We start from the raw sequence: 61,505 nt of genomic DNA on the forward strand, positions 1-61,505 counted from the left end.
ACTTCCCAGGGAGAGATGCAGGTATTGCACCTACTCCAACTATAATAGTTCCAGGACAGACAGACATACAGGATACGAAAGTGTCTGCACCTTGAAGAATAGGAGGAGAAGAAAAGAAGGTGAAGAGAAGCAGAAGAAGAAAGAGTTAAGGTGGCAGGAAGCGCAAGGCAGGAAGGAATAGAGAAGACACAATTATAATCACAACAGTGATGAGAGCACAAGGTCACACTGCTGGGCTTTGCTTTCTATTTTGGAAAACACTGTCATGTCCAATTTACCTGGAGCCATATGTCATTATTGCAGTCCCCAAATTGTCAGGGGTCCAAAAATCACTGCCTTCTTGGTTTCTACAAACAGAGCACAGGCTGGCTGGGTTGGTATACACTATTGTGCCCTGGTCCCACGCCAGGTTGACACATTGCTTCATTCCTGGAAGGGACTAAGGTGTCTCCCTGGGGAATAAATAGAGCAGGGCTGGGCGCTCACCTCCACAGCAGCTTCCTTGATCCCTGCCACACACGACTGAACACCGACAGCAGCTGCCTCGCCATGAAGCTGTTGATGGTCCTCATGCTGGCGGCCCTCCCACTGCTCTGCTATGCAGGTGAGTTCCGGACAGAGACGGCTGCCTCAAAGTTAGGGGTTGTCACCTGGGCCTCTGTGAAAGAACTCCCAGACCCCAGCTCCCAGCATAGGTCAGCTTCAGTACAAAGGGTCTGGGTGTGACAGGCCTTAGGATTTCCTTTAGTTCCTGACAGTCAAGCAGGCAGTGCCTTCGCGAGCTGTCCCCTGCATTGGAGCCGCACGCTGTGTGTCACGGCACTCAGCGTCCCACCGTGACCACAGTGACCATAGAAACCAGGATGAGTCTCAAGATTGAATATTGGAATTAGCTATTTCAGTGTTGCAAGAGAGAGACATGAATGAAGGCCCCATGACATATGCGCCCTCAATCAATGGAACAATCATGGGTGTCCTTGAATGTGGAAAGGAACAGCAAACCTCTTAAAACAGAAGTCGCAGGCTGCGGAGTGTAATCCAGCATCTTGCATTCTGTGGGCCTCACTCTGTGTTCTCAGAGTTTATCCGAGTCTTTCTGGGATGCCCTTTCCATCCCAGTTCCTTCAGGCTCAAGGCAGACTGGGGAGGAGAATTCACACCCCCTGAAGTCTTCTTCCAGCACTGAAGGTCCAGTGGGAGAAAAAAGCCCAGACGGCTGGAATCAGTACTGATAGGTCCCCCCAGTGGCTTGCCTTGTGCAATTCCCAAAGCTTACCCTGCACACTCTGCCTCATTTGTTGCCAAAGTAGGTGCAAATGGGTTAATAGCTGACAAGCACACAGTCAACTAAATAGAAAACAGCAAGAAGCTCACAAGAATCTGAGTCCTGAGCACTTTCCACTCACCCAAAGTGGTGGCCACCTCAGATTCTATCATGAGCAAGAAGTTCTGTTTCAGGCTCCTATTTATTGCAGTAGAGTTAACGGAACTAATGGGCAATATCCTAGACCCATTCATCTGAAATCATTGAACCCCTACTTGATCCTGGGAATGATAAAAGGGAGGCATTGTGTGATTCTGAACCAAAGAAGCTCAAGCAGTGTTTAGTGTGTGTCCCCAGTCAGAGCACCTCATTTCCCAAGGGCCCTCTTCACCAAAGATGCACAGGGTTGGGCTGACCTGAGCTACAGAGGTTGGGAGAATTTGCACAGACCGAGTTTATGCTCCTAGAATTGAGAACTTGGCACCCTGCACCATAATCTTTCTGAAACTTGGGCTCTCCTGGGGGGTAAGAAGATGACCAGCCTCACAGCTCATCCCCAAAATGAGTTCATCCCTCTGGGGATGGCCCATGTTCTGGTGCCTTTTTCTCAGGTTCTGGCTGCCAACTGCTGGAGGATGTGGTTGCAAAGACCCTCGATCCTGAAGTGTCTGTAACAGAATTCCAGCAATATGTACAAGAGTTCACAGACAGTGAAGCTGCTAAAAATGCTGTAGGTGAATTCAAACAGTGTTTCCTCAACCAGTCAAACGAAACTCTGCAGAATTTTGATTTAATGATGGTAATTAATTTCATTTTTTTTCTCATGTGCCCTTTAAAATCACTGTCCAGAAACAAACAGGCTCTAAATGTGCCATGAGGAGTGTTAAGCACCTGGTGAACAAGCTTTGTTTATACATCATTTAATTTAATTTTTTCCTTAGGGTGCTTTGACACTTCACTTTGAGAGTCTTCAGGGAGTGATAAATGGAAAAGGAAAAAAAAAAAAAAAGTAAGCTCCGGAAAAGGCAGAACAAATCATCAGCTCCCCAGTCCATTCTCTCTCTCTCTCACACACATAGAAACACACACACACACACAGACACACACACATAGAAACACACAGACACACACATATAGAATCAGAGACACAGATGCACACGTACATGGAATCACACAGACGCATGCACATAGACACACAAAAAGAAACATAGACAGACTAACAGGGACATACACACACACGCGCACACACACACACATATTCCTTCTTTCTTTAATCTTTGTGAGACAGGGTCTCACTCTGGGTCACCTAGGCTGGAGTACAGTGGTTCCATCTCGGCTCACTGCAACCTCCGCCTCCCAACTTCAAGGGATTCTCCCACCTCAGTCTCCTGAGGAGCTGGAATTACAGGTGCCCGCCACCACACCGGGCAAGTTTTGTATTTTTTGGTAGAGATGGAGTTTCTCCATGTTGGCGAGGCTGGACATTTTCTATGAAGAGGAAGGATCTGATTCTCAAAGAACCACTCATTACTAGGAGCAACCAACAATGCAATTTTTCCCTTTCACAATAATAAATAATAAAAATGTTCTCAAAATTATTTTACACAGTCCAGAAAATACCTTTTGTGCAAATTCTACAGATTCTAATATAAAGAATTTAAAACTCATGCCCAGATTTGCTAGCATACATGACTGGGAATCACGCACCATTTAATTAAGCACCTCAGGAAACGGGAAGTGCAGGTCATGGATGCGAAACAGCATGAGTGCCAGAATTCTTTAAAATAAAACTCAGTGGTTATAACAACAAGGATTTCTGCCTATTTAAAAAAACATGCTACCCTCAGATTCTATTTTTAACTTTTGTGTAATATTTCAAAATTCCATTTGAAACATTTTATGGTAGAAAATTTAAAGATCTACCAAACTTTTGTAGAATAATTTCTTCTTTAAAAATCTGGAGTAGACTAATCATTACCTACCTCCAATATTTTTAAATCTGTATCAAGGTAGTGGTGGAGCCTCAGACTGTTACAATATTTCCCACTTATAAGGCCACACAGCAACTCCAAACTATCACATTCCTATATTTGAGCTGAGGTTTTAATAATTCTATGTTGAAAGAGCGGTCTCAGAATCAGTTTAAACTGGCAGGTCTTTATCAAATAGTGCATGTCACATATTTATTGGATAAACTATTTCAAGGAATAGGATTTTTGGAGAAGAATATTAAGGGGATCCTGGCAGGGAAAAGATCCTAAAACCCTGACCCTGTAAGAGTAAGTGTCTCCTGGGCTTTGTGCAGTGCCTCATGGCTGTAATCCCAGCACTCCGGGAGGCTGAGGTGGGTGGATCACCTGAGGTCAGGAGTTGAAGACCAGCCTGGCCAATATGGTGAAAACCCATCTCTACTAAAAATACAAAAATTATCTGGGCATGGTGGCAGGCACCTGTAATCTCAGCTACTTGGGAGGCTGAGGCAGGAGAATGGCTTGAACCTGGAGGCAGAGGTTGCAGTGAGCCGATCTCGTGCCACTGCACTCCAGCCTTGGAAGCAGAGGAAAACTTTGTCTTAAACAAACAAACAAACAAAAAACCAACAACAAAAAACAAACAAACAAAATATAAAGGTGTCTCCTGGATGACAAAATAAATGAAAAGAGAATTCTTGTTTTGCTTCCAGTGCAAATTTTTCTGAGTGTTAGATGTTCGTGGACAAATGCAGGAAAACGACATGAGGAAAAGTTTCTGTATTTTAATACTTCACTTTCTAAGAGTGATTTACAAATCTAAGTTGTCTGTTTGCTTTTGTTTCCCAGCATACGGTATACAACAGCTTTTGGTGTAAGCTCTTCTAACTTTATACAAGACCTTTGGCTCAGACACGACAAGACAGAAGATGGCCAGAAAGCTACTGCCTACCGCTGGAAACTGCAATTTTTCTTATTTTCTTTCTCCTTTGGACCTTTTTTGTGGAAACTGCAAGGAAACTGTTGAAACCTCAAATTCATTCTCATTTCAGTAAACTAACTGCAAATCATAAAGTTCCTTTTATTGTGTCAGGAAAGGGAGGCTTTCCAGGCCTCATAATCAGGCTGCCTGAGGGAGGCAAACACAGACAGGCCATAGACAGACCTTGCAAGTGTCGGGCGAGGGACTGAGGCTTCTGTGAAGCACTTGCTTTCTCAAAGCCTCTTGCCCAAGCATTGGGCCTCTCTCTGAAGACTGTTTCCTACCTCCATTCCACCACCTCCCCACGTGACTCTCTCTGGGGTCCTGGGGCTCTAGGTTCCGAGGTGGGGTCCTGCTCAGAGGCCCTGCTTTCATTCCAGTCCTCTTCTGTGTGGTGAGCCCTGCTGGCCATGCCAGGCTCCTCTGCACTGTCTCTGGGCCTCCCTAAGGTGTGCAGGGTCCAGACAAGAGCCAGCCAGGGAGGGAGACCTACAAAGCAGGGTGGATGGTGTCTGGCTTCTAAATTTTGATTTTTGTTCATTATGGATGTTGGATCTGAGGATTCAATTTCTTTAAATGTTGCATTAATATATCTTTTATAATATTATATTATTTTAGACATATAAAAATATAATTACTGAGTTTCATAGCACCCTCCTTAAATTATTGAGTTTCCCTGAGTCCTGTCTCTGCAGCAGGAATGGGGTCCATCCTCCCCTGTCCCACAGTGAGCTGCAAAGGCCATGAGGGTTAAGGGGAGTGAGTGTGCCTGCAGGGACCCAGAACAGCAGGGGATGTTTAAATGAAACCTGGGGTCTCCTTCATGTCCTGTCCCCAGCATTCCTGTCACCAGGGGGAGGCTATTGCCACCTCTTCTGCTCTTGCTTCAGCCTGTCCCTCTTCTTTCTGGGGCCGTCCACTCACCCAAGAAGATCCTATCTATTTCTCAGGACAATTCAGCTCCACTAGGACTGACTCTTTTCTCAGGGAGGGCAGGTGCAGGGATCCAGGCTCACAATATCTGTAAGGGGCCATAAAAATGAAATAATTTTAAAGAATCATTTCCTAAATTGAATATAACTGTGAAGAATATATATCAATGAATCTAGCCAGGAATATAGACTCTATTTTACCAATGCAGTTGTAAAATACAAAGTTTAATTTTTTTTTTTTTGGTAGATAAATGGCCTATGAAGGCAATAAAATACCAGTGACCTGCAGAAGTCACAATGAAGCCTTACGCCCAATAACTTCCAAAAACCACAGGCCACCCTCTTTGGTTTAAGGTCCTGAAAGAGAGGAGAAGGGAAAAGAGATTCAGAGCTAAGAACTAGAAGATGGGCACATGGTAGCAGAAAATATAAATCTGTATAGAGAAGGGCCTGGCCCGTTTGGTGAGGGGGCCATATGCATTCTTGAGAGGCAACAGGCTGTAAGGGAAGGGGCCACTCCAGGATACTCATGCCACATGGCAAACCAGGTTTGCACTGCATGCCAGACCCATGCAGTGGAAAGGGGACCCTGTGCATGGTAGGTGACAGACACAAGAGCTTCTGAAATTGCCGACAAAAAGAACATTCTTGACAAGAGGTTTTTATTTCCCCTTTGGTTTTTGTGTTTTTAAAGCATAACGAGTACATTTAATCAGTTTTACCTGACATGGAAAGCTTCAGAAATGAAGTCACAAAGAACCAAGGGAAAACTGTTTATTTTAAAGCTTAGATTTAATGCACAGTAACAGCCGTGTAGAAATGTGATTGGACAAAAAGGGAGTAATCTCACGTGAATAGACGGAGTGGGAAAATCCAGCAAGGCTTGCTGTTCAGATTCTTCTTGGCTTCTCTGTGTGCCATTCCCAGAGAAGGGCCTTAAGCAAACTTGCGGGTGGTGACAAACTATACCTCAGATCTTTCAGGCATAAGGTAACCCACACCCAGAACTTCTTGAAGAGCCCTGAGAAACCCATCACTGTTGCCCCCAAAATCCTGGTCTACTATAGGCAAGGGACTCCAAGTGGCTAGACTGGGAACCAGATGAGACTCCAGATTGCTTAGAGGAACCATCCTGGGTGACTGACAACCACTGCTCTTTCGGGAACTGATCCACCGAAGCAGAAAAGCCCTCACACTGCACATAGCCTTGCTGGGCTGCTGGGTTCTGCAGGCTCTGCTGCCACAATTACTGCAAGAGGCCATGTCAGAAGGAGAGAGACATGACTCCTGCCTCGCCCCAGCTTCCAATCTCCCAGCAATACCTTCCACTGGAGATTCGCAAGGAGCCAGCTGCCATGACGTTGTGGGATGGGAAATACGGAGGCCTCCATTTTAGCAATAGGGGGATACTTAGGAAAAAGTAAATCTGGACCTAAGGAAAAATAAGCCTTATCTGGCTTCCCATGATGATAATCTAGAGTCTTAGTCTTTTCAGCCAGTTGGAGGCCATTTATCTGACCTATTGAAGAGTTAATAGCTGGAAAATGTGTTGCCTACAATGTAATAAATGAGGCTTAATTAGCTCAATAAATACATCTAAGAATAACCACAGGAGGCTTAACAGGCAATAACCAGGTATTAAATCATCCTGGAATAGGAAAAATTTCTACAAGTTTATGCCTTAGTACCAAAGGGCGGCTGACCTACAGCCAGAGACTGTTCAGGGAAGATGCTGCGTATGGCTCGGTGTGCATAAAGTATCAGAACTAATGGGATTAATGGGGGCCAATGACAAATAGTACAAAAGGTTTTATTATCCACGTCATTGCAATGCACTTTATAGGAAGAAAGGTCTTTCTACTGAGTAAAGTACCAAGTTCAGTAAACTGTCTCTAGAAACCCACAGTGAGGATCAGCCCATCAGTTTCCTGCTCTATCTCATGTATCCTGAGATTATTCATTCTGCTTCTCCACGAAGCTCTTCCAGAATTCATACAACACTGCATTCAACCTATTGTGGATGTCGCAGGGTAACTGCTTTCCTCTCCAGAAAAAGATGGAGAAAATCTATTTATTTTATCTCCTAAATGGCACCTGTTTTGGCAAAGGACTCAAATACCCACCTTTTCATTTGGTCCTTCAATGTGGTTGTGGTTTGCTGTTCTCATGTGTGTAGTTTACATGTGGGGCCAACTTACAAAGACATACAGGTACCTCATAGGAGGGTGAGCACACTTTATACACTGTGGGGATGGACAAGAGGAGGTGTGAGGACCTGGCCCGGGTCACTGCTAGGGCAATTCTCTCTCTGGGATTTCTTATGTGGAAGCAAGGAGGTAAAAATTGAGAACGAGGGTGTGACGGTTAATACTGTCAACTTGATTGGATTGAAGGATACAAAGTATTGGTCATGGGCGTGTCTGTGAGGGTGTTGCCAAAGGAGATTGACGTTTGAGTCAGTGAACTGGGAAGGGCAGACCCACTCTTAATTGGGACACCATCGAATCAGCTGCCAGCGAATATAAAGTAGGCAGAAAAACTTGAAAAGAAGAGACTGGCCTAGCCTCCCAGCCTACATCTTTCTCCCATGCTGGACGCTTCCTGCTCTCAAACGCCAGACTCCAGAGTCTTCAGTTTTGAGACTCGGACTGGCTCTCCTTGCTCCTCAAGCTTGCAGACAGCAGACAGCCTATTGCAGGACCCTGCAATAAGTTAATACTTAATAAACTCATATAAATATATTATATTTTGTATTGTATATAATATGTAATAACAAACTCATATATATATCCTATTAGGTTTTACTCTCTAGAGAACCCTAATACAGATTTTGGTACCAGGAGTGTTTCTAGAGGAACAGAATATTAAGGATGAAGTTCTTTCGTGGTTTTAGGGGTTTCTGGAGTTAGCTGCTTAATATGATTTGACCCCAAAATACTAAGGACTGTACTTCTAATAGTATGGAGAACACTGATGGTCTTTGGTGTAAACTGTTAAGAGAGTTATACAAAATAAATGCATTTGACACTCCTGATTCACTGCTCGTAAGAGGCAAGGAGTTTAGTGACTCTATATATAATACCTTTGACCATATGTGGAGAACAAGGAACATAAAGCTGGTTGGTTACTCCTAAATTCAGTGGACAAAGAGATGAAAGAAAATGATGAACTCAGGGATTCTGTCTCCTGGCTTCAGAAGCAGATACTGAGCCTCAAATCTGCTAAGATTGCCCTGAGTGAGAGTCTTATCTCCTGTAGAGAAAGAGTTGAAATTGTGGAAGGACAGACACAAGCTCTTATCACGCAAGTGGCTGACCTGCAATGAAAGGTGCATGCACAGTTTCGCCAGATGTCTACTGTTAATATGAGGGCATTGATTGGAACAGGATGAGACCCTGTAACTTGGAATAAAAATGTGTGGAGGAGGACCCTGATGAAGCTAAGGACATTGAGTTTGTAAACTCTGAGGAAGCTTTTTTTTTGCCAGAAGGAACAGCTTCTCTATCCCCAGTAATGACAGCCTTCCCTCCCAGACCCATACTGCCATCAGCCTTTCCACATTTGTCTGAGGAGATAAACCCTGTGCTGCCTGAGGCAGCAGTGATGGCCTCCCCTGAGGCAGTTGCCAGGCAAAATAATGGCGATTCTCCTCAGGAATCACACCCAACACCCCTGTTTACTTCTGGACCTGTAACTAGACTAAAGTCCTGGAGGGCCCCTGGAGTTGAGGTTGAGAGTGTGACCTACGGGGAGGTGCACTACACACAAAAAGAACTGTTTGGGTTCTCTAATTTATGTAAATAGAAATCTTGAGAACAGGCATGGGAATGGCTATTAAGGGTGTGGGATAATGGTGGAAGGAACATAGAGTTGGATCAGGCTGAATTTATTGATTTGGGCCCACTAAGTAGGGATTCTGCATTTAATGTTGCAGCCTGGGGAATTAAAAAGGGTTCTAATAGTTTACATGCTTGGTTAGATGAAATGTGGATTGAAAGATGGGCCACTGTGAGCAAGCTGGAAATGCCTAATCTCCCTTGGTTTAATGTAGTGGAGGGGATCTAAAGGCTTAGGGAGATTGGCATGGTGGAGTGGATTAGTCACTTTAGACCTACTCATCCCAGCTGGAAGGGTCCAGAAGATATTCCCCTGACCAATGCCTTAAGAAATAGATTTGTGAGGGCAGCACCTGCATTTTTGAAGAGCCCTGTAATAGTTCTTCTCTTTATGTCAGATCTAACAGTGGGAACTCCAGTCACTCAACTACAAAATTTAAATACTATGGGAGCAATTGGATCCGAGGTGGCAGCAGCCAAGTGGTGGCACTCAACCATCAAAGGCAAGGTGGGCATAGCTACCATATTTGACAACAGAGGCAAAGTAGCAATCAGAATAGTGTGACTTGTGTAGAGCTCTGGCATTGACTAATTAATCATGGTGGTCCCAGAAATGAAATAGATAGGAAGCCTACTGCATTCCTACTTAATTTTTTTTCATTTTTTTCTGAATATTTTCTTTTTATAAAATTTATTTTATTTTATTTTACTTTAAGTTCTGGGATACATGTGCAGAACCTGCAGGTTTGTTACTTAGGTATACATGTGCCATGGTGGTTTGCTGCACCTATCAACCTATTATCTAGGTTTTATTTTGTTTATTTTATTTTTATTTTTTATTACACTTTAAGTTCTGGGATACACGTGCAGTATGTGCAGGTTTGTTACATAGGTATACACGTGCCATGGTGGTTTGCTACACCCATCAAACTGTCATCTACATTAGGTATTTCTCCTAAAGCTATCCCTCCCCTAGACTCCCATCCCCAACAGACCCCGGTGTGTGACATTCCCCTCCTTGTGTCCGTGTTTCCTGGTGATACTGGGAGTCTTGTGAGTATCATGGGGGACTCCTGTCTCAGCCACTGCCTCCCCAGGTCACTGGATGCCCATGCGTATAGGAGCGGGAGGTGTGAGGTGTGGGGATGGGGACTGCAAGGACTCTACCTGCACAGGGATAGATCCGCATGGGGCCAGGGCATCACTTGCTTTTGACAGCTTCCCAGTGGATTCTAAAACAGAGACACATTTGAGGACCCCAAGGCAGAACATTTGTCATTCTTGTATTCTTTAGTGGGAATAACCTCAGATCTTCCTGGGCACTAGTGAGGTCTAAGTCAGACAGAACTTGGAAGCCTTCCAGCAAAATGCATATCAAGATGCTCAATACATAGAAACTTTTATTCATTGTAAGCATTATAGTAATGGTTGCTCCAGTTTGCAGGGTGCTAAGATTTTCCTGAGTATTAATTAATTTAGTGTGTTCTTACAACAATACTGTGATATGCATCCTATAACACAGAAAGGCACACTAATGATAAAAGGGATGTCTATGCATGTGAATGCATGTGTGTATGAGGATTTAATGTAAGGCATGGGTATTTGAGAGGGCTTTGCAGAGGAAGAGGTAAGCGAAGTGAATTCTATAGATGGGGTTGCCAGATGTCTCAGGCAGGGAAGGCTACAGAGGCAAAGGAAAATACATTAGCCCTGGTGGAAGGATATGAGTTATGTGATAAGTAAGAAATGAAATATAAACAACTGTGACTGATTACAGAGTACCTGGGGAGAAAAGGGAGATGAGAGGGCAGGGGCTGGCAAAAACAGGTGTTGGAAGCCCCTGTGTGCAATGCAAGGGTGTGGACTTGCTCCTCCCGTAAGTGTTCCTCTGTGGTTTTCTCCCAGTGTTGCAAGAGCTCCATGAGTCCTGGTTTGCCATGCACAGTGTGTAGACTGAACTGGTAATGGGTTTCACAAACTTAGGTTCTGTTTTTAAGTGCACCTATTTTCTGGTGTGATTTTTAAAATATATATTTATTTTACAAGAAATGTTCAATTAATAATAACTCATCTACTATTGTTCCAAGTGTATAAACATTATCATATGAAGGTAGGTTTAGGGTAAAAATAAGTTCCCTTACTTAAAATCCTTGAGAACAAAGAGCCCTCAGGTCATGTACACTTGTGGAAAAGAAGACAGAATCACCTTTTAATTTTAGGAGGTTCACTTTGGCGTGGATAAGGAGAATATATTGCAGGAGGGCTTCAGAGGCTAGGAGACAATTTAGGAGATTTCAGTCTAAGTTGTGAAGGACACAGACCAGACTGTGATGGTCACTACATGATAGGAAAAAAGAGATTTGCAGAGGTAATGCTGTAGCCATGGAGGGAATAAAACGTAGTGCACGGCTAGAAGGCAGTAGGAAGGGGAGATGTTTTTGGCTGATTCATGTTCCCCCCAAAAAACATCTACATCCTAATCCCTGAAATCTGTGACTGTTCCATTACATGACAAAAAAATCACTTTGCATACGTGATTAAGTTAAAGATGATGAGACAGGGACATTATTCTAAATAATCTGGTGGTCCCTAAACCCAACCTCTGTACTTTGTAATTAAAAGGCAGAAAAGGATTTGACATGGAAATAACAATAGAAAAAAAATTATCATGGAGAAAGAGGTTGCAGTGATGTGGCCACAGGACCAGGACAGTCAGCAGCCCAGAAGCCATTAGCAGCCCTTAGTGATCTCTCCCTGAAAGCCCCCAGAGGGAGCCGAGTCCTGCTGTCCCCTAGCCTCCCAGCAATGATACTAATGTTGGGCTTCTGATCCCCAGAGGTGTCAGAAAATCAGTTGTTTTAAGCCACTAAGCTTGCAGAGGTTTGTTCCAGCAGCCACAGGACACCAAGACAAGAACATGTTGGGTCTCCCTGTGTCCTGGTTAGGAGACTTGCTGGGTGGGTGCATTACCCTGGATGGGCTCATGGAAGGGAGAGCAGGCTGTGGGAGGACGCCGTGCTCAGTTTCACATCCTGCTCCTGGAAGGACTGTAGAGTGCACGCTTGGAGCTGTCCAGTTGGCAGGGGGTGCTGGTCTCTGGAGCTCTTGGGAGAGCTGGAGAGAGAATTTGCCTCAGGTGCTGGTGAGGGTGCAGACACTGAGGAGTGCTCTGAGTGTGGGGAGTGAAAACATGTGAACTCCATGTCGAAACCTGGAGATGCCCTCAAATTGTGATAAATTAGGAAATAAACATGACGGGGCAGAGAAACCATAGTGCAGAGGTGGCACCAAGCAGGCTGACCTTCGGTCCTAAAGGACATCACACTAGGGCCACTGCTGGGTGGGAACTCCAGGCCTGGACACCCAGGCAGGCTGGGGGTTCCCTCAGTACAAGGCCATCAGAAACGCTGTAATTCCTGTGTCCTTGTTAACATGGTTTTCATTTAGGGCCACAGGATAGGGAATGTCTAAGGAATGCAGGACGATTCCTACCAAATATTTCCCTCTGGGATGCCTGGACTCCGGCCCCATTGGTAACAGGACCTAGTTCTCTGGAGCTGATTATCACCCACAGCAAAAGGCCGTTCCCCTATAAAAGCCACCCTTGACTCAAGGCCTAAGACTGCAGGATCATAACAAGACCAGTGGAGACGTGCAGGGCAAGTGATTTATTAGAGAAAGACGTTGAAACCTTTACATTCTGCAGTGACGATCAGAGTATCATTGAAAGATAGTGGAAACTAGCATTAAAAAGTTTTTACATCTCAGCGATCACATTTCTCTGCTATTTTTTCCTGAAATAGAAAAGGAAAGAAAGGAAGGTGAGGTTGGTCATGCAGCTCCTGGAGACAACATCTTAACATCCAAGTGGCCGATGGAATTCTGCTCCCAAAGACAATTGGAAGGGCAGAGGCAGGAACCTAGTGTGCGTGGGAAACCAGAGCCTAGACCTGGGGGCTTCACAGCACGCATGCTGGTGAGGGAGCAGCCTTTCCTTGCCAGGCCAATAGCCCTGGGGGGACCCAAGTGTGAGGCCCCGGGTCCTCATGGCGGGGAAAGAAGGGGTGGACAGAGCAGCCAGAGGTTATTGTCTGGGCTATCCCAGGACTTGGAGTCTCCTGTTTCCTACAATGAGGGACCCAGGACTGAGAGGCTGGTCAGGGCTGAGAAGGCTTCTGGAAAGCTTGGCTTCCAGGAGACTCCAGCCTCCCCATGCGGGAATTCTGCCTCAGGGCCCAAGCACCTCTCAGTCCTGAGCCTGCACCTTCCACGAGCATTTGTAGCTAAACCTCAGGACAGCAGCCCAGAGGCAGCCAGGCTGAGAGGCCCCTGGAAAACCTCTGATTTCTTGAGAAAGACAGAGTGAGAGCATCCCGCTTCCATGGCACTGCAGGAGGTGGAGTAGCGAGGGTCTTGGCCCACTGGCCGTGGTCAGGAGAGCATCGTGGGTGAGGAGGGGAGCGTGGAGTCTGAGGAGCTGGGGGGAGCTCCTTCCTGGCTCTGCAGAAGCTGCAGAGAAGCCCAGCCCTCCAGCGCTGCCTCTGTAGGAGGCCTGGCTTTGGGTCCCTCCCTGCCTTCCTCTCCCTGTTCAAGGCTCCCACACCCCCCAGTACATTCCACAGTGACTGTGTGAGGGCCGCTTGGCCTCAGGAAAGTCCCTAGGTTGAGAGGTAGTCATGTTTAGCCCTTCCCCATCCCTGCTTGGGCCCAGGCTCACTCCCCATGTCCTCAGCACACTCTGGGGACACGGCATCCAGGCAGGTGACCTGAGGAGGGGGAACATGCAGGAGGCTGTGCGCAGCTGAGCTGAGTTCTGCAGGCGAAATGGAAGCACCCACCCTGTGGCCCTGAGTGACTCTCTCAAGCAGTGACCAGCAAGGCAGGTGCCCCACCACCTGTGTCCCCCACAGAGCAGCAAGCTGACCTCACTTCACACTGTGCTGCTGACAAGAAGCCTCGACATGAAAAAAGAAAGAAATTGACCGCGGTGGGTGGATCACCTGAGGTCAGGAGTTTGAAACCAGCCTGGCCAACATGATGAAACCCCATCTCTACTAAAAATACAAAAATTAGCCAGGCATGGTGGCAGGTGCCTGTAATCCCAGCTACTTGGGAGGCTGAGGCACAAGAATCACTTGCACCTGGGAGGCGGAGTTTGCAGTGAGTCAAAAAAAAGAAAAGAAAGAAGTTACCTGGACTTTTTCAATTAAAAGATGTTTCTCAAGCGATATCTGATCTGTGCATTTCTTCACTTCCAAAATGGCTGCTACAGCTTCTGGAGGTGCATCATATTTGGCAAGTTTTAACTTGAACACAGGTTCATTAATGAATGAGAAGCCTGAGATCTCAGAAAAAAGAGCTGGGCAGACCACAGCGTTGGCTGCAACACAAGAATAAAAATACTCTTTATGTTAGAAAAAGTCGATTTTTTTTTCATGGCTGCCTAATGGCTACCAGACATCACCCCCTGGGATCCGTGTTTCCACACCGTTATTGTGCTGATGACACTGCCAGACCTCAGTGTGATTTCCTCAAGGTCACACAAACAAAGGGAAGAGGTTCATACCTACAGCTAGACTCTCTTTTATTTATATATTTTTCTTTTTTTTGAGATAGAGTTTCGGTCTTGTTGCCCAGGCCAGAGTGCAATGGCATGATCTTGGCTCACCGCAACCTCCACCTCCCAGGTTCAAGCGATTCCCTTGCCTCAGCCTCCTGAGTAGCTGGGATTACAGGCATGCGCCACCACGCCTGGCTAATTTTGTATTTTTAGTAAAGATGGGGTTCCTCCATGTTGGTCAGGCTGGTCTCGAACTCCTGACCTCAGGTGATCCACCCGCCTCGGCCTCCCAAAGCGCTGGGATTACAGGTGTGAGCCACCGCACTCAGCCTTTTTTTTTTTTTTTTCTGAGACAGAGTATCACTTTCTCAGGATGGAATGCAGTGGCACAATCTCGGCTCAGTGCAACCTCAGCCTCCTGGGCTCAAGCGATCCTCCCACCTCAGGCCCCCAAGTAGCTGAAACTACAGGTGAATGCCACCATGACCAGCTAATTTGTTTTGTGGGCTATTTATTTATTTATCTATTTATTGTAAATACTGGGTATCCCCATGTTGCCTGGTCTTAAACTTCTGAGCTCAAGCGATCCGCCCGCCTCGGCTTCCTGAAGTGTTAAAATTACATGGCTCATACCTAGTGTTAAAATATAGGTGTGAGCCATGATGCCTGGCCCACAGCTAGACTTTTGACAGCCTTAATCTTACTCCATTCCCATAGCCACTCCTGGCAGAAGCTCTAACCACCAGTGATTGGAGGAGGCTGGTCAGGGAGGGTGAGCATTGTGCCAAAGGTCAAATGGCTGGGAAGTGGCAAAGCCCAGATTCACCCCAGACCTCACATTACGTCCTCTGACACAGATCTCATCCAGGAGCGAAGCTCGGGCAGAAGAATTCCTAACATTTTCCTGCATTTATATTTTATAAAACTTCCTAGGTGCTGGGGAGAAGAAATAGCCCTGAGCTTTCTGAGAGGCTCATTCAACAAGCACAGAAAAAGGTCTGGTGTTTTGGTTTAGTGAAGACTCCTACTCCAGCCCAAATGAATGGCCTTGCCTCGGAGGAGGGTGCGTCCCAGAGGCTGGTGCTGGACTCATGACTGATGTACTCACCCTGGTAGCAGCAAAGGGCCAGTGTGACCAGTAGGAGACACACCGACAGCCTCATGGTGGCTTATTCTGCTGTGAGCTCAGCTTTCACAAACGATGAGAAATTTGGACTCGATCCCAGAAGCCTGTGAAGCCGTGGAGCCCAGGGCTATTTGTATCTAGGGAGTCTGGCTGGTCGTGCCCATGGGGGCACCTGATAGGTCACCAGGCCTGGCTGTCAGCTCAACCCTCCTAGCCAGGGCTGCTGCCATCCATCAGTGTCATGTCCCCACGCCTCCCTCCATCCCGAGTTGGGCGGAGCTCAGGAGAGCAGCCCACGTGTGGGCAGCAGAGCTGAGAACCACCCAAAACTCAGCTCTGTGCTCCAGGTGGGTGTCCCGAGATCTCTGGAAATATTCCCGGGATTCTCAGTTTCCTCCTGAGCTTTTGCTAATTATTATTTTTTCTTTGTATCAGTGCAGAAGCCTAGGTGGATTCTGACTTCAGCAGGCACAGGAAGCTGGAAGGCTGTGTTCTGGTTATGGGAGAGCAGGGACATAAGGAAACCCTGCTTTGATCCCCCTGCATGTCTGACAACCAGCCAGGCTTGTTTCAGTTGCACGTTGAGCAAGTCTAAACAAGACCTATTTTTTCCCTGAGCCCCTTCCATCATCACCATGTTCACTGCATAGGTACCTAAAACTGAGTTGAATACGTCCTACCTTTGGAGGATTTCCTGGGGGAAAAGCAACCACCGCACCTGTTCTCTATCCTGCCTTACTCCCAGACTGAGTCTTGTTTATGGGTGCAGTTATAAATATGACCAAGATTCACATTTTCTACCTATTAAGAGCAAGCTTTCTGTGATGTGTAGCCACTTACATCTTATCTTAGGGCTGGTCTGATGAATAAATATCCCAACTTTTTCCCAATTAGCCGGGCATGGTGGTGGGCGCTTGTAGTCCCAGCTACTTGGGAGGCTGAGGCAGGAGAATCGCTTGAGAGGTGGAGGTTGCAGTGAGTCAAGATCATGCCACTGCACTCCAGCCTGGGCAACAGAGCAAGACTCTGTCTCAAAAAAAAATAATAATAAAATAAAATAAATAAATAAATAAATAAATAATTTGTTTCCAAAAAAAAAAAAAAAAAAAAGTGTGGAAGGAGCCCAGACAACAGCATGACAGAAGTTGACACAGTATAAACAAAGTGTCTTGTGAAGATCATCAGGTAGCCTGGTGAACCTGAAACAGACAGATGAACATGGTATAATAAAGAAGGGTTTGTGACTGGAGAACAGGATGGGCCAAATTCAGTGGAGCTTGCTTGCACTTTCCTCTGTGGAAAGTAGAATGAGTGGGAGAGATGAGGCACTTCCAGATTTTGTTGCCCCACTGCATCTTTTTTTTTTTTTTTTTTTTTTGGTGATTTTAAATCTCAGGTCAAAATAACAGACTTTCATATCCTTTAGGATAGCTGCTATAAAACAGACATACAAGCTAACTAACAAATTTGAAAATACCATTGTAACAAGGAAGTGCTCTCTTAGTGGGAATGTAAAATAGTTCAGCCATCATTGAAGAGTATGGGGGCCTCTCAAATTAAAACAGAAAATATCATAGGATCAAGGAATTTCTCCTCTGATGATATAGCCACAAGTACTGAAATCAGGATATTATAGATATATCGCATGGGCATGTCCTTAAGGACACTATTCACATAGGTGAAGAAGGGGAACCAACCCAGTGTTCATCCCCAGATGAAAGGATGAAGCAAATCTGGGTATTCATGGAATGGAATCTTATTCAGACTCTAAAAGAAGGAAAATCCAGACACAGGCTGTAGAATTCAATATAGACGGACTACAGTACATTATGCTATATGAAGTAATCCAGTCACAAACATAAATATAGTATGATTCCACTTATGTGTGGTATCTACAGTATCCAAATCCACAGAAACAGAAGTTTGAATAGTGGTTTTCAGAGGCTTTTGGGGAAAAGATATTGGGAGGTATTGTTTAATGGTAGAGGATTTCAGGTTTCCAAAAAAAGTTTTTGGAGATTGGTTGCACAATAAAGTGAATGTACTGAATACCGCTGAGGTGCATGCCGAGTCGTAAGATGGTACATTTGTAATGTACCAAATGTAAGATGGCACGTTTTACATTTTCGTATCACAATGAAAAAAAATTTAAACCACCTGGGCTTGAAGTAAAAGTCACACCTTCCAAGCACCTGAATTTTGAGCTACCTGCTTCTGTAAAGCCAAGGATTTACAGAAGGCCAAGAGGGCCTTGAGCACATTCTCTTTCCTAAGCCCTTACTTTCTGTTGACTCATTCATTCAACCAACAAAACATTTTTATCCTTGATCACACAAACATTGCCTTGGCTTTATAGAATGGAACGTCCCATGAAAATCCAGTCACCAAACTAGCCGTGAGCTGATTCTTCTTGGAAACATGCAGGCCCAGAGTGTTGCAAAAACTTCTGTAGTTAATGAGAACGGTGGTAATAGAGTAGTAATAGTTTTCAGTTTGTATATCTGTACCTGCAAAACACAATTGATCATATTCACATTCTTGTTACAAAAGTGCAATATATAAACTATTACATTTCCAATAATATAGTTGAGGCAACTGACTTGCAGAAATAAGAAACCCATCCAGAGTTGCACAGTTTAAAAGCCAGAAGGTCTGACTCAGGCATTGATGGTGTATGAGTTGTGAAGTAGCAAAGTGGTTCTCTCAGTCTAAAATCTGGCCCTGTTTACATGTGAGGTGGGCTGGAGGCAGATGCAGATTAATTTCTGTCTAAGCAGCCCCTTGCATTTTACTTTTTCACTCAAGTGAATTCTTCTAATCAATGATGCCTCACATTAGCTTCTTCATCTAGTTCATTTCACTTTTTCGTCTTTTCCTTTTGAAGTAAGATCCTACAGTGACAACATCAAATGCTGGTGAGATGAGGAACAACAGGAACTCTCATTCATTGACGGGTGGAAATGCAAAATGGTACAACCATTTGGAAGACAGTGTGGCAGTTTCTTACTAAACTGAACACATTCTCACCATAAATTCCAGTAAGTGTGCTCCTTGATATTAACCTAAATTAGTTGAAGTTTAGTTTCCATACAAAAATGTGGACACGGATATTCAAAGACGCTTGATTGAAAATCATCAAAACAGGAAGCAACTGAGAAGTCCTTTAATACGTGCAGAGATTATTAACCTTTGGTACCTACAGGCAGAAAAATATGATTCACCACCAAGAAGTAATGAGCTATTATGCCATGAAAAGAAAAAAAGGAATCTCAAATCCTTACAACTAAGTAAAAGAAGCCAATCTGAAAGGGTTACCTACTGTAGGATTCCAACCATATGACATTCTGAAAAGCACATATGGAAACAAAGGTCTGTTATTGACAAACGTTAATGGGGAGGGAATCATGAAAAGGGAGAGCACAGGGGATTTTTAGGGCAGAGAAACAATTCTGAATTTTAAAAAATTTTTTATTTCCATAGATTTTTGGGAAACAGGTAGTATTTGGTTATATGAGTAAGTTCTTTAGCACTGATTTGTGTGATTTGGGTGCACCCATCATCCAAGTAGCATACACTGAACCCAATTTGTAGTCTTTTATCACTCACCCACCTCCCACCTTTTCCCTCAAGTCCCCAAAGTTCTTTGTATTATTCTTATGCTTCTGCATCCTAATAGTTGAGCTCCTACTTATGAGTGAGTACATGTAATGTTTGGTTTTTCATTCCTAAGTTACTTCTCTTAGAATAATGGTTTCCAGTTCTATCCAGGTTGCTGCTAATGCCATTCTTTCCTTTTTATGGCTGCGTAGTAACCCATTGTATATGCATACTACAATTTCTTGAATCACTTGTTGATTGATGGGCATTTTGGCTGGTTGTATGTTTTTGCAGTCCTGAATTGTGCTGCTAGAAAAATGCCTGTGCAAGGATCTTTTCCATATAATGACTTCTTTTCCTCTGGGTACTCAGTAGTAGGACTGCTGGATCAAATGGTAGTTCTACTTCTGGTTATTTAAGGAATATCTACACTGTTTTCCATAGTGGTTGTATTTGTTCACATTCCCATCAGCAGTGTAGAAGTGTTCCCTTTTCACTGCATCTCTGAACAACATCTTTTGTTTTTTTGATTTTTTGAATCATTATGGTCTTAATATATTATGGCCCTTCTTGCAGTAGTAAGGTGGTATTGCATTGTGGTTTTGATGTGCATTTCCCTGATCATTAGTGACATTGAGCATTTTTTCATGTTTGTTGGCCCTTTGTATATGTTCTTTCTAGGAACTGTCTATTCCTGTCCTTAGCCCCTTTTTTGATGGGATTGTTTGTTTTTTCCTTGCTAATTTGTTTGAGTTCCTTATAGATTCTGGATATTAGTTTTTTGTTGGATGTATAGATTGTGAAGATTTTCTCCTCTGTGGGTTGTCTGTTTACTCTGCTGACTGTTTCCTTTGCTATGCGGAAGCTCTTTAGTTCAATTAAATCCCACCTATTTATCTTTGTTTTTATTGCATTTGCCTTTAGGTTCTTGGTCCTGAAATCTTTGCCTAAGCAAATGTCTAGAAGGGTTTTTCCGATGTTATCTTATAGAATGTTTACAGTTTCAGGTCCTAGATTTGAGTCCTTGATCCACCTTGAGTTGCTTTTCATATAAGATGAGAGATGAGGATCCAGTTTCAGTCTCCTACATGTGGCTTGCCAATTATCCCAGCACCATTTGTTGAATAGAGTACCCTGTGATGGTATATACAGGTCATTACATATTTCTCAGAAATTATAGAATGTAGGACAGCGAGAGTGAACTTTAATATAAGCTATGCACTTTGCATGAAAATAATTTGTCCAGGTGAGTTCATCAATTATGTATGTCACTCTGGGTTAGGGCTTTGAATAATGAGGGAGGCTGTACCTGTGCAGGGGCAGGAGTTATATGTGAACTCTGTATTTTCTACTCAATCTTTTCTGTAAACCTGAATGTACTCTAAAGGAATAGTGTGTTTAAAAAAAGAATGATGCAAATTGCAAAAAAAATGATTTTCACACGAGAAGAAAAATCCTTATTGAAAAAAGCCAAATCAATGAATTGTACAATAATATAGATAGCTGATCAATTTTGGTGAAAATCTAACACAATCAACTAAAACCTATTAAAAGAAATAAGAATACATGAAGTTAGCTAAATACAAGTTAAGAAAATGAAAAAGGGAATTGCTTTCCTGCAAGCTAGCTACGCCACTACACACCATAATGAAGAAATGGTACCATTGACAATAATATAAACAGCAGCCACAAAAATATATTAATAGCTGCCTGAGTGGAGATATACAAGCCTCCAGAAACAGATTCACGAAACTTTTGTCACGATATCAAAAGGAAATCTAGATAAATGGATGCCCACACCTGGTTTCTAGAGGAAACAGTAGAAAATTTAAAGATGTCGGCCGGGCGCGGTGGCTCAAGCCTGTAATCCCAGCACTTTGGGAGGCCGAGACGGGCGGATCACAAGGTCAGGAGATCGAGACCATCCTGGCTAACACGGTGAAACCCCGTCTCTACTAAAAACACAAAAAATTAGCCGGGCGAGGTGGCGGCGCCTGTGGTCCCAGCTACTCGGGAGGCTGAGGCAGGAGAATGGCGGGAACCCGGGAGGCGGAGCTTGCAGTGAGCTGAGATCCGGCCACTGCACTCCAGCCTGGGCGACAGAGCGAGACTCCGTCTCAAAAAAAAAAAAAAAAAAAAAAAAAAAAAGAAAATTTAAAGACGTCAACTATGCTCTGTTCTATAAATTCGAAGTTGCTTCTAACAGAATTTTGTTTTAACTTTTATTCTAGGTTTGGGGTTCATGTCAGTTGGTCAAGTGGTATTATGGAGGTTTGTTGTGCATATTATTTTATCACTCTGGTATTAAGCCTAGTACCCAATATTATTTTTTCTGATCCTATCCCTCCATCCACCCTCCATGCTCAAGTCGGCCCCACTGTCTGTTGTTGCCCTCTATGTGTCTACGTGTTCACATCATTTAGCTCCCACTTATAAGTAAGAACATGTAGTATTTGTTTTCTTTCCCTTCATTAGTTTGCTAAGGATAATGGCCTCCAGCTCCATCCATGTTCCTGGAAAAGACATGACCTCATTCTTTTTAATGGCTTCATAGTATTTCATGGTGTATATGTACCACATTTTCTTTATCCAGTCTGCCATTGATAGACATTTAGGTTGGTTCCATGTCTTCGCTATTGTGAATAGTGCTGCAATGAACATAAGCATGCTTTATATTCCTTTAGGTTTATACCCAGTGATGGGATTGCTAGGTCAAGTGGTAGTTCTGTTTTTAGCTCTTTGAGGAATTGCCACACTGATTTCTATAATGGCTAAACTAATTTACACTCCTACCAACAGTGTATAAGCATTCCCTTTTCTCTACAGCCTTGCTAGCCTCTGTCTAACAGAATCTTACTAGGGCAGTTTGATGTTTTGTTTAATTCTGGAGTGCTGCTTGAATCTTTCAGAATTAGAATATATCCATTGATTAAGGAATCAGGAGAGGCCCAGTTTGGGGACCAGACTTGCTGGGCTTAAGCTAAGCTCTGGTATTTTCTACTTGTGAATTTTGCAGCAAGTGGCTTAGCTTTGCAGAAATAGTTTCCTTAATTTTAAACTCAGGTGGCAAAAGCAGTGCCTACCTCACAGGATTTACATAAGGAATAAATGAATTAATGGAGGAAAATACACATCACAGCATCTGAGCACTAAATGTCAATTCCCACAGTTACGTAACCAAAGGAGAAAATATAGATGATTAAGTAAAAAATAATCACCTCTTTCTCAACACAAAATATCAAACAGAATCTAACCCATTCTGCTAACAAGGAATGTTTACACACCCTAAGGGTTAACAAAGAGTGCTACAGAACCTGGTTCTGGCTCTGTTGGGATCTTCCACAGTTAAGATAATTACTTTTCAAATTTTTTGTTTTATGATTACATCAGAGTGACTATTATTATGATATTGTTAATATTCTTAATGATGTGTCTTGGATCTAAGTCTACATGTGGGTGTGGGTGTGGGTGGAGTAAATATTGGACTACTGTCCTCACCAGGATGTGTTGGTCCCAGTGTGCTTCTGCCTGAGGTTACTACCCAGCAATTCTCTAGGGATTGGTCTTCAAACTGGTGATCAGCTTCCTAGAAGATGAAAAAATTTAGAGGATCAATCAAGATCCTAGTGTCCAAGTACTTTGGCCATACATTTATCAGGTGATCACCATGGTTCTCAATTTGTACTTCCTCTTCCACATAAAGGAATCCCAGATGGAGAACTGGGTGGCAGAGAACTGGACCAGGTCCTCACACCTCTTCTTGACCATCCCCACAGTCCATAAGATGTGCTGGTCCACCCTTGAGGTACCTGTGTGTCTTTGTTATTCAGCCCTTCATGTGAATAAAACACATGAGGACAGCAAACCAGAATCACATCTGAGGTACCATGTCAAAAGAGGATGTTTGAGTCCCCTGCAAAAACAGGTGCCACTTAGGATGAAGAAATTAAGTAGATTTTCTTGATCTTGTTCTAGAGAGAAAAGCAGTTGCCCTGTGGTGTCTGCAATAGGTGTAATGAAGTGTTTTATAAATTTTGGAAGGACTGCATAGAGAAGCTGAACAAATAACCTCAGGATATGTGAGATAAACCAGGAAACTGATGGCCTGATCTTCACTGTGGGTTTCTAGAGACAGTTTGCTTTGGTGAACTTGACAGTTTGCTCACTAGAAAGACCTTTCTTCGCCAACAGGCCATTGCACTGAAACAGATAACAAAAAATTTTTGTAGCATGTATTGTTGATACCCTTAATGTCATTAGCTCTGTTACTTTGTGCACACCTCGCTTTAGCTTTCTTGAAATCTCTCTGACTGTAGGTCAGCCATTCTTTGGCTCTAACACATAAATTTGCAGAAATTTTTCCTACCCCAGGATGACCTAGTACTGGCTATTGCCCAATAAGTCTTGTGTGGTCGTTAGTCTACGTATTTATTGAACTAATTAAGTCTTGTTTATTATAATCTAGGGAACAAACTTACCAGCTATTAACACTTTGATACGTCAGACAAATGGCCTCCAAATGGCTGAAAAATGAAGACCGAGATGCTAGATTACAATCATGGGATGCCAGATAGGGCACACGATTTCTTAATTCTGGATTTACTTTTTATTTGTATCCCTCATTGGTAAAATAAAAGCCGTTGTGTTTCACATCTCAGAACCTCAGGGAAGCTGGCTCCTTGTTCTCCAGTGGAAGGCGTTGCTGGGTCACTGAAAGGTGAGAGGAGGCAGAAGTCATGTTTCTTTGTTTCTCACATTGCTCCTTGTACTGATTGTGGTGGCAGAGCGTGCAGCACCCAGCAGCCCAGAAAAGCAGAGTGCAGTGCGATGGCTGTTATTCCTGCTGAGGTGGCTCAGTTTTAGCAGCAGCCTCGCCTTCAGCTGCAGTCATGAGATCTGGGCAACAGCATTTTATCTTTTTCTCTTCCAGCTTCAGGGTTGGTATGGTTTTCCTGCAATTTGCAATCAGAGGGCATCTTTCATAACCCCTTTTTGGTTCTGGAGTCTGTCAAAATTCCTAACACTAATTTCTACATGGAATGTCATTCTGATTAATTGATTAATTTACATATAGTGTTTATTTTCTTGACTGTACACTTTCTGATAAAAACTGCAGATATGTATATATTATATCTCTCATCTGAGATATATCTCTATATCTATCTATCTATCTATCTATACATACATACATACATACACACATCCCTCTCTCAAATGAGTACATACATGAAAATGTGTGGTTTGCAGAATATCAAAGGGAAGAGAAAAGTCCCATGATGGGCACACTGACTACCAGTTAGAGAAAAGTTAATGAATTACAGAACTGTAAGACCTTAAGGTTTTACATTCTCTGGATAAATACCCTGACAGCTTCAAAAGCATGCAATCAGCACTATTTGCCAATACGTCAGGTATTTTGCTAACATATGTTTCCTTTCATAGTTGACACTACATAATAGATTGTGATGCTGTCTCATTCAGCCTGATCACCTGACCTTCTGACTTCATGCACCTAAAGAAATCCAGTGATCCAATTTTACCCATCCTTTGTGGTGAAAAATCTCATGTTGAAGAAGGACAGAAGAAACTGGAATGAGGTCGCTGTCTTTATCTGAGATTTCTGCTCTCATCCTTTCCTGTGTTGAGTCTCAATAATTATCCATGTCCTATCCTAAACCTCATTTTCTCTTTACCAGAAATAGCTCCTCTATCTAAGGTTTTATCCTCCAGTGCATGTCCGTACTTCAGTTTCCCCTAGTCTTATTTCTATGTAGATTTCATATAGAAATTCTATGTAGATTTCATATAATGGAGGTGTCTAAAATAAGACAATAATGACAGAAGAGATCATAACTTGTAGAGCAGTATTAAAACAATCAGTACTTGTTATCAAGATCATTTTTTCTAAAAGAGAAAATAAAAATGTTACATATGCATCAAAATGTGGACAGCAAGTCACCCAGGTGCCGAGGCAAGACATCGAGGGCACGAGTTGTTCCAGTATAATAAAATATATAAAATAAGAAGACTTATACTAGATATAGATAATAGATATGATTATATATGAATATCATTAATCATTAGTTTGTAGCAATTACTCTTTATTCCAATATTATAATAATCTTCGCTCTATAATCATAACCTAGGAAAAGCCAGGCCATATAGAGATGGGAGTTGAGGGGACATAGTGAGGAGTGACCAGAAGACAAGAGGACGAGTCCTCTGTCACGCCCCGACAGGGCCACTAGAGGGCTCCTTGGTCTAGCAGTAATGCCAGCGTCTGGGAAGACGCCCGTTGCCAAGTGGACCGTGGTCTAGCGGAGCGGTAGCGTCAGTGTCAAGGAAAAACACCGGCTACTTAGCAGACCGGGAAAGGGAGTCTCCCTCTCCCTGAGGGGAGTTTAGAGAAGACTCTGCTCCTCCACCTCTTGTGGAAGGCCTGACATCAGTAAGGCCCGCCGGCAGTTATCCGGAGGCTTAACCATCTCCCTGTGACGCTGTGCTTCAGTGGTCACGCTCCTAGTCCGCCTTCATGTTCCCTCCTGTACACCTGGCTCAGCCTTTTAGATAGCAGTAGCAAATTAGTGAAAGTACTAAAAGTCTCTGATATGCAGAAATAATGGCGTAGGCTGTTTCTCTCTCTCTCCTCCCTTTCTCTCTGCCTCGCTGCCAGGCAGGGAAGGGCCCCCTGTCCACTGGACACATGACCCACGTGACTGACCCACGTGACCTTACCTATCATTGGAGATGGCTCACACTCCTTACCCTGCCCCTTTGTCTTGTATGCAATAAATATCAGCGCAGTCTGGCATTCGGGGCCACTACCTGTCTCTGCGTCTTGGTGATAGTGGCCTCCCAGGCCCAGCTGTCTTTTCTTTTATCTCTTTGTCTTGTGTCTTTATTTCTGCAATCTCTCGTCTCCGCACACGGGGAGAAAAACCCATCGACCCTGTGGGGTTGGACCGTACATCAAAATATCAAGAGCATGTGTAACTTTCAGACTGGCAAAGGAAAATGAAATTAAATATGACTCAGTCAGTGCAAAAGAAGAAAGTAAGGCAGACAGAAAACATAGAAAAAGCATCACCAATGCCCCATTAGGCCCCTATTAGTTGCAGGCTGGAAAATTTGACAAGCATCTGGCTGAAGGTAAGAAATATCTGTAGAAAATACAGGGGAACTGCCAAGAGCATAAAAAATATCTTGGCCTAGATCTAGCCAGGATACAGGCATAGGGAGAGGACCACACATTTTGGGCTTGCTGTCCTCAGAGAGCAGTTGCAATCCTGCAGATAGGATTGACAGTCAACATGTTTCTGTATTAGGGCAACTGAGGTTGCAGTCCAAGGTCTGCCTATGAATCCTTCAATTCTAAACCCTTCACTTTGTAAAAAGACAAACCTAGGATAAAAATGAAATAGAAGACCCTTGTAAGGAACTATAGCCAAGTGCAAATGGGATGGAGGTGGTCACAGAGTGCAGTGATCCCAGGCATCCTGATGCGTCCCTAGTTGTCTGTAAGAAAAAAATGTAAATAGAGGAAGATGATGTCATCCCAGGCCTCCTCCTAATCTAAGAGATTAATGCTGTGCTACACAGACCCTAATGCTCTCAACAAATCAGAGGCCATCTAGGAAGTGAAAGAGCATTGTGCCCCAACTGTCCCAGCAGGAGGCCAGAGCAGAGAAGGGTTCATCCATTGTCCCTGCCTAAACCTCACAGCCCAGGGCTGGACACACACTTTCACAAAATTTTCGAAAAGTATTTCATCACCCATTGATCATTTAGTAGTAGAGTGTTGAATTTCCAAGTGATTGGAGAATTTCTTGTAATTCTGTTTTTTATTTTAATTGGACTCAATTATGGTCGCAGAACATAGTTTCTATGACCTCAGTTATTATAAACCTCTAAAGGCTGGTGGTGCAACCCCAGCCAGTTGCAGTCCTGGGCCCCCGTAGTATCATTCAGTGATCAATAGACCACCACATCCAGGCCCCGAAGCTGTGGTCAGGCCCTGGCTGGTCACCACGTCTGTGTCCCTGCTTCCCCTGGAACTCTCCACACAGTCAGTGCTGGGGCTGGAGCCGTTACAATCAGTGTCTCTTTCGATGGGCACAGCTGTAGTCCTCAGTCTTCATATCTCTTTATCCACTTCCACCTCAAGGCCACAGCATCCATTCCTGCCTGAAGCAAGGAATGAGGAATTCTTCAGTGGGCTCTGTGCTCCCCTGAACTGATATACAGAGATGATTTTCTCCATCAGGCATGACCGTGAGCATTGCTCTGAATGTGTGTTTTTTCATTGCTTGAGTCTTGACCGAAATGGGCTTTCCTGTCATTGTCATAAGACACCCTGGATGCTTGGTCTAAGCTATCTGTAGTCCTCTTTTTCCCCAGTGTAGCCATCTTGGAGACCTATATCCCCCACTGAGCTAGGACACTGGGGCAAAAAGTAACGAGCTTCACAGGGGTCTTCAGGAAGTGCTGGGTGTGAGCGCCCTATGCCTCAAGGACCCGAGTCATACTTTCTCATCACTTTTATGCTGCTTCAAGGTGCTTCTTATAAACATTCTCTTCCTGGGCCATTTCAGAAGCTTGTAGTTCTACGTCCTTCCCTTGGGTAGTTTCCTCTGTCAGTTACATGGGTCTGACACGCTGAGTCACAGGCTTGGCCACCAGAGCAAACCTGTTTTTCATTGTGCGATGCTCCCCATGTGGCATGGGCATTCTGGAGTGGTCCCTTCCATTGGAGCTTGTTTCCTTTCTAGAATGTATTTCACCACTTCATCAAATGGGCCAGGGCCTTCACTGAACAGATTTGCAGTTTCTAAGTGAGTGCCCATGTGCACATCTTCCAGTTCCTAGCTCTGAGTCTCTTTTCCCTTTTCCTGCCTTTTAGGGTGTGAAGCAAAACAAGTTGGGCTGTGGTTTGGGAACGGTCCTGGGTGCAAGGCCTCACTATGACTTTTGTAGGTCACAGGTGTTATTGCCTTCATAGGCCACTTCCGCATAGAAACATATTAGACTTTGTACTTTACAACTGCATTGCTAAGATGGTGAATATATCCTTGGCTAGATTCATTGATATGTACTCACTTTAAGAAATGTTGTGTTTTTTTTTTTAAATTATAACATTATTATGGACCCCTGTTGTGGGCCTGGATCCCTGCACCTGCCTTGCTGAAGGGAAGAGTCATCCCTGGTGGATCTGAGTTGTCTGAGAAACAGACAGGGTCTTCCTGGGTGAGGGGATGGCCCCACTAAGAAGAGGGACAGGCTGAAGTGACAGCAGAAGAGGTAGTAATAACCTAACCCTGATGACAGGAATACAGGGGACAGAACATGAACGAGACCCTAGTTTCCATTTAAAAATCCTCTGCTGTGCCGGGTCCCTGCACATCACACTCACTCCCCTCAACCCTCATGGCCTTTGCAGCTCACTGTGGGGCAGGGGAGGATGAACCCACTGGCAGAGACTGGACGGGGGAACATTGCATAATTTAAGGTGTTGTTATGCTAGAAAACTCAGTCATCAGGGTAAGTAATATTTTCATGCAATACTTTAAAAGTTCAACATTAACGCCAACATCCACGAATGACAAATCAAAATCAAAATTTAAAATTCAGACAGGATCCCCCTTGCTTTGCACTCCTCCCCTCCCTGACTGGCTCTGGTCTGGGCCCTGCACACCCGGGGGAGGCCCACAGACCACCCAGAGGAGCCTGGCATAACCAGCAGGGCTCGGCATGGATGGGACTGGGGTAAAATCAGGGCTTCTGAGCACGACCCCAAGAGTGTGAGGTTTCCAGAGAAAGTGGCTGAGGGAGGTAGTGGGATGTGGAGCGTGAAACACTCTTCAGAGAAAAATTAGGCAACAAGAGCTAATGCTTTTTTTCTTCGGAGAGAGAGAAGTCCAACTCTTGGGCTGGAGATGATGAGAATTCAAGCGTTTCCCAGAAACCTCGGACCCTCACCCAGCTCCTTCGAGGCCTCTCTGTCTGCAACCTACAGCCTGCCTGTGCAGTCTGGGAAGCCTCTTTTTTTTTTTTTTAATAGAAGAACAAGAAATAATTTTAGTGATTTGCCGTTTATTGAAATGGAAATGAATTTGAGGTTTCAACAATTGTCCAGCAGTTTCCACATATAAAAAGACAACACAAGAAAGAAAAGTGGCTTCTAGCAATCAACAGATGAGTTCTGGCCATAGTCTGTAGTCCTCTGAGCCAAACGCCTTGTGTAAAGTTAATTACTCTTAATTACACCAAATACTGTCGTACATTGTATGCTGGAAAACAAAAACAGATCACTTAGGTTTGCAAATTTCACTTACTAAGTCAAATAGTATAACTTGCCTTCTTGTTTTCTTGCATTTGTCCACAAACAGCTAACTCCCAGGAAAATTTGCAGTGGAAGAAAAGCCAGCATCCCCTCTCCGTTTATTCCGTCCTCTAGGAGACACTTCATAACGCCAAACAGGGGCCAGGGTTGTAGGACCTCTTCCCTACCAGGGATCCATGTAATACTTTTTTTCTCCAAAAATTGTATTCCTTGAAATAACTTATCCAATAAATATGCTGCACATACTATTTGTTGAAGACCTGATCATTTGGACTGTTTCTGATACCACTTTTACAACAAAGAATTGTTAAAAAAAAAAAATCTCAGCTCAAATACAAGAATGTGATGGTTTTGAGTTATTGCACAGGCATAAAAGGTGGAAATGTTGTAACAGGCTGAGACTCTTCACCATTACCTTTGAGGTCTATGAAATATTGGAGCTGGGCTGGGTGCGATGGCTCATGCCTGTAATCCCAGCACTTTGGGAAGCCAAGGTGGGCAGATTGCTTGACCCCAGGAGTTTAAACCAATCTGGGCAATATGACAAAACCCAATCTCTACAAAAAAAAAAACAAAACATATATATATATGCTGGATGTGCTAGTGTGCAACTGTAGTTGCAGCTACTCAAGAGGCTGATGTGGGAGGATCACTTGAGCCCAGGAGATGGAGGCTGCAGTGAACTGTGATTGTACCACTGCACTCCAGCCTGGGCAAAAGAGCAAGACTCTGTCTCAAAAAAACAAAACAAAACAAAACAAAAAAATGGAAACAAGAAACATTGGAGTTTTATAATATAAATGATTAATCTGAGGGGTTTTTTTGGTTTGTTTGGGTTTATTGTTTGTTTGTTTGTTTGTTTTTGAGATGGAGTCTCTCTTTATTGCCCAGGCTGGAGTGCAGTGGCACTATCTTTGCCTACTGCAACCTCTGCCTCCCGGGTTCAAGCAATTCTTCTGCCTCAGCCACCCAAGTAGCTGGAATTACAGGTGTGCGCAACCACACCTGGCTAATTTTTGTATTGTTAGTAGAGACGGGGTTTCAACATGTTGACCAGGCTGGTCTTGAACTCCTGACCTCAAGTGATCCACCCACCTTGGCCTCCCAAAGTGCTGGGATTACAGGTATGAGGGACCGCACCTTGCTAATCTGAGTTTTTAAAGAAAAAAATGATTCAACCATCCCAAATTGCAGTTAATATTTACTTTTATCCTTGAGCATTTGATATATCTCTAAATATTCTATTGTGGAATGTTTAATAAAATTTTGGGGTATTAAATAAATTCTTTAAAGAAAAAAAAAAAAAACATAATCCCAGCACTTTGGGAGGCTGAAGCGGGCAGATCACCTGAGGTCAGGAGTTTGAGACCAGCCTGGCCAACATGGTGAAACTCCATCTCTACTTAAAATCAGCTGGGTGTGGTGGCGTGTGCCAGTAATCCTGGCTACTCTGAAGGCTGAGGCTGGAGAATCACTTGAACCCAGGAGGCGGAGGTTGCAGTGAGCCGAGATTGTGCCATTACACTCTAGCCTGAGCAACAAGAGCTAAACTCTGTCTCAAAAAAAAAAAAAAAAACTCATAGCCAACACATCTTTATAAACAGAAACACTCAATGTTATAACCATTGACTTTGTTGTAAACAATTCTAATTGACTTTGTTGTAAACAATTCTAGCACTCGTGCTGTTTCATACCCATGATCTGCACTTCCCACTTCATGAGGCACTTAATTAAGTGGTGCATGATTTCCAGTCACGTATGCTAACAAATCTTGGTTGCTTGGACTTGCATTTTAAATTCTTTATTTTAGGCCAGGAGGGATGGCTCACACCTGTAATCCCAGCAATTTGGGAGGCCGAGGCTGGCAGATCACCTGAGGCCAGGAGTTCAAGACCAGCCTGGCCAACATGGTGAAACCCCATCTCTACTAAAAATACAAAAATTAGCTGGGCATGGTGATGGTACGTGCCTGTAGTCCCAGCTACTCGAGAGTCTGAGGCACAAGAACTGCTTGATCCCAGGAGGCAGAGTTTGCGGTGAACGAAGATCATGCCACTACACTCCAGCCTGGGCGACGGAGTGAAACTCCATCTCAAAAAAATTCTTTTTCTTTATTTTAGAAAATGCAGAATTTGCACAAATTGTATTTTCTGAGCTAGATAAAAAATAATAAGAATGTTTTTAATATTTGTTTTGTGAAACTAGGAAATGTCTTAGTAGGTTGCTCCTACAAGTGTGTGACTCCTTGAGAACCAAATTTTTTCTCTTAATAAAAATGTGCATGTGTCTGGCTGGGTGCCGTGGCTCACACCTGTAATTCCAGAATTTTGGGAGGTCAAGGGAGGCAGATCACTTGAAGTCAGGAGTTTGAGACCAGCCTTGCAAACATGGCAAAACTCCATCTCTAGTAAAAATACAAAAATTAGCAGGGCATGGTGGCGCACACCTGTAATCCCAAATACTTGGGAGGCAGAGGCAGGCAATTCACTTGAACCCGGGAAGTGGAGGTTGCAGTGAGCTGAGATTCATGCCACTACAGTCCAGCCTGGGTGACAGAGCGAAACTCCGTCTCAAAAAAAAAAAAAAAAAAAAAAAATGCAGATGCCTGTCGCTGTGTGTCTGTGTGTCTATACTTGTGTGCTTATGTGTGTCTGTGTCTGTGTGAGAATGGACTGGTGCGGTCAGAGGTAGATGGGTGATCTCTAAGTCTTGCTTTTCTCCCTTTTGCCTTTTCCATTTATCACTACCTAAAGATTCTCAGTGTGAAGTGGCAAAGCAGCCTGGAGACAAAGTTTAATGAATTGATATATAAAGTTTAGAGCCCGCTGGTTCTGATCGGTGATTTTCAAAGGGTACCTAAGAAGAAGCCAAAATTACCATCATCAGTCCGAAGTTTTTCAGAGTTCTATGTGACTGGCTGAGGAAGCACTGCTTGAACTTCCCCATAGCCTCCGCGGCGGCCTCGCTGTCTGTGAATTCTTGAAGAAGCTCTTTGTACTCAGGTATAGATATGTCAGAATTGATGGTCTTTTCAACCACATCCTCCAGGAGTTTGCAGCCAGAATCTGAAAAAAAAAAAAAAAAAAATACACAAGAACATGGGCCATTACCAGAGGTGTGAGCTCATTTTACGGATGAGTTGGGAAAGCCGGCTGTCTTCGTACCTCCAGGGACAGACTGAGGTTCAGAAAGATTTTGGTGCAGGATGTAGAGTTCTCAATTCTGAGAGCATAAACTCAGGCTCTGCAAATTCTCTCCAACCTCCCAAACCCAGAGAAGCCCAACCCCATGTATCCTTGGTGAAGAGGACCCTCGAGAAATGAGGTGCTCTGACTGGGGGCACATAGCAAACACCGCTTGGGCTTTCTTGGTTCAAAGTCATGCAATGCTTCCCTGTTATCATGCCCAGCATCAGCGAGGGTTTCCAAGGATTTCAGATTAATGGGTCTAGGACATTGTCCGTTAGTTCTGTTGACTCTACTGCAATAAAAGGGAATGTGTGACCAGGGAAGGTGGCTCACGCCTGTAATCCCAGCACTTAGGGAGGCCAAGGTAGGGAAATTGCTTGAGCTCAGGAGTTCAAGACCAGCCTGGACAACATAGGGAGACCTCATCTCTACAAAAAAAATAAAAATTAGCCAGGCATCGTGGTGCCCACCTGTAGTCCCAGCTACTTGGGAGGCTGAGACAGGAGCATTACTTGTGCCTGGGAGGAAGAGGTTGCAGTGAGCTGAGACCGTGCCATTGCACACCAGTCCCAGTCCCAGCCTGGGTGACACAGCAAGACCTTGTCTCAAACACACACACACACACATGAATGGGAAATAGAACTTGTCCATGAAGGGATCTGAGGTCACCCCCCACAGTGTAAGGGAGAGGAAAGAGCTCAGGACTTGGCTTCATGTGAGCTGGTTGTGCTCTGGACTTTGTGATTTTCTAGTTTGTTGACTGTGAGCTTGTCACCCTTCTACGCGTCTGCACCTACCTTGGACACCAATACGGTAGGGTTTGGAATCCACCTTTGTGAATTGCACAAGGCAGGCTCCCTATGGAACTACTAGTGCTGATTCCAGCAGCCGGGGCTTTTGCCTCCCACTGGATCTTCAGTGCTGGAAGGAGACTCCGGGGTGGGGGGGTGAGTTCTCCTCACCGGTCTGCCTTGAGCCTGAAGCAACTGGGAGGGAAAGGGTATCCCAGAAGGACCCAGATCAACTCTGAGAACACAGACTGAGCCACACAGGGTGAGAGAAACTGGGTCACACTCTGCAGCCTGGGCCTTCTGTCCTGGGAGGTTTCCTATTTCGTTCCACATTCAAGGAGACCCACGATTATTTCGTGGTTTCTAAGTGCAGATGCCATCTCTCTCTTGCCCCGCTGAAATCGTTAATTTCAGTATTCAATCCTGAGACTCATCCTGGTTTCTATGGTTGCCGTGACCATGGTGAGACCCCGAGTGCCATGATACACTACGTGCAGCTCCAATGCAGGGGACAGCCCACGAGGGCACTGCCCACTTGATTGTCAGGAACTCACGGGGATCCTAAGGCCTATCACACCCAGGCCCTTCACACTGGGATTCATCTGTGCTGGGGATTAAGGGCTGCGAATTCTTCTACAGGGGCCCAGAATGACAACTCCTAGCCCAGAAGCAGCCGTCTCTGCCCAGGACTCACCTGCATAGCAGAGCGGAGGGAGGGCCGCCAGCATGAGGATCATTAGCAGCTTCATGGCGAGGCAGCTGCTGTCGGTGTTCAGTCGTGCGTGGCAGGGATCAAGGAAGCTGCTGTGGAGGTGAGCGCCCAGCCCTGCTCTATTTATTCCCCAGGGAGACACCTTAGTCCCTCCCAGGAATGAAGTAGAGTGTCAGCCTGGCGTGGGACCAGGACACAATAGTGTGCCCCAAGGGGAGCCCAGCCAGCCTGTGCTCTGTTTGTAGAAACCAAGAAGGCAGTAATATTTGGATCCCTGACAATTTGGGGACTACAATAATGACACACGGCTTTTAGTAAAATGGATGCAACAGTGTTTTCCACAATATAAAGCAAAACCCAATGGTGTGATCTTGTGCTCTCAACACTGTTGTTATTATTGTAGTTTTCTTCTAGTCCTCTTTCCCTTCTTCCTCCTCCTCCTTCTATTCTTTTTCTTCTACTCCTCTTTGTCTTTTCCTCTTCTTCTCCTTATTCTTCAAGGTACAAACAGTTTCATAACTTGTATATCTGCCGGTCCTGGAATCATCAAATATTTGGGCTACCGGCATCTTCCTCTGGGAGGCAGACCTTCCTAATCCATAGACATTTCTTTTTCAGAAAAGTGGGGGTTTTTTTGTTTTGTTTTTTGGGGTGGTGTTGTTGTTTTGAGACAGAGTCTTGTTCTGTTGTCCAGGCTGGAGTGCAGTGACGCGATCTCAGCTCACTGAAGCTTCCGCCTCCCGGGTTCCAGCGATTCTCCTGCCTCAGCCTCCTGGGTAGCTGGGATTACAGGCACGTGCCAGGACACCCAGCTAATCTTTGTATTTTTAGTAGAGACGGGGTTTCAACATTTTAGCCAGGCTGGTCTTGAATTCCTGACCTCAGGTGATCTGCCCCCCTCAGCCTCCCAAAGTGCTGGGATTACAGGCGTGAGCCACCAAGCCCAGCCCAGAAAAGTGCTTTAAGTTTTGGGAGAAACATTAATATATAACCTCAACTGAAAGCTTCTTGTTATTCTTGTTAAGAATTACAACACTATTTATTTTACAATATATTTATAATTTAATTCGTGCTTAGTTCTTTGTTAGTCTTTTACGGTTTTCCTTCCACTGGTTGAGAGGATGCTGGGAGTGAGTGGAGTAGCTGACTGCTTGGGTAGGCAGTGCTGGGCAGTGGGTGGCAATGGGGTTGGTCCATCATGGGATTTAGGTGATGAGATTTGGGCAGGTGTGGTTGTGGATCCCGGAGGCCACATGTAGTCATGCTGTGTCTTTAGGCAAGTTACAACGCTGGTCCCTCTGGGCTTCCTTTCTCTCTTTACTAAATGGGTATAAGTGACGCTGAATTTTTGTTTTTTTTTTGAGATGGAGTCTCGCCCCAGGCCGGAGTTCAATGGCACGATCTTGGTGCACTGCAACCTCTGTCTCCCAAGTTCAAGCGATTCTCCTATCTCAGCCTTCTGAGTAGCTGGGATTACAGGCATGTGGCGCGACGCCTGGATAATTTTCGTATTTTTAGTAGAGATGGGGTTTCTCCATGTTGGCCAGGCTGGTCTCGAACTCCTGACCTCAGGTGATCCACCCACCTTAGCCTCCCAAAGTGCTGGGATTACAGGTGTGAGCCACCATGCCCAGCCGTGATGCTGAATTTTTGTAATGATGATAGACGCTCTGTAATTTTTTTTTTTTTTTTTGAGATGGAGTCTCACTCTTATTGCCCAGGCTGGAGTGCAGTGGCGTGATCTCACTGCAAACTCAGCCTTCCCAATTTCAAGCGATTCTCCTGCCTCAGCCTCCTGAGTAGCTGGGATTACAGGTGTGCACCACCACACCCAGCTAATTTTTATTTTTATTTTTATTTTTCTATTTTTAGTGGAGACGAGGTTTCACCATGTTCGCTAGGCTGGTCTCAAACTCCTGACCTTGTGATCCACCCGCCTTGGCCTCCCAAAGTACTGGGTTACAGTCTTGAGCCACCTCTCCCGGCCAACAGTCTGTAAATTTTTAAACACATGGCCAAGCATAAGATAATTCTGAATAAATGGCAGTTGAATTCATGTATGGATCCCTTGTTATCCACATCACTGTTGCTTCATCACAGCTTCTCCTGCGAGCTGGGCCCTGCGCTAGATTCAGTTCTAGAAACAGGTTAGACCAGGTGCTTGCTCCTGTGGGCCTTATTTTCTAATGAAGGACACAAAGAACAAGACTAAGGATAAGATACATTAGAGGTACGAGAAAGTGGTCACTGCTGCAAAGAACAGCAAAATATTCACAACGGCTGAACGCTGTCATAGATGGCTGCCCAGGGGCAGTGGCCTGTAAGTCCCCCAAGGCAGCCTGTAGAGCAGGTGCTGTTTCAGCTGAGACTTGGATGAGTGGATGGTGATGTCCAGGGACACATCTGGGGAAGAGCATTTCAGGGAGAGGGAACTGCAAGTACAGAAGCTTGAGGACAGATAGCATCTGGCAAGGTAAGGGAAGGAACGTGGCCACATAGAATCAGGAGAAGGACGGGACAGCCTCACATGATAAAAACGCCACCCCTGTTTAATTAGGGTCACAGTGAAGGTCATAGGAACAAGAAAAACATAGTTGGCTCAGGTTAAAAAAAAAAAAAAAAAAAGAAGTAGATGAAACAGCCAGAGGGACGAATCCATTGTTAATTCCCTGTGAATGCATTGTTTACTCTCTGGATTACTTGTGACATGTTTCTTTCCACCGTTCAGATGGAGCCTCAGTGGTCAAGAACAAACCTAATTTGGGGGAGGACAGAAGGGAGAGGTGTTGTTTACTTACCACTGTACACAGCTAACGTTGGCTGGTGGCCTTGTTTCCCAAGGGGAGTGAAGGACCTTGATCATGAAATGTGAGACTGTCTCCTCGGCCAGTACTTATTGGGGCTTTGTCTTGTGCCCCAGTCCTTATGGCCCTGCCCTGTCAGTCACCTGCTTACCCAGAACAGAACTTCAGGAAAGGCCTCTTGGAGCCATCTTGGTTGGCGGCAATATGTCTGTTGTTCAAGTCACCAAGTCCTCGTCTAGACCCGGCGCCTCCCTCGCGTTGGCCAGAGTCTCATGCTGGGATTCCAAGTCTGAGTTGCTCAGTGTTCGGTCCACCCCAGCACTCCCATATTCCAGCTCAGTGTCCCAAAATGTGTCAGAAGCTTGCAAAGACTGACCTTCCCCTGCGTGGGGGTGAATACATCTGGTGACACGGGGTTGGGATTGAGTGAAGGGAACAGTGTGAATCCTCTAAAGGGACCACACACATCAGAAACGCTTTCTGGCCTCTTCTTTCTGAAATGGGGCTGAGGAAAGGAGAGGCTGTAGCTTCCATGGGGAGTCTACGGCAACCAAGGAAGAACCCCCTTCCCCTTACACACACGCCCAAGATGCATGTGACAGTGGCGCATTTTTCACACTCCCTCAATTGTCAGAACTGTGAACCTGCGTACCTCTGAGAGGCCTGGGGAGACACACACAGGAGACTATAAGCCCAGATGGGAAAGGAGAGGTGCAGAGAGAGATGGACGAAGGGCTCTGGAAGGCCAGAGGAGGGAGATGGTGCCTTCCCTGAAGTGGGAGAAATGTCCTCTGGCTCAGAGAGCGAGGGGAGGCTGTGGGTAGGGAGCAGGTAGTTTAAAGGTGGATAAATTCAGAAGATGGGGGAGGTGACTCCCAGAGGAGTCAGATGACTGAAACGTCAGGAAAGGATAAAATCCCTTATCCCATGGGGCAGTCCCATCCCAGCTGGACATTCGCAAGACTCCCGGAAGTGAGTGCCTGGGAAGCTGCAGCTCTGCTAAGCGCTACTGTGCCACACTGCTGGGTCCTGTCTCTGCAGGTTCTGCAGCCCTTTCTCATAAGGGTTGGATGGCAGATGGGTGGTGAGTGAGGACTCAGAGCCTGACCGCCACTTGTGTTCACATCCCAGCTCCTCCGTTTGCTGACTGCACCATTGGACAGGAAACTTAATGCTCTGTGTTCCCTTTAAAATGGGAACAGTCATAGAATTGCTGTGAGTCACAAGTGAAGTAAAACGTGGAAAGTCCTGAGAACAGTGCTTGGCACAAAGCAGGTTATCCAAATGTCAGCTGGTAGCCATTATTTTTGGTAATAAAAAAATGTATTTATGGTAAACTCCAAGGACTGCTAGGACTGTTCGACACCACTGAAACCTCGGCTTCCACATGACATTCTCTAAAATATTTGAGTAACTATTCAGATGTAAGCTAAATTTCTTTTCTTTTTTTTTTTTTTTTTGAGACAGAGTCTCGCTCTATCACCCAGGCTGGAGTGCAGTGGCGCGATCTCAGCTCGCTGCAAGCTCCTCCTCCTGGGTTCACACCATTCTCCTGCCTCAGCCTTCCGAGTAGCTGGGACTACAAGCACCTGCCACCACGCCCGGCTAATTTTTTGTATTTTTAGCAGAGATGGGGTTTCACCGTGTTAGCCAGGATGGTCTCGATCTCCTGACCTCATGATCCGCCCGCCTCGGCCTCCGAAAGTGCTGGGATTACAGGCGCGAGCCACCGCTCCCAGCTAAAATTTTGAAGTTTTAAGTTTGAAAACAAAGTTCTGTGTTTTGATCTATATGTTTTGTTTTTTTTTTTCTGTGTTCCCCTTTCCTCAGAGTTTTTTGGTTTTTTGATTTTTTTTTTTTTTTTGGAACAGGTTCTTTTTCTGTCGCCCAGGCTGGAGTACAGTGGTGCCATCTTGGCTCACTGCACTCTCTGTCTCCTGAGTTCAAGCGATCCTCCTGCCTCAGCCTTTCCAGTAGCTGGGATTACAGGTGCACACCACCACGCCCAGCTAATTTTTGTATTTTTGGTAGAGACAGAGTTTCGCCATGTTGCTCAGGCTGGTCTTGAACTCCTGGGCTCAAGTGATCTGCCCACCTTGGCCTCCCAAAGTGCTGGGATTACAGGCATGAACTACCACACCTGGCCTCAGAGCTTTATTTAAATTATTTACAAATAACTTCTCACCCAGGCATGTTCTACTTAATATTACCATATTAATCTTCCCAGAAACCAGTTCCAATTTATTTAACATGTTTAGATACATTTTTAAATTTTTTACCCGGCTTTACTAAGGCAAATTGACAAATAAAAATTATTTAGATTTATGGTTTATAATATATGTTTTGATGTATATATACATTCTGAAATGATTAATTCAAGCTAATTAGCATACCATCACCTCACATACTTATTTTTTTTTTTTGTGATAAGAACACTTAAGATCTAATTGTTTAGCAACTTTCAGGAAATGTTCAATTAAAATATGAATGAAAAACAATTCTGCACCAGTTCCTAAATGACAGGCACTGTTGTAAGCCCCTTTGAATCTCACCGCTGTCATCCTATGAGCAGAGTGACCGTACTATTGATTGCAAATGAGGGGCACTTTGGAAATGAAAGGGAGGCCGGGCGCGGTGGCTCACGCCTGTAATCCCAGCACTTTGGGAGGCCGAGGCGGGCGGATCACAAGGTCAGGAGATCGAGACCACGGTGAAACCCCGTCTCTACTAAAAATACAAAAAATTAGCCGGGCGCGGTTGTGGGCGCCTGTAGTCCCAGCTACTCGGGAGGCTGAGGCAGGAGAATGGCGTGAACCCGGGAGGCGGAGCTTGCAGTGAGCCGAGATCGCGCCACTGCACTCCAGCCTGGGCAACAGAGCGAGACTCCGTCTCAAAAAAAAAAAAAAAAAAAAAGAAATGAAAGGGAACCCGAAATGGGTGGGATGCCAGGATAACAATGTAAACCAGGACTTTCCTGAGCAAACTGGATGTGTGATCACCACTCTGTGAAGTGGGCAGATCATTTCACCCCCGCTACAGGAGACGGGACACAGAGATTCCATAGAACTTTTCGAGACACAGCTAGGAAGTGGCAGAAACAGGATATGAAGCCAGGTGTTCTGGCTCCACAAGCTGCTCTCAACACTTTCCCTCCTTGGCTGGATCCTGAAAAACCTGCACACCACGGCTCAGGCGGGTCCTGGTGACCTTGACTCCCACTGCTGCCCTGTGGGAACTTCGTGTGGATTTCTGCACAAGACTCACAGTTTTCTGCTTGAGAAATTATTGAAATAATTTACATTTACTTTGCAATTTTACCTTACAGTAATTTAACTATTTTACCTTGCTCCCTGTGGTCTCCACTGCCCTTGCCTTAGCCACTCTGGGTTGAAACACTTCATTCATTCTGGAAGCTACATCAAAGCATCTCACACCTTATGTTCTTTGCTGGTTCCTCCAACTCCCGGGATCTCCCCCTCCCCAGGGACCTGTGGCTCTCCATGGGCAGCTCCGAACTGACATCCTCTGATGCTGACCTGTCCTCTCTGTTCATGCTCCTGGAGAACATGGCCTCTGTATGTCCCGCCTCTGTATGACAACATCATATAATAAGTGCTTAATCAATAATTTTGTAATTTATTTTCTGGGTCAAAATGTGGTGCTTTACAAGAGTTCACTGATGATATCGCTCATGTTTTAGTACCGGGTCTATTTAGAAAGAGGCACTCATCGGCGTTTGAATCTTTAGTAAAGGCAAGGATTACACACAACACTAACCACACATCTGGGTGACTTCCTGGACACTAACACTAATGTTGTACTTTCCTGGATGATGGCTTTGGGGTCAGGGTGGGAGGAGACAGGTAAGGGGAGGGGGAAGTAGTTGGAGGCAGTGCTAACTTGGGGCGGGACCACCTCAGTGTTCCTTTTTTTTTTTTTTTTTTTTTGAGACAGAGTCTCACTCTGTCGCCCAGGCTGGAGTTCAGTGGTTCAATCTCCATCTCAGCTCACTGCAACCTCTGCCTCCTGGATTCAAACGATTCTCATGCCTCAACCAAGTAGCTGGGACTACAGGCGCACACCACCATGGCCAGCTAATTTTTGTATTTTTAGTAGAGATGGGTTTTCACTATGTTGGCCAGGCTAGTCTCAAACTCCTGACCTCAAGTGATCCACCCACATCGGCCTCCCAAAGTGCTGGAATTACAGGCGTGAGCCACCACGCCAGCCCAGTGTTCCTTTTCTCAAAAAATGACCATTACCGCGGTATGATCTGACCTTGGTTCATCCAATGAGTTGGGAGATAGAGCGGGATTGGGAAGCAGAGCCGAGGTCAGGTGTCAGCCCCTGGCTAATTCTCCTTGGCTCCTTAACCAAAACTCTGAACTTTACTTAACTTGACATTTCCCTGTAACGTGTGGTGAAAAGCTTAATCCTGTACCCATGTAACAACTGATTTGGTTCATTAGGTATTTACACTAACATCTCCTCCATTAAGTTCGCAATTTTTTTTTTCTTTTCAATGCCCCATTCATTTTGCTGGTAACTGTAGTGACCCCAAAGTTGTGAACACCTACCTTAGGGCCATTGCAAGAGTCACATAGGAGAACCGACATAAAGTTTTCCACTGTAGAGTGGCGATTGTCAACTAGGGCACGTCTACTCCCATCTCCTCCCTATTCCCAAAGACATCAGTCTGGACAGTTTTGGTTATCACAGCTGGGTGGTGGTGGGGGTGCTATCAGCACCCCGGGGCAGAGGCCAGGGTGCTGCTGAACCTCCTACAGTGCAAAGGGCAGATCCCACAGAAAAAGGATTACTTACTTTTGATGTCAGTACTGCCAAGTGCTAGAGAAATAACTGCACACATTTGCTCTTGCGACAAATGACCAGTAGCACTCGTGAGCCTCAGACTCAGCAAACAGGGAGTATAGCCCCAGCCTGCCAAGGTGCCAGCAGGAATGTGGGCACCTTTGTCCTCCAGGTGGCTGAGTCAGCCTCATGTCCATGCCTTTGCCCAGGCTGCTCCATGCACCCGGAGGCCCTGCTTCCCCTGACTGTCATCCTCATCTTCTAGGTGCTTCATGGTCCAACTCAGCCATCACCTCTTCCACAAGCTTTCGTTTGTATATCCTTGGATTTCTATAGGCTTTTAATTTGCATAATAAGATCTCATCTCAGTGATACACATTGTATCTTTCTTCAGTTCTATATGATGTCTTCCCATTCAACTTGCTAATTAATTCCTTAAGGAAATTTATTGATCCTTTCAACAAAATGGATCACCCTCCCCCATTCTGCATTGACCTGAGACCTTCTTTCTCTGCAGAAGGATTTCCATGTTTCAAATAATCTTTTATTACTGTTCTGTTGATTTATCCACTAACTCCTATTTTCATCGCTGTTTACCGAGTCCCATGTCTTTACCTTTCTTGTTCTAATTCTTTCTGCTGGGGTCTGTCCTCCAGTACCTTTTGGAGAAAAAGTTTATTGGTAATAAAATGTTTGAGGGCCTTTATTTTGTCTTTATGTTTGAATGAGTAGGCTGATTACAGATTCATATTTGTATAAAATTAGAAGTTGACGATCCTCTGATTTTTTAGTAGTTCTCCACCATCCACCAGTTCTTGTGTTGGTTCCATTATTATTCCCCATCACTGTATGTGTCTCACTCTTTTTTTTCTGGGGAAAAAAAAGACCTTTTCTTAAAGACAATGTTCCAGAATGTTAGCAAAATATTTTTTGGTATGGAAAACAGATGGATGTCTACGGATTTTTCAATACCATATTTTTTTCTGGGAAATTTTTTGTTATTATTTCCTTGTTGACTTTTTTTTTTCTGAGGCAGAGTCTTGCTCTGTCACCCTGACTAGAGTGTAGTGGCATGATCTCGGTTCACTGCAACTTCTGCATCCTGGGCTCAAGTGATCCTCCCACTTCAGCCTCCCCAATAGCTGGTACTATAGATATGTGCCATCATACCTGGCTAATTTTTGTAGAAATGGGCTTTCACCATGTTGCCCAGGCTGGTCTCATAGGTCTCTTGACCTCGTGATCTGCCCGCCTCAGCCTCCCAAAGTGCTGGGATTACAAGTGTGAGCCACTGTGCCCGGCCTTCACACTCATTTAACAGCAGCCCAGGAAGGAAACTTTACCATATGTGACCCCCATGTGATTAGAGTGAGCACCTTGAAACCCCCAGGCTTTAAAGGCTATGGAAGTAGCTAAGGGAAAGGCCTCAAGGTAACAGCCGGGTGATGTCCAGAGTCCTGTGAGTATCACCAGGGACTCCTGTCCCAGCTACTGCCTCCCCAGGTCACTGCATACCTGCACCTATAGGAACGGGAGGTCCAAGGCCAGAGACTGCATGGACTCTATTTGCACACAGATAGACACATGTGCCCCAGGTGGAGCCTGGACATTGATTGCTTTTGACAGCTTCCCAGTGAATTCTAAAACAGAGCCAGGGTTGACAGGCACTGGGTAGAGCATTTTTCATTCTCAGGTTCATTAGTGGGAACAATCTCAGACCTTGGGAACTAGTGAGGACTAAGTCACAGAGAACTTGGAAGCCTTTTGGCAAAATGCATATTAGGGTGCTCAATAAATAGAAACATATTAATTGTAAGCATTATAACAAAGATTGCTAAGATATGTTGAATGCTTTCTAGTATTTATATAATATGTTCTTATCACAATGCTATGATATATATCCTGTATCATAGGAAGGAAAAGCGATGATAAAACAGGGATATCCACCAGAGTGAACAGGCAAATTTTTGCAATCTATCTATCTGACAAAGGGCTAATATCCAGAATCTACAAAGAACTTAAACAAATTTACAAGAAAAAAAAACATCAAAAAGTGGGCAAAGGATATGAACAGACACTTCTCAAAAGAAGATATTTATGCAGCCAACAAACAAGAAAAAAAGCTCGTCATCACTGGTCATTAGAGAAATGCAAATCAAAACCACAATGAGATACCATCTCACACTAGTTAGAATGGTGACCATTAAAAAGTCAGGAAACAACAGATGCTGGAGAGGATATGGAAAAATAGGAATGCTTTTACACTGGTGGTGGGAGTGTAAATTAGTTCAAACATTATGGAAGACAGTGTGGTGATTTCTCAAGGATCTAGAACTAGAAATACCATTTGACCCAGCAATTACATTACTGGGTATATACCCACAGGATTATAAATCATTCTGCTATAAAGACACATGCACATGTATGTTTACTGTGGCACTATTCACAATAGCAAAGACTTGGAACCAGCCCAAATGTATCATTGATGGAACAAACCCATCAATGATAGACTGGATAAAGAAAATGTGGCACACATACACCATGGAATACTATGCATCCATAAAAAAGGATGAGTTCATGTCCTTTGCAGGGCCATGGATGCAGCTGGAAGCCATCTTTCTCAGCAAACTAACACAAGAACAGAAAACCAAACATAGCACTTTCTCACTCATAATTGGAAGTTGAACAATGAGAACACATGGACACAGGGAGGGGAACATCACACACCGGGGCCTGTCAGGGGTTGGGGGGCTAGTGGAGAGACAACATTAGGAGAAATACCTAATGTAGATGACGGGTTGATGGATGCAACAAACCACCATGGCACATGTATACCTATGTAACAAACCTGCACATTCTTCCATGTATCCCAGAACTTAAAGTATAATTAAGAAAAAAACCGGTATCTATGCATGTGAGTGCACGTGTGTGTAAAGATTTGATGTAATGTGTGAGTATCCAAGAAAGCTTTACGGAGGAGGAGAAGTGGATTCCAGAGATGGGGTTGTCAGATGTCATAAGCAGAAAAGGCTATAGAGGGAAACGGAAACTCATATACACTGGTACAAGGGTGTGACTCAACTGAGGCCTAAGAAATGAGATATAAATAACTATGGCTGAGCATGGACCTCCCGGGAGAAAGGAGAGGAAGGGACAGGGGCTGGCAGGAGCAGGGCCTTGAAAGTCCTTGTGTGCAACACAAGGGTGTGGACTTGCTCTCCCGGCAGTGGTTCCTTCTAGGCATCTCTGAGTGCTGGAAGAATCCATGAATCCTTGTTTCCCGCACACATAGTGTGTAGTAGGCTGAACTGGTCATGAGTTTCACACATTAGGTTCTATTTCTAAGTGTACATATTTCCTGATGTGATTAAAAATACGAATTTCCCTTAAGATCAATTCTTACCTAATAATAACTATTATTGGCAGGGCACAGTGCCTCATGCCTGTAATCCCAGCAGTTTGGGAGGCCAAGGTGGGCGGATCACCTAAGGTTGGGAGTTTGAGACCAGTGTGACCAACATGGAGAAACCCCGTCTCTACTAAAAAGAAAAAAAAAAAAATTAGCAGGGTGTGGTGGTGCATGGCTGTAATCCCAGCTACTTGGGAGGCTGAGGCAGGAGGATTGCTTGAACCCGGGAGGCGGCAGTTGCAGTGAGCTGAGATCGTGCCATTGCACTCCAGCCTGGGCAACAAGAGTGAAACTCTGTCTCAAATAATAATAATAATAGTAGTAATAGTAATAACTGTCATCTACTATTTTCTCCACTGTATAAAAATAACCACTATTTTATGAAGGTGGGTTTTCAGCATTGTGTCCCTTACTCAAAACCCTTGAGAACAAGTGCCTTCTGGTCATGTAGGGTTGTTGAACAGAGGATAGGATCACATTTCAGTTTTAGGGGGCTCACTTTGGTGTGAATGAGGAGGGTGTATTACAGGAAGGGTTTTCAGAGGCTGCAAGACATTTTAGGGACTTAGTCTGAGCTGGGAAGGATGTGGACCGGGCTGTGATGTGACTGTGTGGTGGGAATGGAGCGATTCCCAGAGGTGACGCTGTGGCCGTGGAGGGAGTGGAACGTAGAGCACTGTTAGGGGACAGGAGGGAGGGAAGTTGTGGTTGGCTGATCCTTGCCCCCATTCCCCCAAAGATATCCTAATCCCTGGAATCTGTGAATGTTCCATTACATGACCCAAAAACAGCACTTTGCAGATGTGATAAAGTTAAGGGTCATAAGATGGGAGGATTATTTTGAATATTCTGGTGGTACCTAAACCCAAACCCTATATTTTGTAATTAAAAGTCGGGGGGGTTAACCTGGTAGAAAAAGGAGATGAGAATGTATCATGGAGGCAGAGGTTGGAGTGATGTGGCCACAGGACCAGGACAGTCAGCAGCCCAGAAGCCAGAAGCAGCCCTTAGTGCACGCTCCCTGAGAGCCCCCAGCGCAAGTGGAGCCTTCCTGCCTCCAACCTCCTGAACATGACACTAATGTTGGACTTCTGACCCCCAGATGTGCGAGAGAATCAGTTGGTGTTTGTTTTTGTTTTGTTTTGTTTTCTTGAGATGGAGTCTCACTCTGTCGCCAGGCTGGAGTGCTGTAGCACGATCTCGGCTCACTGCAACCTCTGCCTCCCGGGTTCAAGTAATTCTCCTGCCTCAGCCTCCTGAGGAGCTGGGACTACAGGCTTGTGTCACCACGCCCAGCTAATTTTTGTATTTTTAGTAGAGACGGGGTTTCACCATGTTGGCCAGGATGGCCTCAATCTCTTGACCTTGTGATCTGCCCGCCTCGGACTCCCAAAGTGCTGGGATTACAGGTGTGAGCCACCACGCCCGGCCGAATCAGTTGTTTTAAGTCACCAAGCTTGTGGAAGTTTATTCCAGCAGCCACAGGACACCAAACCAGGAACCTGTGGCATCTCCTTGTGTCCTGGTCAGTGGACTTGCTGGGTGGGTGCATTAGCCTGGATGGGCTCATGGAAGGGAGAGTAGGTTGGGCGCGGACCCTGTGCTCAGTTTTACGTCCTGCTCCTGAAAGGACTGTGGAGTGTGCGCTTGGAGCTGTCCAGTTGGCAGGGGTGCTGGTCTCTGGAGCTCTTGGGGTGGCTTGAGGCAGGAAGGAAGCATTCGCCTCAGGTGCTGGTGAGTGATGCAGACACTGAGGAGTCCTCTGAGTGTGGGGAGTGAACAAATGTGAAATCCAGGTTGAAACCTGGAGATCTTCTCAAATTATGGTAAATGGAAAAGAAAGTATACTGGACATGACAGAGGAGAGAAACCACAGTGCAGAGGTGGCACCAAGCAGGCTGACTGTGGGTCTGAGGGGACATCCACTAGGGTCCCTGCTAGGTGGGAGCCCTGCGCCTGGACACTCAGGCAGGTTGGGGGTTCCCTCAGTACAAGAACAGCAGGAACACTGTAATTCCTGTGTCCTCATTACCATGGTTTTCATTCACGGCTGCAGGATGGAAAATCGGTAAGGAATGCAGGATGATTCCTACCAAATAGTTCCTTCTGGGATGCCTGGACTCAGGCCCCATTGACAACAGGATGCTGGTTTTCTGGAGTTGATTGTTAGCCATGCCCAAAAGCCACTCCCCTATGGAAACCACTCCGGGCTCAAAGCCTAAGACTGCAGGATCATAACAAGACCAATGGAGAAGTTCAGGGCAAGTGATTTATTAGAGAAAGACGTTGAAACCTTTACATTCTGCAGTGACGATCAGGGTATCATTGAAAGATAGTGGAAACTAGCATTAAAAAGTTTTTACATCTCAGCGATCACATTTCTCTGCTATTTTTCCCTGAAATAGAAAAGGAAAGAAAAGAAGATGAGGTTGGTCATGCAGCTCCTGGAGACAACAGGTTAACATCCAAGTGGTCGATGGAATTCTGCTCCCAAAGACAATTGGAAGGGCAGAGGCAGGAACCCAGTGTGCGTGGGAAACCAGGGCCTAGACCTGGGGGCTTCACAGCACCCTTGCTGGTGAGGGAACAGCCTTTCCTTGCCAGGCCAATAGCCCTGGGGGGACCCAAGTGTGAGGCCCCGGGTCCTCATGGAGGGGGAAAGAAGGGGTGGACAGAGCAGCCAGAGGTTATTGTCTGGGCTGGAGTCTCCCAGGACTTGGAGTCTCCTGTTTCCTGCAATGAGGGACCCAGGACTGAGAGGCTGGTCAGGGCTGAGAAGGCTTCTGGAAAGCTTGGCTTCCAGGAGACTCCAGCCTCCCCATGCGGGAATTCTGCCTCAGGATCCGAGCACCCCTCAGTCCTGAGCCTGCACCTTCCATGAGCATTTGCGGCTAAACCTCAGGACAGCAGCCCAGAGGCAGCCAGGCTGAGAGGCCCCTGGAAAACCTCTGATTTCTTGAGAAAGACAGAGTGAGAGCATCCCGCTTCCATGGCACTGCAGGAGGTGGAGTAGCGAGGGTCTTGGCCCACTGGCCGTGGTCAGGAGAGCATCGTGGGTGAGGAGGGGAGCGTGGAGTCTGAGGAGCTGGGGGGAGCTCCTTCCTGGCTCTGCAGAAGCTGCAGAGAAGCCCAGCCCTCCAGCGCTGCCTCTGTAGGAGGCCTGGCTTTGGGTCCCTCCCTGCCTCCCTCTCCCTGTTCGAGGCTCCCACACTCCCCAGTACATTCCACGGTGACTGTGTAAGGGCAGCTCAGCCTCAGGAAAGTCCCCAGGTGGAGAGTAGTCGTACTTGGCCCTTCACCACCCCTGCCTGGGCCCAGGCTCACTCCCCATGTCCTCAGCACACTCTGGGGACACGGCATCCAGGCAGGTGACCTGAGGAGGGGGAACATGCAGGAGGCTGTGCGCAGCTGAGCTGAGTTCTGCAGGCGAAATGGAAGCACCCACCCTGTGGCCCCAGGTGACCTCAAATGGTGACCAGCAAGGCAGGTGCCCCACCACCTGTGTCCCTCACAGAGCAGCAAGCTGACCTCACTTCACACTGTGCCGCTGACCTGGCCACATGAAAGAGACAGAAATTACCAATGTTTTTGTAACTAGCACTCTCTTCTCATAGGCCATCAGATCCACGCATTTCTTCACTTCCATCTTGGCTGTAACAGCTTCCAGAGGTGCCTTAAATTTGGCAAGTTGGAACTTGAACACAGGTTTTCCAGCTAATAAGAAGCCTGCGATTTCAGAACCAACAGCTTGGCAGACCACTGCATTTGCTGGGGCAAAAGAATAAAAATATAATTTATGTAAGGAAATCAGTGTTTCTCCCATGCCTCCCTGATGTTAGACCAGACAGGAACCCCAGGCTTTTAGGCTTCTGGTCAATAACTATGCCAATGACGTCAGACATGGGAGGTTGTGACTTCCTTGAGGTCACACAGCAAAGGAAAGAGCTAGAACTGGAAAACGAACTTCCTGATCACTCATTCAGTCTTTGTTTTTTTTTTTAAGCACACCCATGACTTTCCGAAGCTTCTCTGGATGGATGGCCAATGTTCTTTTTTCTAGATTTGAAAATAATCACTTTTCTCTGCCAGTTAAGTGACACTTTATTAGTCTTAGACATTGGTGAAGAGGAGGTTTTGGGTAATCAAATTTTGAAGTGAATGGTAGAGTCAGAATCCTATCGGAAATTAGAGAAATGAGTAAATCTGGAAAAGAAGAAGTTAAAATTATTAAAATGATGAAGGTGATGCTTTGAGAATAAGTTGTGGGATTTAGGCTTATGTGATCCAATATAGACAGAGCTAAAAGGTAAACAAATTAAAACAAAATCAAATAATGTGAATATAAAATAAAATAATATGAATCGGTTTTAACACACATTAGAAGCTTATACAGGAAATTGTACTTGGCCCATATTCTGCAGCAATGTCTAGAATATTTACAGAGGATGACAGGAGGGAACTGAGGCTCATACTGAGGCTCATTCCTGCTCCCACTGGGAATTTTGGAAAGATCTGGAGTAATCATTTCGCTTGGTCTGGAATCTCCATTCCCCTAAGTCTTTTGCAAACATCGTGCAACCAGAAAGTGCCCCACCAGGCTCAACATGACCCCTGACTACGCGACTTCCAACTGTGGGAAGAATTTGGAGAGGGTAGGATCAGGGGTGTCACAGGGAAATGGGAGAAGTTCAGAAAGGAAGAAGAAAGAGAAGAATCAGAATCTGGATCGGTCCTGACAGGGGAAAGGAAAGTACCCAAATGAACTGTGGAAAAAACAGCCAGAATTAGCATCAGAACTTCTATTTTAGAAAAATAGAAGTTCTGATGCTAACCACTGCAGTATTTCTACCACCATTACTGGTAGGACCCCTGGAAGATATACTGAGTACTGCTTATTCTAAGAGTTCATTTGCAGGCTTCTTATTGAGAGAATCAGAAAGCACCGTCTCTTCTTGGACTGAGAGTTCTCCAAGGATCCTTCCAGATGTAACATTTTATGAGTCTGAATTTACAATGTAAGAAGCTGTGAGCTCAATTGGTACCTAAAGGTCTGGGGAGGAGAATGTCTGATGGTACAGTGATCGGCTTCACATCCACAGATAGACCCTTGGCACAATAATCCCACTCCATTCCTGTTGCCACTCCCGGCAGAAGCTCTAAGCACCAGTGATAGGAGGAGGCGCGGGGAGGGTGAGCATCTTGCCCACAGTGAAAGGGCTGAGAAGTGGCTGAGCCCAGAGTCACCCCAGACCTCATATTACATCATCTGACACAGATCCCAACCAGGAGTGAAGCTCAGGCAGGATTCCTAACATTTGCCTGCACTGATTTTCTGCAAAACTTCCTAGGTGCTGGGGATTTGATGAAATGAGGCCTGAGCTTTATGAGCAGTTCCTTCAACAAGCACAGGATAAGGTTTGGAATTTTGGTTTGTTCCAGACCCCAACCTTAACCTGAATAGGTGACCTCGTGCTCAGAGAAGGGTGTGTCCCAGGGGCTGGTGCTGGACTCATGACTGATATACTCACCCCGGTAGCAGCAAAGGGCCAGCGTGAGCAGCACGAGACACACCAACAGCCTCATGGTGGCTTATTCTGCTGTGAGCTCAGCTTTAACCAATGATGAGTGATTTAGACTCAACCCCAGGAACCTGTGGAGCCGTGGATCCCAGGGCTATTTGTACCTAAGGAGCTTGGCTGGTCCTGCCCACGTGGGCATCTGGCAGGTGATGAGGCCTGGCTTCCAGCCCTCCCTTCCTAGCCAGGGCTGCTGCCATCCATCAGTGTCACATCCCCATGCCTCCCTGCACCCTGAGTGGCGCGGAGCACAGGAGGGCAGCCCTGCAGGAACTCGGCTCTGTGCTCCGGGTGAGTGTCCAGGTGCCTCTGGCCATGTTCCCCGGAACCTCAGTTTGCTTTTGGGCTTTTGAGGATTATCTCTCTGTTCTTTATGTCAGTGCGAGGGTAAAGGTGAGTTCTCACTTCAGGAGGACAGAATCCGGGGTGCAGGAAGCTAGGGGCTGTGGTTTGGTTGTAGGACAGCAGGCATGGAAGAGACCCCACGTTGACCTCCGCTGCATGTCTGACAATCAGCCACATGTGTTTCAGCTGCACACAGAGCAGGTCTGAACCAGACCTATCCTCCCACTCGGCCCCTTCCATCACCACCATCTTTACCATATAGGTACCTAAAACGTAGCTGAATACACTCCACCTTTGGAGGATTTCCTTGGGGAAAACCACCGCTCCCCCATCCTCTACCCTGTCTCACTCCAAGATCTGTGTCTTTGTTTATGGGTGGAGTTGTGAACATAGCCCAGGTTCAAATTTTCTGTCTACTGAAAGCAAGCCTCCTGTGACCTCTAGCCACCCATATCTCCTCACAGGGCTGATGTGATGATTAAATTGCCCAATTCTTTTTACCCAAGGAGCTTCTGGGGTGTCTGGAGGCAAACAGGCATCAGAGACACTGGTCTTCACTTCTAGGCAGGGACGATAATGGAAAGGAAGAGACGGATGAACGGGGTGGGAGGTCACTTCCCTCTAACCCTTGGGCTCAAGTGTTCCACTTCTAACCTAGCTCTGCTGCCTGGGCCATCTCATTGTTGATGGAAAGCGAAGGCCACCCCCAGCAAAGGCAATAGACACCCTTCTGGCTTCCAACCCTCCCTTCCTAGCCAGGGCTGCTGCCATCCATCAGTGTCACGTCCCCATGCCTCCCTGCATCCCGAGTGGGGCGGAAAACAGGAGGGCAGCCCTGCAGAGGAACTCTGCTCTATGCTCCAGGTGAGTGTCCAGGTGCCAGAGTACTCACTGGGGTGAGTACATGTCATGAGTCCAGCACCAGCCCCTGGCACTGCCCTTCCACTGCAGTGCCACCATTTGGTGAGTAGGAAATCACCAGAAATGTGTCTCTTAAGTGAACACACATTTGAGAAGAGTCACAGCCCAGGACGGAGTTTTCCATTCTCAGCTGTGCAATCAAATCACTTGGAGCTCTTAAAATATACTGACCTCCCCAGTCTTCCCTCTCTGAGGATTTTGATTCCGTAGTTCCAGGGCGAGGTCCCATTCCTCTTCTGTTTAAACTGCTCTGGTGGGTCTGATGGGCAGCAGGGCTGAGAACCACTCAGAAAGACCTTTATGAAGGAAGGGGACCTTATGGTCTGTGTCATCAGAGACACCTTGGCAGGTCTGGCTGAGTCCCAGCTGAGGGCGACAATGGCTCTCACTTCCATCACCCAAAATGGTGGGGAAGCCCCTGATGCCACCTCTGCCTCCAACTCTAAGGAGTGGGAAGGTCCAGTGGCGAAGCTCACAGCTAGGAGGGTTCAGATCCATGTCTATGGGCTATTGAACCCTATGAAAATTACTGTTTATGTAAACTCAATTTTATCATTTGTAAAAGTAGGTTAAAAATGGTGCCTACATCATTGGGTTGATAGATGTTCAAATGAGTGTGTGTGTGTGTGTGTGTGTGTGTATATAAAATTTACCAAGGTCTGGCCAGGCACAGTGGCTCACACCTATGGTTCCAGCACTTTGGGAGGCTGAGGCGAGTGGGTCACCTGAGGTCAGGAGTTTGAGACCAGCCCGGCTAACATGATGAAACCCCATCTCTACTAAAAATACAAAAAATTAGCTGGGCATGGTGGCATGTGCCTATAGTCCCAGCTACTTAGGAGGCTGAGGCAGGAGAATCACTTGAACCTGGGAGGCAGAGTTGTGGTGCACTGAGGTGGCGCCATTGCACTCTAGCCTGGGCAACAAGAACAAAACTCCGTCTCAAAAAAAAAAAAAAAAAAAAAAAAAAAAAAAAAAAAAAAAAAATTAACAAGGTCTGACATGTAGTAAATTCTCAATAAATGTTGACTACTATTATCTTGTCCCACCTGTCATACATGTCATGGATTGCTACCAGTTCCTAGTTTAAAGCACAACCAACCCTCAAAAAAAATCACTGATTTTCAGAACTACAAGTCATGGGCCACATAAGGACATACTAGTTAACATCAGACCCCACATACGACAGGGGTCCCCTAAAATTATAATACTGTATTTTTACTTCACCTTTTCTGTTTTGATATGCTTAGATACACAAATACTTGTCATTGTATTACAACTGCCTACAGTGTTCAGAACAGTAACATGCTGTACAGGTTTGTGGCCCAGGAGCAATAGGCTTACCTCTTAATAGCTGAGGTGTGTAGTAGGCTATGCCATCTAGGTTTGTATAACTGCACTCTATGATGTTCACACAATGACAATTGCCTACGCATTTCTCAGAATGTGTCCCAGTCACTAAGAGACACACAGTTGTCTAAGGAAACCTAGATATACCCACACTATCTGAAATAAATTAAGGAAACCCAGCTCATGGTCTCTGAGACCACAGAACCAGGGACAGGAATTTAGGTTCTCACAGATGACAAATGGGTGAGGAATTTTCCACATCTGTTGAACAGAACTTGTCCTGACGTGGGCTTGGCCTTCATCTATATATTCCATTAGGAGGGATGTGTATATCTGAAAGAGGATTGCTGCCCACATACTTTTATCATTCATGTAGCTCTTAACACCTGCTCCGGGTTTTTTTTAGTTTTCATAGGTGGTACTTTTTATGACTGCTCTACTCCTTCCCTGGTTGGCTTAAAATCTTCTCATCTCGGCTGGGTGCGGTGGCTCATACCTGTAATCCCAGCACTTTGGGAGGTCAAGGCAGGTGGATCATTTGAGGCCAGGAGTTTGAGACCAGCCTGGGCAACACACAAGACCTTGTCTCTACAAACAATTTTAAAATTTAGCCAGGCATGGTGGTGGGTGCCTGTATTCACAGTACTCAAGAGGCTGAGGTGGGAGAATTGCATGACCCCAGGAGTTTCAGGCTACAGTGAGCCCTGATTATGCCACTGCACTCTAGCCCAGGCAACAGAGCAAGAACTTGTCTCTAAAAATGTGAAATAAAATAAAATAAACGTTTTTAATGCAAAAATAAGTATGTGAAGCGAGGGATGTGTTAATTAATTTGATTGTATTTGATATATGCATTGTAAACATACATCAAAACATCATATTGTGTGCCATAAAAATATACAATTTTAGGTCAGGTGCAGTGGCTCATGCCTATAATCCCAGCACTTTGGGAGACTGAGCTGGGCAGATTACCTGAGGTCAGGAGTTTGAGACCAACCTGACCAACATGGCAAAAACTTGTCTCTACTAAAAATACAAAAATCAACCAGGTTTGGTGCTGTGTGTCTGTAATCCCAGCTGTTTGGGAGGCTGAGGCGAGAGAATGGCTTGGACCTGGGAGGCAGAGATTGCAGTGAGCCAAGATCGTGCCACTGCACTCCAGCCTGGATGACAGAGTGAGACTCTGTTTAAAAAAAAAAATTATATATATATAAAATATATATAATATATATTATATTAGCACTGTAATATAGTGCTATATAAATGCAAATATTTATATATTTATATAGATATATATCTAAATATTTATATATCTATATAGATGTATATCTAAATATTTATATATCTATCTATATATCTAATATAGTGCTAAATAAATGCTATATATGCAAATATTTTTTATATAATATATAAAATATATATATTATATATAAAAATGTATATATATACACACACAATTATTTGTCAATTTAAAATAAAAAAATTGTATGGAGAGAAACATGATGTCAACAATATTCTCTTCAAACAAGGGCAAAATCCATATTAAAAGATAAATCCATGAACATAAATTGGTCATTATTTATAGATAGTTATTCAACTATCAGGGAAATCTAAGACAATCTACTAGAAAAACTCTCAGTATTGATTTGCCACCACAGCTGCCAGCATGCATGCACATGAGCACAGACCCTGCTGCCACTGCCCTGATGAAGTGCTTTGGCAGAGTGTTGTTGCCAGCAGACTGGGAACACCTCCACCTGACCAGCACAGCAGGTGCTTAACCTCAAGGGGCCAGAGAACAAAGCCATGGGCCTGGAACCAGGCCTCCAGGGTTAGAGCAAGCAGCCCAGGAGTGCTGAACTGAACTGAACCTTGGCCTTCTGAAGTCTTCCAGAAACAAAGCCAGTCAATGAACCCACCTGATACCACAGTCAAACCCTCAAGGGCATCAAAGAATATAAAAGAAAAAAAACAGGCTGGGCATGGTGGCTCACACCTGTAATCCCAGCACTTTGGGAGGCCGAGGTGGACAGATTACAAGGTCAAGAGATCGAGACCATCCTGGCCAACATGGTGAAACTTCGTCTCTAATAAAAATACAAAAATTAGCTGGGCATGGTGGTGCGTGCCTGTAGTCCCAGTTACTCGGGAGGCCAAGGCCCATCCAAGGGACAGCAACTTCAAAGATTAAAAGAGCATCACTACACACAGATGAGAAAGAATCAGCACAAAACTCTGGCAACTCAAAAAGCCAGAGTGTCATCTTACTTCCAAATGACCACACTAGTTCCCCAGCAATGGTTCTTAATCAGCTCAAATGGCTGAAATGACAGACACAGAATTCAGAATCTGGATAGGAACGAAGATCAATGACATTCAGGAGAAGGCCAAAACCCAATTCAAGGAATCTAAGGAATCCAACAAAATGATACAAGAGCTGAAAGACAAAATACTCATTTTTAAGAAAGAACCAAACTGATCTGATAGAGCTGAAAAACTCACTACAAAAATTGTGTAATACAATTGGAAGTATTAACAACAGAATACACCAAGCTGAGGAAAGAATCTCAGATCTCAAAGAATGATTCTTCAAATCAACTCAGTCAGACAAAAATAAAGTCAGACAAAAATAAAGAAAAAGGAATAAAAAAGAATGAACAAAACCTCTAAGAAATATGGGATTATGTAAAAAGACCAAATGCACAACTCATTGGCATCCCCTGAAAGAAAGGGGGAGAGAGCAAGCAACTTGGAAAACATTTTTTTTTTTTGAGACAGAGTCTCACTCTCTTGTCCAGGCTGGAGTGTGACAGCATGATCTCAGCTCACTGCAACCTCCGCCTCCCGGGTTCAAGCGATTCTCCTGCCTTAGCCTCCTGCGTAGCTGGGATTACAGGCACCTGCCACCACTCCTGGCTAATTGTTTTTTGTATTTTTAATAGAGATGGGTTTTACCATGTTGGCCAGGCTGGTCTTGAACTCCCGACCTCAAGTTATCCACCCACCTCATCCTCCCAAAGTGCTGGGATTACGGGCATGAGCCACCATGCCTGGCTGGAAAACATATTTGAGGATATTCTCCACAAAAATTTCCGCAACCTTTCTAAAGAGGTCAACATTGAAATTCAGGAAATGCAGGGAACTCCTGTTAGATGATAGTATACAAGGTGACCATCCCCAAGACACATAATCGTCAGATTAACCAAGGTTAACATGGAAGAATAAAAAGGCAGCTAGAGAGAAGGGGCAGGTCATTAACAAAGGGAACCTCATCAAGCTAACAGTGTACCTTTCAGCAAAAACTCTATAAGCCAGAAAAGACTAGGGACTTATGTTCAGAATTCTTAAAGAAAATAAATCCCAACCAAGAATTTCATACCCAGCCAAACTAAGTTTCATAAGTGAAGGAGAAATAAAATCCTTTCCAGACAAGTATCTGCTAAGGAAATTTAGTACCATGAGACCTGCCTTAACGGAACGCCAAACATGGAAATGAAAAACCACTGCTGACCAGCACAAAAACACACTTAAGTACATGACCATTGACACTATAAAACAATGACACAATCAAGTCTATATAACAACCAGCTGACAACACAATGACAATCAAATATGCACATATCTATATTAACTTTGAACATAAACAGGCTAAATACTCCAATTAAAAGGCACAGACGGCAAGTTGGATAAAGAAGAAAGACCCAACTGTATGCTGTCTTCAAGAGACTCATCTCACAGGAATGACACCCATAGGCTCAAAGGCATGGAAAAAATCTACAAAGCAAACAGAAAACATAAAAGAGCAGGCATTGCTATTCTAATTTTAGACAAAAAAGACTTTAAACAGTGATTAAAAAAAAAGACAAAGAAGTCCAGCCACGGTGACTCACACCTGTAATCCCGGCACTTTAGGAGGCCAAGGCAGACAGGTCGTTTGAAGCCAGGAGCTCGAGACCAGCCAGGCCAACATGGCAAAACCCCATCTCTACTAAAAAAAAAAAATACAAAAATTAGGCCAGGCACAGTGGCTCATACCTGTAATCTCAGCACTTTGGGAGGCTGAGGCAGGCAGATCACCTGAGGTCAGGAGTTTGAGACCAGCCTGGCCAACATGGTGAAACCCGTCTCTACTGAAAATACAAAAATTAGCCATGTGTGGTGGTGCACACCTGTAATCCCAGCTACTCAGGAGGCTGAAGCATGAGAATCACTTGAACCCTGGAGGTGGCAGTTGCAGTGAGCCAAGATTGTGCCACTGTACCCCAGCCTGAGTGACAGAGTGAGACTCTGCCTAAAAGAAATACAAAAATTAGCTGAGTGTGGTGGCACATGCCTGTAATCCCAGCTACTCGGTAGGCTGAGGCAGGAGAATCACTTGAGGCAGAGGTTGCAGTAAGCCAAGATTGCACCACTGCACTCCAGCCTGGGTGACAGAGTGAGACTCTGTCTCAAAAAAAAAAAAAAAAAAAAAAGACAAAGAAGGGCATTACATAACAAAGGGTTCAATTCAACAAGGAGACTTAAGACTTAACTATCCTAAATATATATGCACCCAACACTGGAGCACCTAGATTTATACAACAAGTTTTCAGAGACCCACAAAGAGACTTAGATAACCACACAGTAATAGTGGGAGACTTCAGCACCCCACTCACAGTATTAGACAGGTCATTGAAGCAGAAAACTAACAGGGACATTCAGGACCAGAACTCAACAGTTGACCAAATAGACCTAACAGACATCTACAGAACACTCCACCAAAAAGCAACAGAATATACATTCTTCTCATGTGCACATGACACATACTCTAAAATTGACCACTTGATTGGCCAAAAACAATTCCCAGCAAATTCAAACCAACTGAAATCATATTAGCCACACTCTTGGATGATAGTGCGATAAAAATAGAAATCAACACTAAGATCTCTCAACACCATACAATTACATGGAAAGTAAACAACATGCTCCTGAATAACTTTTGGGTAAACAATTAAATTAAGGCAGAAATCAAGAAATACTTTGAAACTAGTGAAAACAGATAAAACATACTAGAATCTCTGGGACAGAAGTGTTAAGTAAAGAAGTGTTAAAAGGAAAGTTTATAGTGCTAAATGCCCACATCGAAAAGTTAGAAAGATCTCAAATAAAACCTAACGTGATCCCCAGAACTATAAAAACAACAGCAAACCAACCCCAAAGCTGGCAGAAGACATGAAATAACCAAATTCAGAGCTGAACTGAATGAAACTGAGATGTGAAAAACCATACAAAAACTCAACGAAACCAAAATTTAGTTATTTGAAAGAATAAATAAGATTGATAGACTGCTAGCTAGACTAACAAAGAAAAAAAGAAGATCCAAATAAATACAACTGGAAATGACAAAGTGGATGTTATCACTGACCTGCCCCCTGCCAAAAAAATACAAAAACCCTCAGAGAGTATTACACACCTCTATGCACATAAACTAGAAAAACAAGAAGAAGTGGATAAATTCCTAGAAGCATACAACCTCTCAAGATTGAACCAGGAAGAAATTGAAAACCCGAATAGACCAATAACAAGTTCTAAAAGAATTTGTAATAAAAAGGCTACCAACCAGAAAATGCCCTGGAAAAGATGGATTCACAGCCTAATTCTATCGTACATGTAAAGAAGAGTTGCACCAATCCTACAGAAACTATTCCAAAAAATTGAGGGGAGCGACTCCTCCCCAACTCATTCTATGAGGCCAGAATCATTCTGATACCAAAACCTCACAGAGACACAATAACAAAAAAAGAAAACTTTAGGACAATATTCGTGATGAATATAGATGCAAAATCCTCAACAAAATACTAGCAAACCCAATCCAGCAGTGCATCAAAAAACTAACCCACCATGATCAAGTCGGTATTTCCAGGATGCAGGTTTGGTTGAACAGATGTAAACCAAAACATGTGATTCATCACATAAACAGAACTAAAAATGAAAACCACATAATGACCTCAAAAGAATCAGAAAAGACTTTTGATAAAAACCCTCAACAAACTAGGCATTAAAGGAACATACCTCAAAACAATAACAGCCGTCTGTGACAAACCCACAGACAACACACTGAATGGGTAAACACCATAAGCATTCCCCTTGAGAACAAGAACAAGACAAGGATGCCCACTCTCACCACTCCTATTTAACATAGTACCGGAAGTCCTAGCCAGAGCAATCAGGCAAGAGAAAGAAATTGCATCCGAATAGGAAAAGAGGAAGTCAAACCACCCCTGTCTGCAGATGATTTGATTCTGTACCTATAAAACCCCATAGTCTCTGCCCAAAAGCTCCAATTGCTATTAAACAACTTCAGGAAAGTTACTGTATACAAAATCAGTGTACAAAAATCAGTAGCATATCTATACACCAATATCATTCAAGATAAGAGCTAACTCAAAAACACAATCTTGTTCACAACAGCCATCCACAAAATACCTGGGAATACAGCTAACCAGGGAGGTGAAATAGCTCTACAATGAGAATTATAAAATACCACTGAAGGAAATCAGAGACAACACAAACATGTGGAAAAACATTTCATATTCCATATTCATGGATGGAAAGACTCAATATTGTTAAAATGGCCATAAGCCCAAAGCAATTTACAGATTCAATGCTATTCCTAGCAAACTACCAATAACATCTTTCACAGAATTGGAAAAAGTTATTCTAAAATTCATATAGAACCAAAAAAGAGCCTGACTAGCCAAAGTAATCCTAAGCAAAAAGAACAAAGCTGGAGACATAACATTACCTACTTCAAACAAGGCTGCAGTAACCAAAACAGTCTGGTACTGGTACAAAAACAGACATATAGACCAATGGAACAGAATGGAGAACCCAGAAATAAAGTCACACACCTACAACCATCTAATCTTAGACAAGGTTGACAAAAACAAGCAATGAAAAAAGGACTCCCTATTCAATTAATCATGCTGGGATAACTGATTAGCTATAGGCAAAAGATTGAAACGAGACCCCTTCTTTCGCCATATGCAAAAATCAACTCAAGGTATCGTAAAGACTTAACTGTAAAACCTAAAACTATAAAAACCCTAAACGAAAACCTAGGAAATACCATTCTAGACATAGGCCCTACCAAAGGTTCATGATGAAGATGGCAAAAGTAGTTGCAAAAAAAAAAATAATAATAAATAAATTGACAAATGGGACCTAGTTAAACTAAAGAGCTTCTGCACAACAAAAGAAACTATCAACAGAGTAAACAGACAATCTACAAAAAGGAAGAAAATATTTGCACACTACACATCCAACATAAGTCTATCCAGAATCTAAAAGGAACTTAAACAAATTAGCAAGCAAAAAACAAACAATCCCATTAAAAAGTTGGCAAAGGCCAGGCACAGTGGCTCATGCCTGTAATCCCAGCACTTTGGGAGGCCGAGGTGGGAGGATCGCTTGAGCCTGGGAGGCTGAGGTTGCAGTGAGCCATGACTGTGCCACTGCACTCCAGCCTGAGCAACAGGGCGAGACCCTGCCTAAAAAAAAAAAAAAAAAAAAAAAAAAAAAAGTTGGCAAAAGACATCAACAGACACTTCCCAAAAGAAGACATACTCATGGCCAACAAGCATATGAAAAATGCCCAATAGGCCGGGCGTGGTGGCTCAAGCCTGTAATCCCAGCACTTTGGGAGGCCGAGACGGGCGGATCACGAGGTCAGGAGATCGAGACTATCCTGGCTAACATGGTGAAACCCCGTCTCTACCAAAAAAATACAAAAAATTAGCTGGGCAAGGTGGTGGGCACCTGTAGTCCCAGCTACTCAGGAGGCTGAGGCAGGAGAATGGCCTAAACCCGGGAGGCGGAGCTTGTGATGAGCTGAGATCTGGCCACTGCACTCCAGCCTGGGCGACAGAGCAAGACTCCGTCTCAAAAAAAAAAAAAAAAAAAAAACTTAAAAAAAAGAAAAATGCCCAACATCACTAATCATGAGAGAAATA

General features: G+C 44.6%; 3 protein-coding genes and 1 long non-coding RNA gene across 4 annotated transcripts; 1 reads left to right on the forward strand and 3 right to left on the reverse strand.

The window, feature by feature from the left end:
• Nucleotides 1–1,898: 1,898 nt before the first annotated feature.
• Nucleotides 1,899–4,308, forward strand: LOC102135334 (uncharacterized). Its single transcript, XR_010581230.1, has 2 exons — nt 1,899–2,063; nt 4,084–4,308. It is a non-coding gene; the product is annotated as an uncharacterized lncRNA (long non-coding RNA).
• Nucleotides 4,309–12,637: 8,329 nt separating this feature from the next.
• Nucleotides 12,638–15,776, reverse strand: LOC123568648 (secretoglobin family 1D member 2-like). The gene is made up of 3 exons (XM_045370712.2): nt 15,653–15,776; nt 14,177–14,364; nt 12,638–12,778 (listed from the first exon to the last, which is right to left on the reverse strand). Exons 1-3 carry the CDS (start codon nt 15,705–15,707, stop codon nt 12,749–12,751), a joined length of 273 nt encoding a protein of 90 aa, XP_045226647.1. The 5' UTR covers nt 15,708–15,776; the 3' UTR covers nt 12,638–12,748.
• Nucleotides 15,777–29,345: 13,569 nt separating this feature from the next.
• LOC102147060 (mammaglobin-B) lies at nt 29,346–34,393 on the reverse strand. The gene is made up of 3 exons (XM_005577599.5): nt 34,280–34,393; nt 32,484–32,671; nt 29,346–29,553 (listed from the first exon to the last, which is right to left on the reverse strand). The coding sequence occupies exons 1-3, from the start codon at nt 34,332–34,334 to the stop codon at nt 29,521–29,523; spliced, it is 276 nt and encodes a 91-aa protein (XP_005577656.2). The 5' UTR covers nt 34,335–34,393; the 3' UTR covers nt 29,346–29,520.
• Nucleotides 34,394–47,577: 13,184 nt separating this feature from the next.
• On the reverse strand, nt 47,578–50,974 carry LOC102114884 (secretoglobin family 1D member 1). The gene is made up of 3 exons (XM_005577600.4): nt 50,851–50,974; nt 48,903–49,090; nt 47,578–47,718 (listed from the first exon to the last, which is right to left on the reverse strand). Exons 1-3 carry the CDS (start codon nt 50,903–50,905, stop codon nt 47,689–47,691), a joined length of 273 nt encoding a protein of 90 aa, XP_005577657.2. The 5' UTR covers nt 50,906–50,974; the 3' UTR covers nt 47,578–47,688.
• Between the last annotated feature and the right edge of the window lie 10,531 nt (nt 50,975–61,505).

The sequence above is a fragment of the Macaca fascicularis genome, chromosome 14 (assembly GCF_037993035.2).
Source record: "Macaca fascicularis isolate 582-1 chromosome 14, T2T-MFA8v1.1".
In the NCBI taxonomy this organism is placed as follows: domain Eukaryota; kingdom Metazoa; phylum Chordata; class Mammalia; order Primates; family Cercopithecidae; genus Macaca; species Macaca fascicularis.

Coding starts and splice junctions, on each gene's coding strand:
- LOC123568648 (XM_045370712.2), bottom strand. CDS start 15,707: ATGAGGCTGTCGGTGTGTCTCCTACTGGTCACACTGGCCCTTTGCTGC. Junction 14,365..15,652: donor GGCCCTTTGCTGCTACCAGG/GTGAGTACATCA, acceptor CTTGTGTTGCAG/CCAACGCTGTGGTCTGCCCA. Junction 12,779..14,176: donor TTTTAATTGAAAAAGTCCAG/GTAACTTCTTTC, acceptor TTTCTATTTCAG/GAAAAAATAGCAGAGAAATG.
- LOC102147060 (XM_005577599.5), bottom strand. CDS start 34,334: ATGAAGCTGCTAATGATCCTCATGCTGGCGGCCCTCCCTCCGCTCTGC. Junction 32,672..34,279: donor CCCTCCGCTCTGCTATGCAG/GTGAGTCCTGGG, acceptor TTTTTTTTTCAG/ATTCTGGCTGCAAACTCCTG. Junction 29,554..32,483: donor AAAACTTCGGACTGATGATG/GTAATTTTGGCT, acceptor TTTGTTTTCCAG/CATACAATGTACGACAGTAT.
- LOC102114884 (XM_005577600.4), bottom strand. CDS start 50,905: ATGAGGCTGTTGGTGTGTCTCGTGCTGCTCACGCTGGCCCTTTGCTGC. Junction 49,091..50,850: donor GGCCCTTTGCTGCTACCGGG/GTGAGTATATCA, acceptor CTTTTGCCCCAG/CAAATGCAGTGGTCTGCCAA. Junction 47,719..48,902: donor TGCTAGTTACAAAAACATTG/GTAATTTCTGTC, acceptor TTTCTATTTCAG/GGAAAAATAGCAGAGAAATG.